The sequence below is a fragment of the Gossypium arboreum genome, chromosome 9 (assembly GCF_025698485.1).
Source record: "Gossypium arboreum isolate Shixiya-1 chromosome 9, ASM2569848v2, whole genome shotgun sequence".
Classification (NCBI taxonomy): Eukaryota; Viridiplantae; Streptophyta; class Magnoliopsida; order Malvales; family Malvaceae; genus Gossypium; species Gossypium arboreum.
The window spans coordinates 269,126-327,426 of NC_069078.1; the positions used below are offsets into that span (position 1 = coordinate 269,126).

Consider the following 58,301-nt stretch of genomic DNA (forward strand, 5'->3'; position numbering starts at 1 on the left):
ATAATTTTAAAGATAGAGTAATAAGGAGTAAGAAACCTTAATTGAGGCCCATAACAAAATAATTATGACAATTTAGTTAAATAGATTTGAATAATAAGTTTATCTTGAATTGCAAAAAGGCATAATCTAATTACAATTACCATTAATTTTAGGTATTCTAAAATAAATTGAATTTTTAAATTTATTCTGAAATGTTAAGCATTAAATTACTAACAATTTCAGATTATAATTTTATTTTTTTATAATGCTTAAATTTTTTATAAAAGGTTAATAATTATAATTTTATTTCCCATTAAAATGGGACACTGTATTGTATTTCTTTTTCAATTACTTAATTTCTGGAAACAATTGTTATCCAAATCCAAATATTGAGACACATTTTACCAATTAAAATAAGTTTTTTTGCAGTTTTGAATGAAATGCCAAAATAATAAAAATATTGAATTTCCATTTTAATTTTGGGTGTATAATTAAAGTGTTTTTAATATTTGTTGGTGGAATTTATTAAAATGTGTTTATATAATTAAGAGGAATTTATGTTGGGGAATAAAATGTTTCCACTATGCCATGATTAATGGTAAGAAAATACTTAATTTAAAAATGAGATTAACTTTAAATATAATTAAAAATGAAGTATTTTTGAATTTAAAGAATTAATCTAAAACTTAAAGTTTTCATTTTTGCTTTCCTACATTTTTTATAATATATATATGACTATTAATAGCAATAAAACCATATTTAAATTTTAATTTAAAAATGAGACCCACTTTAAATATAATTAAAATAATATTTTGAAATTTAAAAGCTAAATTATAACACATAGTTTCCATTTTACCTCCATACATTTTTTTATAATATATATTAGTTTATATATCCGTGCGACACATAGACAAGTGGTAAAATTAGGGGTTGACAAGGAACTTAGAACCCTAAAATGAAAATTTTTACTATGACTCCTTTAAAATTTTTAAAATTTTAAACTAATAAATGTAAAATTACATTTTGGCCTCCCTAAAAATATAATAATTTAATTTAATTCTTTAAAAATTATAAATATATAGTCTATTAAAATGGTGAAATTATATTTTTCTATCGTAAAAATTACAATTTAATTTCGACCCTAAAAAGAAATTTTAATTTCGCCCCTACACATAGATTTAATTATGTGTATCAAATAAAAATGTTAAATTATTTAATAATTTAATCTTTGTGCTTTCTATTTTGGAAATAATATTTGTAAACTAAATCCCCATTATTTGTGTATAGACTGTTTCAAAATGGTATAAAAGTTTTGTTATTTCAAAATGTTTGATTTAGTGAGATTTAATTGGATACTAATATAAATTAATTATATTAAATTATATGTCAAAGATTTACAAACTAAAATGAAAGTTTTGAAAGTATTTTATTTTATATTTAGAATTTAATAAAATATTAACCTGAAATAATATTTGCAACTTTAATATTTATAAAAGGAGTAAATCATATTGAATTTATTTAAATACAAAATTTGTGGTATACTTCAAACCTGGTTTTAAATATAAGCATTATCAATATTTATTATTATTAATTAATTACAAGAAAATTATATTTAAAACTTAATTTAAAAATGGGATTCAATTTAAATATTTTAGAACTCAAGGTTTCTATATATACTCCTATATAATTAAAAATGAAGCATTTTGTAACTCAAATAACTCATGCATATATAATTTCTAATATTATATATATGATTACTTACAAAGTTAAAAAATATAAATACAAATTATTTCATTTTATTAATTTCTAAAATTATTTTTATAACATATAAATAATTAAATAATTTAAAAACAATAAATTTATATATCTAATTATCTTGAAATTAAAATTTCCAAATATTAGTTAAATAATCTATTTTATGATAATTTTAAATTTAATCAAATAATAAATAAAATTTTAAGCCAAATTAGATATACTTGATTAATTATATACATATAAATATATTAAATTTTAATCAAATCATTTCTAAATTATGTGTTTAAAATATATTGAATTTATCTATTGCTTTTAAATTTAAATTGCTTAATAAATTTATCCATTTATCTTAAATTTAAATTATATAAAATGTTAAGATAAATATTATTTAGTTTTATATTACTTTTTTAATTATATTTATTTTAAATTAAATTTTCTATGAAATTTTAATTCAGAGAATTTGATTTAATTGGTAACTAATTTTTAAAAAGTAAATTTTAAGTTTAAAGTATTTTTTAAATGTAAAAATATTAAACGAATATTTTTAAATAAAAATAATGTTTTGAAAAGCTACCATTCCTATCTTTAGAAAAATCACTTTTTAGCTATATTATATATTTGCCCTCATTAATTATCATCCCCAAAGGTAAGTTCCTTCCATTTTACATTTTGAAATTTATTTAAAATATTGTTCAAATTAAATTTCATAAACTACTTATATTGCCAAAAAGTATTTAGAATTTATATGAATTATATTATGTATAATGTATGTAAGGTATTTAAAATTAATGTCTATACGCTCGATAAAAAGTAAATTGACCATTCTGTTATTAATTGTTCAAAAGTATTTAGAATTTATATGAATTATATTGTGTATAATGTATGTAAGGTATTTAAAATTAGTGTCTATATCGTTAGATTAAAGAGTAAATTGACCATTCTATTAAAAATTTCATCAATTTCTAGTGTTAAAAGCTTATCTTTATATGTCAACATGAGGTACACATGACATGCGCCATATGTCACTGTTTGATTATTTCACAATCACACCAGATTTTAACAATACAAATAGATGAATTTTTTTTTATAAGAATGACCGATTTACTTTTTAATATAACATACAAAAACTAATTTACTTAATTTTTAATATAAAAGATAAAATATAATCTGAATTTTAATATAATATCTTTTATCACAATCCCATATCACTGGCTACATTAGAAATGAGAATTAGGCAAGTTGGATAGGTTTATACATTAATCAAGTAAAAAATCAAAGAAATCGAAAGCAAACAAAAGTAAAAAAAAAATAAAACATAGTAAAGGGGTTAAATTAAAGCCTCTAAACGCTTCTCTCCATCATTTCTTGATACCTCTTGAAAGACAAGAGCTTCTGCAAGCGCATTTGTTTGTAAAACCTGGTTATGAACAAGTCAGCAACGTGGTCGATCTCGTCTTCTAACCTGAAATCCTCTCCTTCTTCTTTGGAGTTCCTTACCATCTCAATGATGGACCCGCCTTGTGTCTCCGCCTCCAACTCCATTTCCTCATCGAACAAACAATGGGTCAAATCTGGGTACTTATCTTCATCTTCATCACCATCACCATCACCATCACCATCACCATCACCATCACCATCGTCGTATGAATATGGAACTATGGCTTTGCTTTGGTCGTCTTGGTTTTGGTCGTTCTCCTCCTTATCGTCGCCAAGGAGTCCATTAATCTTGTTGGAGATAGAACCAAGCAAAACTGCTTTCTTGCTTTTCATCAATGTCAACATGATCAGTCTGGCTTTGGCTGCATTCATTTTGCTCTTAACAGCTATGGATTTGGCTTTGGCTATGGAACTCGTCACCATAGAAGAGATTACCTGTTTTAAGGAAACAGACGTCTTGTTGTTCTTCATGATTAATTGGTGAATTTGCGAATGAAAGAGACAGCAAGGGAATCAGCTTATCAACAGGTATGAATATGATGCTAACTGTAGAATAAGTTTCCGGAAATGAGTTAGCATTTGATGAAATTATATAGACGTGAAAAGACACTTTTGCTTTGCTTTCTTGCCCTTTTTCTTTTTAATATTTTAAATGTTGTCGCAGCTTTTGCTTTGCTTTAGGAGTGGGGCGGTGAACATGCATGTAGAAAACCAAGGAACCCAATACTTCTTTCTTCGGAAACTCATGCATCCCTGTACTCTTTTTTTCCTATAATAAGTGTAATCATGTTTGGATCAAACGTGGTATTCTTCCACTTTTTCTAATTATTAGTAATTATATTACTGAATTCACATTAAAATAATAATTTATTAATATACTATTAATTATTATGTAATAATAATAAAAGTAATATTGTTAATTTATTGAATAATTGGATAAAATGAATATAACATTAAGGCATTGGCATGTTTGCATAGGTTGAGGTCTTCCTCCTTAGAATATCCAAATTCAAATCTTATTATATGCAAGTTTTGAATCCCATTTTGCACATTTGCTATATATAGGTCTAGTCTGTTGAATGGATTTTTTAAGATTATTATGGCTCCTCATTTGTTTGTGCATGTAATAGCTTAAATCTACTTTTTAGTTTGTATTTATGCTTGTAATTGTAAAGTAATTGAACTATACTTGTAATTACACTATATTTGTAGAAATAATAACAATAAGCTATTATCAAATTAGTACTTATGGTTTGGGTCAAGCCAAATTAATGATTTTCTGAATTTCTATCAACATGATTTTCTCTGCTATTCTCAAATTCCCAGGTTTGCTTAGAATTTGGGTTCTAAGTTCACAAATTAGTTAACAAAATGAAAACTTTATTGATGTTCCAGTAAGGAAGTTTAGATTCTCTCTATGTGCTAGAAACCAAAGTTAAACTCTCTCGAAGAATAGAATTTATTAGTAGAATAAATCTCACTATAATTTGACAAAGTAACAACGATCTGGTTTGACCTATCTCATAGTCTTTAATTTCAGAGAAAAACACAAGAGTTCCAGTTGAACAATAAGTAACAAAATAATTATATTTTAACAAAAAATACACATAGTTCCAATGGGAGTATGTGGTGGGCAACAGAAACCCCCTCTGGGACTAAGTTTGCCGCCCATCCCATATCAGATGAGTCATTAAGCTTGTCTCATGTATTGGGTATAATTATTTGCTTCTCCTTAAACTTTAAACCAACTCATACAGTTTAACCAATCCAATAACTAATATTCTATTTCAAAATATTATTTGTTTAATTAATTAAAATAAATTTAATTAATTCTCTCAATTAAATTATTTTCTTAAGCAAATTCTAATTTCATTAAAGTTATGATGACTTTGTCACACTAGATTCGATGAGTAAATAAATTTAACTATTTTGTTCAATAAACTACGATGATTAATTAACTTTATTTCCACTTCAAACTTCAATATTTAATTGAAATCAACTAAATAATAGTTTGAATAAATTAATTTAATATCTAAGTCACCTCTTTCTTGTGGTAAGAAAACACATTCATTGCGAATAGTGATACATGTGATCTATTTCTCTAATTCGTTATTTTCATTTACTTATCACATTGGTTCAAATGTAAATCATCAAGGGTTGTGTTGGACTAGCGAAGCGGAGGGACCGATTGAACATGTATAATTGGGTTAAAATATTTTGCAATTAAGGTTCGACTCTTCATCTATTAATTACAACATTATTTAGTAATGAAGTTAAATCCACTAAAAGTACCCCGACTGAACTCTCTCCATTATAAACCACTACGAAAGCAACTTTTTAAGTGATTGTCCAATGACTCTGTCATATGTGTGTTACCCTCATAAAATATCCTTAATCTCTTTGTGTTAAATTCGTTCACCTAATGTAACCCCTTTTTTATCTCATGTTAATCATTACATCTTCCTTCATGAAAAGTCAATTACTAACACATAGTAATTAAATTATTTGTCCTAGACAAATGACTCGGGACCATGCTACTTTTTCATCAACCAAGTAATTGTTGAAAGATTCGGTTTGAAAATAATGTTTGTGAGCATATTGGAAGTTTAAAAATTTTATTTGAACGGTTGTGATATTTATATCAATAAACCTATTACCTGAATTATACTTATGTTTTTGGATTAGGCGGACTTTGTCGTTTTTGGCTTTTTACCACTCGATCTTCTCCGCTAATCTCGACCTTAGTTTGCTAGAGTGTGGACTCTATTCACAAATCGTTGAAAACTATATGAACTTTCAAAAGGTTAGAAACCAAAGACGAACTCTTATTAAAATATAAGATTTATTTGGGGAAATAACTTGATGAGCACAACAGAAGTTTAAAAATAAATTTGAAACAAACTGATTAATGTGATATTTGTAACGACCTGAAAGTTAGGGGTGTCGAGAAATGTACTTTCGGGACCCCGTTTTCATGAATCGGGTTTATAAATATTTTCATTAAATATTTTTAGAGTTGCCTTAGGAGGGAATTGAATGATAGTTAGATAATTTTAAGTATTAAGTGTTTGATTAAAGTAAGAGGACTAAATCAAATAAGTGATAAAGATAGGAATTTAAATTAAATTATAAGGTGGATCAATATCAAGGGACTGATCAAATAAATAAGCCATTAATTATATAAGTATGTGATGATGGACGGTTTTAATCAATATTATTAGTAATATATATATGTGTGTTATGTTAGTATAATAATTAAATTAAAATTAATATAAAAGGTTATACAATAATAATAATAATAATAGATGAGAGATATAGTTAGCGGGGAGAAGAAAGCCAAGCAATAAAGGAAAGGGAGAAGAGGTTGCTTGGCCAAGAGTTTTAATGTATGTTTAAATTTATAAGTGAAATTTGGTTATTTTTGTATAAAATTTATGTTTTTGAAGTTTTAATGTTGTGAATTAATTTGCACATGTTGAAATTTTGAGAGTGAATGATAATTGTGGAAGTTACTATGGATGAGAAATTCAAAGGTTTGGTATTATTTTGTTGAATATTAAATGTCATTGAAGTGATGATTACCGTATAAGGTTTAGTGTAGCAATACTTTTTAAAAGTGCTATTGAGAAAAAGGTACTTTTGAGGAGAAGCTATAATTTTCAGTTTCTCAAAAAACTACCTTTGGGCCAATTTTTGGCTTGGGAAAAGTAATTTTTTCTCTCAAAAAGTAACTTGTTTAGGAATGTTTTTATCCCAAAAGTGTTTCTTAGAAGCAATACTAAACACACCCTAAGTCTTGTAGGTTAATTTGGTCAAATTGTGTGGTGATTTTTGTTGATAATAACTTCTAGGGACTTAAATGTTGTAAATTCAAAATAACATGGTTTAAATTGTGATTTATAGTGGTTAAAGGAATGCTGGAAAATAGTTTATATATATATTGATTGCAAATATGTGAAATTTGTTTAAAGGGTTAAATGTTTGAGTATAAATATTCTTGGTGGTTCGATTATTAAATTAAATTATTGTTTTTAGATCAAAAATCGAGTGGATCAATTGCTAATCATGGAAATGAGAAGGTTATCGAGTGATTGTTTTCGATTTTAGTAGCTTTTCATAATTCGGTAAGTTCGTGGTCTCGAACTTAATCTTTTTATTATTCATTCATTTAATTGATAATTAGATTTTATTTAAATATTTGATATACAATCTTATGTTCGTATTTAAATGATGATGTTAATTAATGAATGAGGAAATTGTGAAAATAAATAACTGTTTATTCGTCAGTTTATTCGACTACCTGTGGGTGCAAATATCGTTGGTAAATCCAACTAGAGCTAGGCTCACTATTTATTCGTTGGCTTATCCAACTAGCATTGGGTGCAAATACCTTTGGTATATCCAACTAGAGCTAAGCTCACTAATTATTCGTCGGTTTATCCGACTAGCGCTGGGCACAACTTTCGTCAGTTTATCTGACTAGTGCTAGGCACACATTTTTTGGTTTATCTGACTAGCGCTAGGTACAAACTCTTTCACGGTTTATCCGCTAGGCACCGGGTGCAGTGTATCAATTGGACTATACAATAAGGTTATATAAACCATTGAAAAGGTTGGTTATAGATATTATTAAGGAAGAATTATATTTACTTATGTATATATGTATTCATTGGAAGATGTGATATATTTCTTGGATTAGATTATTAAAGTTGTGAATTAAACTCAAATGCTTTAAATATATTTGTGGTTATTCAAATAAGTGAAATCAAATTAATATGGTTCAGTTTCCATGTTTATAGGTTAGGTAAATAGTAGCCTCAAACTCAGCATCCAACAATAATCCTGTACTCAACGTCGTGTAGTGTTCTTTTTTGTGTTTTTGGCATGTACCTAGGGCGTATTAGTTGATTTAAAATTTTGATTATAGATAGTTTGTATAAGATTTTTTGTAGTGGAATCTTGTGAATATGTTAGTGGAGCTTAGGTATATATATGTTTTGAAGTTTGTATTTGGTTTGGTGAACCATAACACCTCACTAAGTTATGTCATCTTAGTACTTTAAAATGCTTGTAAAATGAAATACTCTTGGTATGTTGATGATGGTCTCGAAATGGCCATTTATGGCATATTTGACACATAATTGAATTAGGTTATCATGCATAATTTAAACTAGTGAACCCTCACTTGCGAGGCCAAAATTCCAAACCCGGTCTTGGGATGTTACACATACCATTTAACCATCCAAACTTATCATTTTACTAAGCCATTTCACATTCATGTTAAACATTCATATACCTTTTTTATGACTTAACACGATACTAAAATATATACAATTGTAAATAACCATTAGTAATCCCAAAATCAAGGATTAACCAATGTTTAAATCAAAACTATCATCCAAAGTAAACACATATATTAAGACCTCTTGTATACATGCCACACAACTGGACTAAAACGATCAAAAGACTACTAAGTCTATGGTAAGGTAGTGTGGTATTTGAGTTTATCCAATTGACAGGTTCTGCAAGTTAACAATCTACAGGTAAAAGGAAAAGTAACGAGTAAGCATAACGAATGCCTAGTAAGTCCATATGAAAGTTACTTACCTTAATAATCTAATAATAAGCAATTAAGACATATTGGAAATGAGCATGGAAATCCTTTGGCATTCTATTACTTTCAAATGCACATCATCAAATACATTCAAAGGTTAGTTCATTTACATATATGAACTTATAACATAATTCTATACACATTTACAATTCATCCTACAACATGTCATAACCAATTTATAAACTAATTGCAAACACATATAATTTCATTCATGAACATTCTTTTCAGCCATTTTGTTACCATTTAATACCATTTTCTTTTCTTTTTTCGCTCAAAGAACTATAGTAAATTGAACTTGGATGTACGTGACTAATTTGCTCACACAAGCTATCATATTCGGGCGACTCACATATGCTTCAGACTAGAGTTGCTTACACAAGTTGCCATATTCGATGTTGATCACATAAGCTTCAAAGAATCCACAACACATGCTAGATCTCAAGTCATCGTTAAATAAAATCTCTGATCAAACACCATTTTTCCTTTTTTAACCATAATGGCATACCATTCATATCCTAATCGTTTACTAAGTTCACACAGACACTGTTAATGTTTCTGGATCATTTTAAACTTTAGAATATCGCCATATACATATCATTAAATCATATAAAAATTTCACATCGATCCAGTACATTGTATCTATTCATAAAATTCATATTTTTCATACTTTACGATTTAGTCCTTTAGATGCCCAAATCATCAAAATTATGATTAAACTAACTAATAGACATTATAATATAATTAAAACATAACATAAATAACATAGTAAGTTCCATATGACTTACCTAGAAAAATAAAGATGTCGAGGACTAATCCACAATTTTGTTTTTTCTCGATTATTCTTTAATTTATTCAAATCTTGATCTATACAATAATTCATTTCAGTTTATCAATTCCAAATACTTTATAACCTCATATTATATTCATATGTCAATTCAATTTCATTTTTGAATATTTCCTAAATTTTTACATTTTATTCAATTTAGTCTCAGAAACCAAAATTACCATAACTTTCAAAATTGTGCCTTGATTTCAAAATCGATCTCAATGAAATCCTTCTAAGGTTCTCTCTATCCATAATCTATAATAATTTTATACCAATTTTGAAATGTTTACACATTAGTTCCTATGTTCAAAAATTAACAATTAAACTTTACAAACTAGCCCCTTTTTTTTTCATTTCTAAGCTTAAAATCTAGCAGTTTAGTGCTAAAAGTGTCAAGAAACCAAGAATGGAAACTGTTGAAAACTTTAACAATTTTGCAAAATAGTACATGGGTCAGCTAAATCAAGCTCCCAGGATCTCAAAAACATAAAAATTACATGAAACGAACTTGAAATTGCTTACCAATTGAAGGACTAAAGATTGAAAACTTCAAACCTTATTTTTCATCCTTTTTGTGTCGTGAGAAAGATGAAGAAAACAAGAAATGGCTTTCATTTATTTTAATTTTTGCTTATATATTCTAATTAGTTATTAATTATAATTAACTTAACTAACCTAAGTTTAATTAAACTTAAGCTTAATTAACAATTTTGGTAGGTTACAACTATTCCCCACTGTCGTTTAACATAATTGGAAGGATCCAATTGCTCAATTGGTCCTTCAAATAATTAAAAATCCATAGGAATTAACTTTTACCACTTCTACAATTTAGTCCTTATACATTAATTAACTATCCAATTAACAAAATCAAAGGACCAAACTTTAATTAAAATTTATACTAACCTCATAAATGTTAATTAATAATTGTTATGGACTCGAACATCAGAAATAGGGTTTTGAAACCACCGTTTTCGACACCACTAAAAAATTGGTCGTTACAGTATAGTTCCAATTGTTTCGATAAATGGCATGTATCTAGGTTTTGAGTTGGTTTTGCACAATATATGATCATGTTGATATTTAAATCTAGAAATGGTAAGTTTTGTTATGGCCAAATGGTTAGTTTATATAATTGAGATTGGTAAAGAGTTGAATTGAATGGGATGTTGCATAACTCGTGACATATATGTGTATTTCTATCAAATGGTTAAATGGTTAGAATTATGGAACTTGGCATACATGTTTAGTTTGAAAATATGAATTTTATGTAATGAGTATGAAAATAAGATGCTAAAGTTTAGGAATATGCATATTTGAAAGCTATCCCTACTGAAATGGTTGAATTGAAAAATGACTTTTATTGTTTAGGTGTTGCAGAATCGGTACCATATGGAAATAGATAGTCACGTTGCAACTCGAGCCTTTAACATCGTGACTAGATGAAGTAAGTGAGTTGCATTGTGACAAGGAACCTCCAAAGTCGCGACGTCAACCTGATAGTTTGCAAACTTTAAAATTTGGTCCTTATTTGACCCTGAATCATTTTAAGAGCTTTCGTAAGCTTGTATATGACCCAGAAATGAATGTATAACATATTATGAAGGAGTATTATAATTTATATCATGTATACATGGTTAAATTGAATCATAGTTACTCTGGTAATAAATATGCCATCCTGAAGCTTGGACCCGATAATCAGGTCGAGTAAGGGGTGTTACAAAGTTTATACTATTAATTGAAAGTTTGAGGTCCCTAGTGAATAAATATAAAGTCGGGTTTTGATTTGATCGGAAAAATTGAAAGATACAGAGTTTTTAGACATTTCAGCTTCAAGTGACTTGTTTTGTTCGAGATGTTTGACCTCATGTCACTAAGTTGGATCCAAAACCTTAAACTGTTTGTTTTGAAGGGTACTCTCACCTTCAAAAAGGGTACATGTGTTATAGTCCAAACCTCAACAGGTATTTGGTGCCTATCAATGTTGCATTCTTAAAACAAGTGACATTCTTTCTAGAAGAAATGCCTTCGAATCATTTGAAATAGGGGGAGAAAGATGATTGGTTAATTTACACTATTATTAGTCAATCGAGGAATTCTAATTCTTCAACTTTTCCTCTTTAAATTATAAAGTGTTGGGTTAAAAGTCCTATAAGCATATATAATTGGACCCAATATATGAAAGGCCTAATCTGTCTCAAATAAACTATGAAGGGCGACAACCCTAAGGGAATTTATGGGGTGTGCCTATTGGGAAATGTGTCCATATTGTATTAAACATGTAACAATTTTCTATTTATTTGAATGATGAATAAATAAATAAAGTTAATTTCACATTTCACTATTATGTCTTTTGCATTTCTGTCTTTTATATTTTGCATGCATAGCAAAATTGTCACAAGCAAATATTAACACATTGATTGTCTAAAGTTCAAATTAAAGATAAGTGGCATTGTAAAAAAATGTTTACATTGCCAAAAAGACGACTTACTTCAATAGATAATCTAAATGAGTCCATAATCCCCTAAAAGAATTAAAGTGAGCATTTGATTCAAACACTAAAAAGGATTATTGTGTCATCTACAATTCCAATTGGGGAGATGGCTAGCCATGGGTATCAAAGCAGTTGACTCCACGAGTAGAGACATAGATGTATTCATTGGTAGAATAATTTATTAGACTAGACCCAAAATGAAATAATTCTGAATTCATTTGTGAATTAATTCACTTTTGACGTTCATGGTGTGATTTACCTAAATCCTAAGTTAGTCACTAACCATGCGTATGCAACTCATGTGCTTTGATATAAGTGGAGGCATATGCTCCAAAGATGATCGAGCTCATAGCCAGTATGTTGGGTACATGACTTGTGTATGGCATGACTTTACTAGCAACAGTGGAATTCATAGCTCAATAAAGAGTTAATGATATCCTCTCATTAGCATTATGTGGATTGATAAATATGGAATACGGCCACAAGTTGCTTGTTCTCGAACGAGCAATTTATCATAGTCATTTGTTGACAATGATCATATTAATTATTTAAGAAGACACAATGATGACAATGAGATAAAATAAGATTGTATTGAGTGAATGGATTTAACTCAAAGGAATCAAGGATATCATATGAGGGTAACACACACTCGACGAGGTCATTAGACAAAGCGGTTGGATGAATTGCTTTCGTAAAGAGTATAAAAATGAGTTTTCAATCATGGTACTTTTTATGGACTGACTCCAGGATTAAGTAATTACGAATTATCAGAACGATACTTCTGGACATAATTGCAACCACTAGAGCCTAATTGTATATGTCTGATCGGTCCCTCTGCTAGTTCAACAAAAGCCCAATCGAACTGCATTTGAATTAGAAGAAAATTCTAAAACTTTGTCAATAATTTAATTGAGCCGATTTATTTGATGTGGAATTAAATTAGGTGGTCGTAAGAATTGTTCAACTAATGAATTTGATTAAAGAATTTTCTTGAAAATTTAATTTGGAAAATCTAAGTCACTTTTGGAACTTTTGGAAAAATTAATTTTGATAAAGTAAAATTAAATTAATCAAATCAATCAAAATTAATATAATATTTTTGGAAGTTGATTTTCAAGTTAGATAATTGGCCCAATAGGTAATTGAACTTGAAAATTGGACCTGAGATCGTAAATTGGGCCCGAGAGCATAAAACCGAGACTAAGACCCAAAAACTAGTCAAATTGGGCCTGGTATGTAAAACTGGGCCGATGGTCCAACTGGTTGCTAGACCGGACCGGTCGAGTCATCATTGACCCGAACCAAATCGGCAGCAGTCGAACCGACTCGGAGTGTTGTAAAGGTGTCGCACCTGCATCATCGGACACGGCAGTGCCAATGGCTGCGATGGCAATGTCTTGGTGGCCGACGGCAGTTGGTCATTAGTGGTTGAGCAATGGAAGAGTTACAGTTCTATTGGAATTCTATCAGATAATTTGATTTCAGATTAATTATTCCAAAAATAATATTATTTTAATAGTTTAATATTAAATTAAATTTAATATTTATCTTAATAGTATTTTATTAATTTAATGTTTATCTTATAGATAAACATTCTATTATTTTAATAACATTTAATATTGGAGTGATTAAGTTTAATAATAGTTGAACTCTCTAAACTCTCCTTATATAAAAAGAGGCTTGGGTCATTATTTAGACACACTTGAATTCAAGAGAAAATTTTCTGAAGAGATTATTTCAAAAAATTTCTAGAGATATTTTTATGATTTACAACTTGACCCAAAATTTTAGAGAATTTACAAAATTACCCCATTGGTAATTTTTGTGAAAAATTTTCTGATTCGAAGCGACCCCACATTGGGCAGATATGAGCTTGAGGATAACGAAGAATACTACTTAGTTGAAGTGTTCATCCTAGACAAATCGAAAAGGTACAATTTTCATTAAATGTTTTCCAAACTCGTTTTTCCAACAGTGCTGCCTTTCTCTTCTAGTTAGACTAGAAGATTGTTTTTCTATTAAATAAATATTATTTGTGCTATACTTATTCAAGCAGGATTATTGTATCTCTTCCTATAAATAGATGACATTGGTAGAACTATTAACATAAGTTCTTAAACACACAAGTTTCATATATTGTTATTTTGCTAGAAATTAGTGAGAATTTATTTTCTAAGAATAAATTATATTTTCTGTGAATTGTAATTTTTACCAATTTCTATTAAGGGAATTACTTTCCTACTAAAAGTAATTAAATCATTTCTTGTTCTGTGTTTGGTTCATATTGCTCGAACCCACACTCGATGCAATTCAGGTATGAGGATAACGGAGATGACCATTTGGTTGAGAGCCGGGACCATTTCAAATTCGTTTCACACAAAGCGCAAGTACTTTTCGAGAAAAGGTTTATTGCTATAAATATTATAAATTATCTTGGTTTTGAATTCTCTGTTTCTTCTCCTTAACAGGTTCACTTGACTTAGATTTGTTCTTGAGTTTTCCCTTTTGGGTAGCATTAGATGACTCAAATTGTTAACTTATTCCAAATTGTCTTTTGTTTTCTTGCTGAACCCTTAAATAGGCAAAGCCAATTATTCTTGCATCTCCTTGATAACAATGCTTTCTTCAGTAGGCATAATTTCTTCCACTGAAAAGGCAATGTTCTTTTCAGATTTCGACTTGCCCTTCTTGGCCTCTTCCAAGTTAATCTCAAAGGTTTGAAGAGATCCAATTAACTCATCTATCATCATTGCATTGATATCCTTGGCCTCCTCGATGGCAGTTACTTTTATGCTAAACCTCTTAGGTAGTAACCTAAGCACTTTTCTCACCAGTTTAGAATTTAAGTACTTACTCCCTAATGCAAAAGCTTGATTTGCTAGGTCACAGACTTTTGCATAAAAACCTTTAATGGTCTCTATTTCCTGCATCCTAAAAGTATCACATTTAGTTGTCAACATCTGAAGCTTGGATTGTTTCATTGTATTGGTCCCTTCATAAGCTGTCTCTAGTATTTCCCAAGCTTCCTTGGCTTCAATATGTTGGAAAAATGGTTGGAAAACGCAACGAAAAATAAATTTAGGGAAAAACCAAAGTTTTAATTTTTTTTCCAAAACAAGATCTTACTTGTGATATCTAAAGTAATAAACACTTAATCAAAATTATACATTTTTTATTCATTTGGGATGAGTGCTTCAACCAAGTAGTCTTTTCCGTTATCCTCAAGCTCACATCTGTCGAGTGTGTGCTCACTTAGAATTAGAAATTTTTTCTGATTTACAACTTGACCCAAAAGTTTAGAGAAATTACGAAATTACCTCACTAGTAATTTTTTCACAAAAATTACTAGTGAGGTAATTTCGTAATTTCTCTAAACTTTTGGGTCAAGTTGTAAATCAGAAAAATATCTCTAAAAATTTTCTGAAATAATCTCGTCAGATAATTTTCTCTTTACAACTTTCTCTTGAATTCAAGTGTGTGAAAAATAATGACCTAATGCTCTTTTTATATAAGGAGAGTTTATAAAGTTCAACTATCATTAAACTTAATCACTTTAATATCTATCGAAATAAATATTAGATTAAATTTCATATTAAATTAAATTTAATATTAAGATACTCACTTTCATATTAAATTAATAAAATACTATTGAGATAAGTATTAAATTTAATTTAATATTAAACTATTAAAATATGTTATTTATGGAATAATTAATCTGAAATCAAATTCTCTGGTAGAGTCCCAATAAGAGTGTAACTCTTCCACAGCTCAACAATCGAAGACCAACCGTTGCTGGCCATCGAGACACCGTCATCGCAGCCGCCGGCTCTGCTGTGTCCGGTGATGCAGGTTGAGACACTCATACGGCACCCGAGCCGGTTCAGTTTGGGTCAGTGACAACCCAACCGGTCCGATCAAGCCACCGATTGGACCATCAGCCCGGTTCGACCAGTTTTTGGGTCTTGGTCTCGATTTTCAGTTCCCAGACCCAATTTACGATCTCAAATCTAATTTTCAAGTTCAATTGCCCATTGGACCAATTGTCTTACTTGAAAATTAATTTCCAAAAATATCATATTAATTTTAATCAATTTGATTAATTTAATTTTACTTGATCAAAATTAATTTTTTCAAAAATCACTTAGATTTTTCAAATTAATTTTTTAAGAAAATTCTTTAATCAATATTTCTAGTTGAACAATTCTCACGACCACCTAATTTAATTCCACATCGAATAAAACAATTCAATTAAATTATTTTCAAACTTGTAGAACTTTCTTCTAATTCAAATGCAGTTTGATCGAGCTTTGTTGAGCTAGCGGAGGGACCAGTCGGACATATGCAATTAGGCTCTAGTAATTGAAATTATGTCCAGAAGCATCGTTCCGATAATTCCTAATTACTTAATCATGGAGTCAGTCCACAAGAAGTACCATGATTGGAAACTCCTTATTGTATACTATTTACGAAAGCAATTAATCCAATTGCTTTGTCCAATGACCCCGTCATGTGTGTGTTACCCTTGTATGATATTCTTGATTCATTTGAGTTAAATTCGTTCACTCAATACAATTTTATTCTATCTCATTGTCACCAAAAGATTAATATGATTACTATTAACAAAGGACTGGTAAATTGCTCATTCGAGAACGAGAAACCCGTGGCCATGTTTCATATTTATCAATCCACACAATGCCATTGAGAGGATATCATTAACTCTTTAATTGAGCTATAAATTCCACTGTTGCTAGTAAAACCATACCATACACAAGTCATATACCCAACATACCAACTACGGGCTCGACGATCTTTAAAACATAAGGCTCCACTTATATCAAAGCACATGAGTTGCATACACATGGTCTACGACTAACTCAGGATTTAGGTAAATCAAGCCATGAACGTCACAAGTGAATTAATTCACAAACGAATTCAGAATTAATTCATCTTGGGTCCAGTTTAATGTATTATTCTACCAAATGACTATATCTATGTCTCTACTCGTGGAGTCAACTGCTCCGATACCCAAGACTAGCCAGAATTGGAATTGTAGACGACATAATAATCCTTCTTTATATTTGAATCAAATGCTTACTTTGATTCTTTTACGGGATTATTGACTCATTTAGATTACTTACTAAAGTAAGTCATCTTTCTGGCAATATAAATGTTATTACAATGCTACTTATCTTCAATTTGAACTTAGACAATCAATGAGCTAATATTTGCTTATCACAAATTTACTATGCATGCAAAATATAAAAGATAGAAATACAAAAGACATAATAGTGAAGTGTGAAATTAACTTTATTTATTTATTCATCGTTCCAATAAATAGAAAACAGTTACATATTTACTATAATATGGGCACATTTCCCAACAATCTCCCACTTGCCCTAGTGAAATAATTGTATCATGTTTCGCATTCCCACATCTTCAACGTATTTGTTAAAAAGTCCTAGTTACAAAAGTCCTAGTAAACGGACCCGCATGGTTATTTTCAGAAGCTACTTTCATCACATCTACAATTCCTTTGACTACTGCCTCTCATATCAAGTGATGTTTCCGATCAATGTGCTTCGTCCATTTGTGACTTCTCATTTCCTTGGTATTTGCTATTGCAACACTGTTATCACAATACAATGTTATAGTTTTTCCATACTAGGAATAACTTCAAGTTCGATTAAGAACTTTCGAGGTCATATTACTTCTTTCGTTGCCTCAGAAGTAGCCACATACTCGGCCTCCATAGTAGAGTCAACAGTGCAAATTTGTTTTACACTTCTCCATACTATAGCTCCACGACCTTGAACGAATACATTTCTTGACATCAATTTCCTTAAATCTTTACAGGTTTGGAAGGCTGAGTCTGTAGATCCAATATCTTTACAGGTTTGGAAGTCTGAGTCTGTAGATCTAATAGGAGTAAGTTCTCTCCAGAATACACAAGCATATAATCCCTGATTCTTTTAAGATACCTTAATATATGTTGTATAGCTTGCCAATGCTTGAGACCTGGGTTTGTTTGATATCAACAAACCATTCTTATTGTGAAACAGATATCTGGACGGGTGTAAAGCATCGCATTCATAAGGCTTCCAACTGTTGAAGCATATGAAACCTTACTCATATGCTCTATTTCTTTTGTTGTCTTAGGGCAGTCATCTAAAGAAGATGAAAACCTGATACAGTCGGCTGAACGCCTGGCTTTGCATTGATCATTGCAAAATATTCCATTACCTTATCTGTAAGATCCATAACCCATTTTTGTTACCGGATTAGGGTTACAGAGTTTTACGACACATATAATATCAATTACTAACATTTAACCCTTCAAAAATAAAATCAAATAACAAATAATCAAATTCAAATGCCATTCATAGCATAAATACGATTATTGACCTTAAACTTGTCATTTTAATTCAAATTCTAAAAATTAAATAAATTTAGGCCTTAATTTTTTAATTTAGTCCTAATTCTTAAAATTTCAAAAAAGAAAAATATTTAAAATTTCATTTTTTAAGTATTCTTTAACGTACTTCCAAAATTCATTGAACAAGAAAAGTAACTAACACCATTCGTCCTGTGCTTATTTTAAACTGCCACCACATTTGTGAATATGCTAAAAAATCAAGTTGGCTGAAATACATTTATCTAAGTGTCATATTTAAATTAATATCATATTATTTAATTAAAATCCTCTAAAAATTAACAGTTTTTAAACCATTATAAAATAATTATTTTTAATTTTTATTATTTTAAAATATACAAAGTCTAAATATTCACGTAGAGAAAACAATGCAACGCAAAATCTTTCATTAAATGAAAAACATAGAAACTTTTTTTAATCTTTCTGACTTGGATATGTCACAAGTATCTTTAAATATGAGTAGTCCAAATATGTCGATCAAATGACCAAAGTCTCAAAAAATTTAGTTTAAGAATTGAAAATACCAGTTGAACTGAAGCAAGGTAGATAACCTATCAATCCATTTCGTGTTCATTTCTTTTTGAATAATTTGATATAGTTTTCTTTTTACTTTTAATGCATATGTTTTGGTCTTTTATTTATAATTTATTTATACTTTTTAGATTCTTAAATCTCTTTTATAATATTTTATCCAAATTTTTTAATTTTTAAACTTTTACAATTAGAATTAAATTGAAAATTTTGTAAATTTTAAGAGTTAAATCTATTAAATTTTTAGAATTAGAAAAAATGAAAGTTTTTGTAAACATTAAAGGTTAAAATTTATTGAAATTTTTAGATTTAGTATCAAATTGATAAAAATATGTAAACTTTAGAGGGATAATTTTGTTATTAGACCAATAAAAAAGTCCAAATCAGCTTTCTTTACTTTCTAACTAAATTATTTAATTTTAAAAAAGTTGAGTGATTAAATTGAAAAAAATAACATTTCAGTGACCAACATAGAACTAAAGGTATAGATGGGTGATTATTTTTGTAGTTTACCCCCAAAGCTAGAAGCCGGCAAGGAAAAGCTGACGTGGACTCTATTTTGGCGCCAAAACTTCCCGCCAAGAAAAGGAGGTTTTATACTCTATTCGTCCGCCCTAAGAAAAAGAGAGAGCCATTTCTGTTTCTGTTTCTGTTTCTGTTTCAGTGAGCAAAGAGAGTCAGTGAAGAATGGCCGGAGAAGATTCCCGTGGTCCGTTGCCGTCGACGCCAGAATCGCCGACATCTGCAGGATTTAACACTGATCAATTACCTCACGACAGCAGCCATTCATCGGATGAGGAAGAGGCGGCGGTGGATCCTGCTATAATAAGAGACGATGTGGATGAGGTGGAAGAAGAGGAAGACGAAGGAGAAGATCTTTACAATGATAATTTCATGGAGGATTATAGGGGGATGGATGCACATGACCGGTACGAGTCAGTAGGGCTAGATGAGTCTATGGAGGATGAGAGAGATTTGGATCAGATTATGCAAGATCGTAGGGCTGCCGAATTGGAGCTCGATGCCCGTGATGCTCGCCTTTCTAATCGGAAGCTCCCCCAGCTTCTCCATGACCAAGGTTTGTATCTACTTGTTTTTTTTTTTTTTTTTTTTTTGTAATGGAAAAAAATTATGAGCATGCTTCGTAGGTCTTAGAAATTGCATCTAGCTCTCTTATAATTACCAGTTTATGGTTGATTGCTCAAATTAGTGTAGTACTTTTATGTATAGTTTAGCAATTGTTTGTAGTTAACCGGTTAGAGGAGGAATATTGAAAAAGAGGGGTAATTACTCATTAGGAGGAACTCTTTTTTGTTACTGCTCCGAATTTTTCTTTGGTTTTATATAAGGTAGTTAATGTATAGAGTTGAATGATGATTGCAGATATAGATGATGACAACAATAGGCCTTCTAAGCGAACAAGAGCTGATTTCAGGCCTGATGACACTGATGGCATGCAGAGTTCACCAGGAAGGTCACAGCAAGGCCACTCAAGGGATGATGTACCCATGACTGATCGAACTGATGATTACCCTTATGAGGTTCAGACCTCTCCTCAACATTATTCATTTAGAATTTTCAAATTGCGTCTAACTTTGCTCGTCATATTCAGGATGATGATGATGATCAAGCTGAGTTTGAGATGTATCGGGTTCAAGGAACTTTGAGAGAGTGGGTTACTAGAGATGAAGTTCGTCGCTTCATTTTCAAGAAGTTCAGGGATTTCTTGCTTACATATGTGAACCCAAAAAATGGACATGGAGACATTGAATACGTGCGCCTCGTAAACGAGATAGTATCAGGTAAATCATCTATACTTCCCTACCGTTTAATTTCTGAAAATTAATTGCAAAAGCGTTTGTTCATTGTTCCATTTTGTAGCTAACAAGTGCAGCTTGGAGATTGATTACAAACAGTTCATTTCTGTTCATCCTAATATTGCAATCTGGTTGGCTGATGCTCCTCAATCGGTCCTAGAAGTTATGGAAGATGTTGCCCAAAGGGTGGTCTTTGATTTACATCCAAACTACAAGAACATCCACCAAAAGATATATGTCCGTATTACAAACCTTCCAATTTATGATCAAATTCGGGATATTAGGTAACTTGGAATATTCACTTTTATCACAAAAATGGTATTTTTTTTTCATAGTTTCAGTCTTACCTTTACACTTGGTTATTTCTAGGCAAATCCATTTGAACACCATGGTTCGTATTGGGGGTGTTGTCACTAGACGCTCTGGGGTTTTTCCCCAGTTGCAACAGGTAAAATACGATTGCAACAAGTGTGGATCAATTTTGGGACCGTTCTTCCAAAATTCATATTCGGAGGTCAAGGTTGGTTCCTGCCCTGAATGCCAATCAAAAGGGCCATTTACTGTCAATGTTGAACAGGTGGGGTTTTTACCTTTTGTATACCTGTATTTGACTTTTTTTACGAGAAAGGGTTTATAAATTGGATTCTGTTTTTGAGCTTTTATTTGTTATCATGATTCAAGAATTATACCAACTCTAGCTAAACGGCCAATAAGGTTGGATTAATCTTACCAGAGGTTTTGTTTATTGATAAATTTTCTGCTCCTATTCATATTAATTTAATGAACAATGTCTATGATTTGGTTTCATCATGTATTCTTCCTTGTCATGTTGCAGACAGTATACAGGAACTACCAGAAGCTCACACTCCAAGAAAGCCCAGGAACTGTGCCTGCAGGAAGGCTTCCAAGATACAAGGAAGTTATATTGCTCAATGATCTGATCGATTGTGCTCGTCCTGGTGAAGAAATTGTAGGATCCTCTTCTTGTATTTGCTTTGCACCTATTTCTCGTGTTGGGAACACTAATTTTTGTTTTGCATCCAATGTCACTTCTTTCAGGAGGTCACTGGCATTTATACAAATAATTTTGATATGTCATTGAACACAAAGAATGGATTTCCTGTCTTTGCCACTGTGGTCGAGGCAAACTATGTTACTAAGAAGCAGGATCTCTTTTCTGCCTACAAACTCACTCAGGAAGATAAAGAAGAGATTGAGAAGTTGGCCAAGGATACACAAATAGGAGAACAGGTTTGTTACTCACAATGTTTTTCTGTTTATGTGAACTGTGCCACTGTTTCAATAACAAATATTTGGAATGCGTTTTTTTGGTTAATATCAAACTTGAATGCTTGATGACTCTTTTTACAGATTATCAAGTCCATTGCCCCGTCAATTTATGGTCATGAAGACATAAAAACTGCAATAGCTCTTGCTATGTTTGGAGGCCAGGAGAAAAATGTAGAAGGGAAACATCGTCTCCGTGGTGACATAAATGTACTTCTTCTAGGTGATCCAGGCACAGCAAAATCACAATTCCTTAAGTATGCGCTAGCTCTCTCTGTTCTTAGGTGTGAATTTGATCCCTTAGCAATAAACATGCATCTAAAATTTGAAGGATTTTATTTTAAGGTATGTTGAAAAGACGGGGCAGAGAGCTGTTTATACCACTGGCAAAGGAGCTTCTGCTGTGGGTCTTACAGCAGCTGTCCACAAGGATCCAGTCACTAGAGAGTGGACCCTTGAAGGAGGAGCCCTTGTTTTAGCTGACAAAGGAATTTGTCTTATTGATGAGTTCGATAAAATGAATGATCAAGACAGGTAAAGAAGCCTAGCATTATTGTTGGCATTATGATTAATTAACTTTGGGAAACACCCTTCCACCTTGGCTTTTCTTTTTATCTTTCAGAGGGATTACTTGAGCAATAAAATTAATGAAACATATGTGCATTCAGGGTGAGCATACATGAAGCAATGGAGCAGCAAAGTATTAGCATATCAAAAGCTGGAATAGTTACTTCTCTCCAGGCTCGTTGTTCTGTCATTGCTGCTGCAAATCCAATTGGAGGGAGGTATGCTAATAGACGGTTTATACATGAGATCATTTGCCCAATGGCTTCTTTTAGCACAGTCTTCATGGGCCATGAGTAGCACCAACTAGTGGATTTCTTAACTCCAATCTTAAGATTCATTATCTTATGCATTTATCATTTTTGTCCATTCATAGTGACCCCCCCCCCCCCCTTTAGAACCCTTATTTTCAGTTATTTATTTTTCTCCTCCCTAACTTATCATTTTAAGAATCAATTCATAAAACTAATATGCATACTTGCTTGCAGATATGATTCATCGAAAACTTTTTCTCAAAATGTTGAGTTGACAGATCCCATTATTTCTCGATTTGACATCTTATGTGTTGTCAAGGTTATTCCCCTCAGGGCTCAATATTAATTTTCCTTGTGAATTTCCATTAGCAAGTTTTAATTGGATAAAGAATTTATTTCAAATGCAGGATGTTGTTGACCCTGTGACAGATGAGATGCTTGCAAAGTTTGTAGTAGACAGCCACTTCAGGTCTCAACCTAAGGGTGCTAATTTAGATGACAAAGCCTTCAGTGAGTCCCAAGAAGAAGCTCGAGCCTCTGCTAGGCCAGATGATTCAAAGGTTCGTAAAGGACTCTAAACTGCACTCTTAGCTGCTTCTAGTTTTGAGATCTTGTATCCCAAATATTCATATGAAATTGTCTTTATTTCAGATACTTTCTCAAGAATTGCTAAGGAAATATTTAACATATGCCAAGTTAAATGTTTTCCCAAGGTTCCATGAAAAAGATATGGCTAAGCTTACCAAAGTTTATGCTGATTTGCGAAAAGAATCTTCCGTAAGAGTCCTTATTCTCGTATTGCTTGAGTGATTCTTTTTCTCCTTTTGCTTGAGTGAATTTGAAAGTGTTTTTGCTCTAATGTTCCAATGCTTTATATTCATTGTGCTTCTGTAGCGCGGACAAGGTGTCCCTATAGCAGTGAGGCACATAGAATCAATGATCAGGATGTCTGAAGCACATGCCAGAATGCACCTTAGGCAGCATGTCACAGAAGAAGATGTGGACATGGCTATTCGTGTCCTTCTTGAGTCATTCATTTCCACACAGAAGTTTGGGGTACAAAAAGCCTTAAGAAAGGTATAACAAGAGGTTTACTTCATATTGCAAAAAGTTTCTCCATAACTTGCTAATACCTCTAAAAATATGCCATAGTGCAGTACGTTTTCTACTTAATGATTTTGTTCAGCAAAAAGATTTGAGTACTTCGTCTCTTCTATTCTTTTCATCTCTAATATAAATAAGATGGGGAAGGTAGTACTCTTAAAGCCTGCATTTCTCAAGCATAGCACTCATGTACATTGACATATTTATTCTGATTGTTTTGACAATTGTTACATGAATGTTTTTAGGCTTGCTCGTTTTGTACGGGCAAGTTAACTACCTGATATAGTATTTTTCTTGCCATCGAAATTGATATCTTCTACTGTATATCAAGCTATGTCAGGCTTCCACGGGCATTGTTGCTCTGTCAGACTTTTGCTAATGCAATCTTGAATGTTAGCTTACAATATGATTTTAAGAGTTTCCTATGTGATCTATTTGAACTGAAACTGTTAGATTGTCTGAATTTTTCTCTATTTGAATTCAAACAGTAAATGTTGCTTATGCTCTCGCTCTTGCTCTCCAAGAGGCATTGTTGATTGTCATATATGTTTGAAGGGCCAAAGTTGATTGGTTCTTAATTTGAAAAATAATATACATACCTTCATAACAAGGCTTAGAAGAATCCGGTATCGTATTTTGCAGAGCTTCAGGCAATACATAACCTTCAAGAAAGACTACGATGGACTTCTTCTTGTACTTCTTAGGGAGCTTGTGAATAATGCAGTGCGCTTTGAAGAAATACTTTCTGGATCAACTTCAGGGCTTACCCATGTTGATGTGAAAATGGCAGATCTACAAGCCAAGGTACACTAACTTGAATCAAGTTTTTTATTTTACTAGTAATCCGTTTACCAGATTAATAATTGAACTTGGATTACATTCTTTTGCGCAGGCTGAAGAATATGAAATCACTAATTTGGAGGCCTTCTTTTCTAGCTCCGAATTTAGAGCTCATTATGAGTTGGACGAACAAAGAAGAGTTATTAGGCATCACCTTGTATATGATGACAAACCATAGCTGCAGCATTTCTACATGAGAGGTGACTAGCTCTTTTGGTTTTTATGGTAAAAGCATTAAGGAGAATTTTGTAGTAAAAGTTAAATTGCATTTAGATTGTATTTTGCTCTCTTTTCTTAAAAAATAGGCAAAGTAATCTATTTATGTTAGATTAAAGAATAAATTAATTTTTATTAAAAAAATTTATTTGTTTTTACTATTAAAAATGGGCGTACTAACAAAATACTTATAGTTATAATGGTGTATCATTGTACCTTATGTTGATGTACGGATTAATTTTTATTAGAAAGATCAATTTGCGCTTTAATCCAATGTATGGATATTAATTTACTTATTTTTTAATAGAATTGAAAAAATGTAATTTGAATCCTAACACAAGAGCCTCTATTGTAATTTTATCGTTTTTATGTTTGAGCTTTGAAATAAAAGGCTCCTACCATGCATATTAGGTACTGATTACTCCATTTTTGGATGATGATTGCAGATAAGCTTTAGCGGTGGCAGGCAGCAGATTGCAAGAAGACATACCCCGGTTTCAGCAATCGTGGTAGGAATTGTTGGCCACTAGCAGATGGATATATAATATGCTAATTTCTTAGCACCGAAATACTTCTGTACTAGGTAGCCATATTTTACTTGATGACCAAATCTAAATTGACATTTTGTCTAATTTAAAAATTGTATTGGAACTATCAGCGTGGACTTTAGCTTTCACTGTCATGTAAATGAAACGGTGGTAAGATCAAGTGGGATTCTAAATCTGCTGAAATAATGTTCCCCTTTTTCTGCAGTGAGACTTAATTGAAAGTATAATCAACATAAGGGCTCAAATCTGAAATTTGTTTAAAGAACACAAATAAATTTCAACTCTGACATTGTTTTTCAACTTTGATTTTTTTTTTTTGCATGGAATGGAGTACTAAAATTTGATTCATGATATACTGCATTAAGAAATGTATGCACATTGCTAATGAAATGTATGGATGCATTATTCTCTCTATTTATGGCTGGGTGTTTTATATGGCGTCTTTCGTCATACTGATTTGTGGATTACTTAAACATAACAAATAAACATATGTAAGTTTTCGTAAATTCAGTTTGTAACTCAATAGAATTAGACATGAAACTCATATTATTATCACATAGTCAGTTAGATTTAGATTTGGACTTAAGTCTTTTATAGATACTCAGATATGCAAAATATATATACAGAATTTCACCCCCATTCTCTACACGTTAATTTCGACCATTTTAACATACCATGTGGGGTTAAAAATACTTACTCATCCCTACACATCACATCGTGCCATTACGACACATATCAGATAATATGCAGTCAAGTTGTCAGAATATAAGCGATGGATGCCATAAAAACCCATCCAAGTCACAAATACAGTAATCCTATGCATAAAATGCTTGTAAACAGACCCTACGGTAGAGTTTGGTTAGCCCTTACCGACCCTACGGTAGGCCCACAGTTGATCAAAACGACCCATGCGACCTTAGGGAAAATTTTAGAATTATGGGCTCGATGTGTGGGTCCACACGTCCAGATTGGCCTCACCCCTGTGGCTCACACAGCCTGGCCCAAAGCCCACACATTCGTGTGGCATGCCCGTGTGGCCAACACACCCAACTTGGCCAAGCCCATGTGGCCCATATGACCACACCCACACCATCACACGGCCAAGACACAACCGCACATTCGTCAGACACACGGCCGTGTCTCGTACACGGCCAACCACACGAGCGACACACGCCCGTGTGGCGTTGAAAGATTGCACTTTCGGCTTTCACTGAAACTCGATTTTCACACGTAAGGGGTACACACCTGGTTCGTTTTCGCAGCGAAATCACTTCCAAGACCACCAGCTCCTAAAATAGAATGTCCAACACCTTTTAGTAATCAATTACGAGCCTAACACGATTCACCCAATTACGCAAAACCAATTTACCGCTTACAAGAACGACCACAACCTCGAATCAAGCCATTGAAGTGAGATTTTCCACCTCACAACCTTCTCCTAATCACAAAATTCAACGCTTAGCCACCATAGACTAACATTGCTAAACCCAAACCAAAAGTTAAAGGGTTGAAAAATCACTTACCAGTGAGCAAAAATAACATCCACGCTCGCGTAGGGATTCAAACACAAGACCTCCAACACATCAACTCCTTTACCACTCAAACTAACAAACTCATTTTAATATGGATTAACAGATAATTTAATATAAACCCACTCAACAAGGGTAAGGCTTGGGTCCAAAATAACAAAGTTTCACCAAAAGTGAAAATTGAACCCAAGATCTCTCACACACACTCAGAACACTTAGCCACTAAAACAGATACATAATTGCGTCAAAATTTACAAAAACATGAATAAATAAATCAGGGCGTTACAAAAATATTTAATGAAACATCAAAATTTTTAAGAGCATATACCATAATTCGATTTCTCAAGACTATGACGCCCCACATAAAATCTGGTCGTCAAGTTTAAACGCGAAACACTACATCCATTGTTAGAGCAGCTTGAACTAACTTAAATTTTAAATTCAGCATGAGAAAAATTCAATAACACAATTAAATCAAATCATTCCAATAGTTTAAAAATCATTATTAAGACCTTTAAAACATGTTTAAAACATTTAAAAATGAGTTTTAGGTGTTTTGAGATGATCAAGACCAAATATGGGTCTCTGAGGGTCGAAACAACTTAAAATAGGGAAGGACTCCTGTTCTGACCTAGATGTATTGGTAAATCCATTAACTTGTACTGATACAAGTAACTGGTACTTTTCATTTTTGCTTATTGACCGACTTGTATTGATTCCTCAAACCACTTTTATTGAAATAAGTTTGTTCGAACCCAAAAATCACCTATTTTGACCTTATAAAATACAAAATCATTTCCATAGCTTATAATACTCAAAATTCATGTTTTAAACACCATTTAAAACCACCTAAATACATTCAATCAAATATGACACCAACATGATCACAAGTTATCAAACTCACATCAAAATTAGTTTATTTTGTACGTAAGCAACACATGAGATAGCTTAAACATTATGCAAAAATAATGACATACCATCATAACCATATATAACTACACCATTACACACATATATACATACTTATATTACAATTCACTAACATTGCATACTCAAGTCATCAAAATGGAGATTAACTACTACCATTTACACTAGGTACATGTCAACTCAAACTTAGCATTCAAAAGACGATACAAACATTACTGAGTTGAGAAGTGAGTGTTGGATGCTACCAATCTACTCGAGCCCATGAGACCTAATCACCTATTCCTCACTTGTGCACAGAAATAAACAAATTTGCATGCTGAGCAAAAGAGCTCAGTGATGCTAACATAATTTGAAAGCAATATATAAGCAAATTAAGAATGTAAACAAGTTATAATTTCATTTACATACATGATTCCATTCTTTAGCATTGCCTCATGATCCATTTAAGTGCTTTCTTATGACTTATCATTCACTTTGAATTCTGTATATGAACATATTGATACGCCTCCAAGCCTTAGCTTTATCATATCTAATATCAACATTTATATTCAAATCTTATTATCATCGCTATCTCAATCTCATATACAAGCGTATGACATTTTAATACCATCATTCATATTTCATTTTCACAATTCGATTAGTTAGATTTGTTTTATAAAATCATCAGCCCCTAGGGCTCTTAATACACAATTCTCATGATCTTTTCACATGTTATCATTCATCGCATTAGTATTAGTATTCAATTGATTAATTCAAGTATAAGCTATTCATTTCACATATCAACTTGTACGATTAATCAGTTAGTACTTATTTTATGGCCCTTATTATCCGAATATGGATTCATGATCAGATACGCGAATTTATCCACCAACAGACCTAAAATGCACCCAATGCTCATAAGTATGTGCCCAACACTCATCAATTTATAATTAAAGTAATATGCGTCCAACGCTAAAGTGTATATATATATATGCGCACCAATGCTTATCTGTAAGTACCAAAGTAATATGTGCCCAACACTCATTAGTTTATAACAGAAGTAATATACAACCAACACTATGATATCTTCATATAATGAATCCTGTGAAATGTCAATTATACCCATAACTGTATCCAAAATCGTTTAATAGGGCATTTATGATATCAATATGCACAAGTTTACATATAATTTATTAATTACATATCATTTTCATATCACTTTCATTTCATTATCATGCTTTCACATATCATTCATGCATTGTATCACATTTTTATATAGCAGTGTAATAGCCCGATTTTCAATGATACCGAAAAATACGATTTTAGAAACCTACTTTTGTAAACCGAGATTGTAAATATTAAATATGAATATTACAGAGCTAATATAAAATATAATAAAGATTGGTCCATAAATTTTACCGAATTAGAGCTAATTAAGACTCAGGGACTAAATTGTAAAGTTCAATAGCTATATATTATTAATTTACTAAAACTTGGGAATTTAAATAGAAATTAACTAAAGATTCTAAAATGGTAATTAAACCAATATTTGGTGAAAGTTAGTGGGAAATGATGATCATCTCTACTAATAGAAGTTAAGTATGTGATTATGTTCATTAATTAAGAAATATTAAGTTAATTATGTGTTAATTACCATACAAATAGCTTTTAAGTGGAAGGAAAGAGAATGTCTTTATCTTTTCTTTTATACATGGCTGATTCTTCATAGGAAAGAAAGGAGAAAAATCCTTTTAAGCTTTTGACATTTGGCTAAGCGAATTGGTATGTAATTAAAGTCCTTTTCTTATAATTTTTATAGGTTTGAGGTCGTGGGATTTGATTTAACTAGCCCATGTACTAATTTGTAAAACTGTTAAAGATTTTGAAAGTTGCCATTATTGATTTCTTGAAGAATTAAGCTTGAAATTGATAGATTTTAAGATTAGATTATGAAAAGGACTAGATTGTAAAGTTAATTTAGCTTATTTGTAACTTTGTTACATTAGGGACCAAATTGAATAAAATTAAAACTTGTCATGAAATTAGGATAGAAATAGAAGGTATAAAGTCCCTAATGAAAATATATGAAGTTGAATTTTAATCTAAAGCTAGGAATTTACAACTATGACTATCCTGAGTTTAATGATTAAATTCAATAAAATATAACATTTTAGGGATGTTAAAAAATTGAGTTCATATAGGTTTGTTCATATCATGTCATAATATGAAAATGTTTGGTATTGATTGGTTATATAAAATAATTGTATAGATCACAGATTGGATTAAAACGAAGTTAATCGAGGAAAAGCAAAAATTGATGATTAGTCCCTGAAGAATCAATTTGTTTTGGTGTTTCAAAAAGGCTCTGGGCGTACCAACATCCATAGTGAATAGTGCAACTAAATATATAGATTTGAGGCGGTGTTTGCAAGTATACGAGTCATGTTGTAATATAGTTATAACGAAGTAGGCAAGTACTCTGAGGATCGTACCCAATGAATTGTAGTTTGGGGAAGACTGTTATTAAATCAATTATGGGAAATAATTATTAATCTACTAGAGCCACGAATTCGTAGTGTTAATATAAATATTTCTAACAATATACTAAAATTTCTAAATACATATCCTTAAATGTTTTGATATATCAAAATTTCTAAACAATTATACCAAAATTTCTAAAATCATATCCTTAGTTATTGGTATGTCGAAATATCTAAGAGAATACTAAAATTTCATACAATTTTTGTTAGAATTTTTGATATACCAAAATTTATTTGTCATGCCAATAATACAAATATTTATAATGAAATACCAACATTTCTAATAGCATATCTCTATATATTTTTGGTCTATCGAATTTATAAGGAATACCAAAAAATCAATTTTCATGCCAATACTAATATTTCTAACAAAATACCACAACCTCTAAGAGAATGTTCTTAGATATTATGGTGTACCAAAATTTAACCCCCTAAAATTTTGGATGGCATGAAAAATGGAAATCCAGAAATGAGCCGGATAAAGAGTGATCATTTTGTTAGAAATATTTAACAAAATGAATTTTTTGAGGAAATTCATAAATGAGTCGGATAAAGAGTGAAGGATCCCACAAAATTAGACGTACTTGGAGCATCCCAATTATACTTTTCAATTCTTAAGGGGGTGAGAATTGGAGTAATTATGTAGGTAATTACACCCAAATCTAATTTTTAAAAATATTTTTATACAAACTATAAAAACTATATTATAAGCGTGATCAAGAATGAATATTTGGGATGATTATGACCAATAATTTCATACATTATAAATCCTAAAAAAATATATTATGGAAATAATTTGTGTATATTGCTCAAAAAATAATTTATGTATTTTATAAAGTTATAACAAAAATTTATATTATTTAAATCCTAAAAATTTTTGAAAGTATATTATATTATTTTATGAAGTTATAACAAAAAAAAGTTAGTTATAAAAATGATTTACATGTTATAAAAATGTTATAATATATTTATTTATAAAAATTATAGCCAAGAAATATACAGAACTTATTTATGTATCCATGTTATATATTATAAAAATAATATATTTATTCATAAAAATGTTATAGCTTTTTTAAAATTACTTATTTATAAAAATAAATAAATTTCTAAAATTAAGTAAAAATTGTATTATTTATAAGAGGTGTTTCCAAAGTTTTGGACAATTTGTAAAAGGCATAATGTTAAATTTAGTCCTCAATATTTACATTTTTGGTAAATTTGGTCCTCAACATTTCAAAAAGAGTCAAATTGCTTTTTTAACAAAAATGTTGACTAAAACATTAATTTCTGTGTCAACAAATAATTTAAAAATTTAAAATTTAAAATTTAAAATTTTTTAAAAAGTTTCATACAAATTCAAAAAAATAGCATGAAGTACAAGTGATTTCTCATTCGAGCTACCATGTTTAAAAATTAACCTTTTAGTTAGTATTTTCATTTAAAAAAAAAACAATAATTTAACTATTTTCTAAAGGTTAATGGTTAAATTTGACTCTTTTTTTTTTAAAAGGTTGAATGCCAAATTTAACTTAAAAAAAGGCCAACTTGACAAAAAAATGTAAACATTGAGGGTTAAATTTGACATTATGCCATTTGTAAAACCTTTTTATAATGATTATATATATTATAAAATTTATATTATTTTTTGCTTAATATCGCATTATAAATAGGGATATAACTTAATATAAGTTTTTCTCCTAATTAAGTTTATTTAAGTTTTATAATTAAAATTACAAACTTTGAAATATGAACCCAAATATTATAAGGTTGATGCTAATTATTCAAATACAAAATATCGTATCAAGGAGTATGATACCATTTGAGAAAATGGTGACAAGCAGAAGCACCATAGACAACTCGCGAACTCTTTAATTTAAAATATTCAATGCTTCAAAATGTGGTTGAGAAGACATTGTTGTTCTAAAAAAATATTTCTCATATTAACAATATCACATTAGTATAACATAAAAAAATAATGTTAGATTGTATTAGAATGTTGCATATTTCATAACTTCAATCATAGGTAAAATTGAGATTATTCATACTTCGAAGAGTATATGGAAGGATGAGATCTTGGTAATCTTAATGATGCATATTCACATTCGGATGATAAATTTGATCAAGGATAATGAGCATATGTTAAATATTAAATAGGAATAATCCAACAAATATGTAGTCTATCATAATAACAATGACATAATTTTTATCATACTAATTTTATAGTAGTTAATATTTTAAAAGAATATAAATTATATAATCGTGTAATTACAATTTATACTATTAAATATGACATAATTTATAAGACAAACACATTTAGAAAATTAAAAAAAAATGCATTACTGCTTTAATAATTACTCAGCCTTACATTTATATTTTATCCCGTTGGCTCATGAATTGCTCATCGGGGTTTGTGTATCTTAGAAAAACCCCTTTATTGGAATGTAGTGATGAATAGAAGGAGAAAGAACAGGTTGAAGAATAGAAGGCTCAAAAGTGCCATTATGAATTGTGAAACCCACTTTCCTCTCCAGTCCACATACATTTCACCTCAATTCCAACTGCACCCCAATTTTTTAAAGTTTAATAAGAGGCTTGAATTTAATTTAATTATTTTATTTTGAAGTAAATAAAATTATATTTTTAGTTGTTTTATTTTTTATTTTGAAATAGGTAAGATTATTTTTTAGAGTTTAGATATAAAACTTAATATATTTATATATTTATTTATTGAAAGCAAAAATTTAAGGAAAAATATTTTTGAAGTTTTTAGATTTCACAAGTAAAGTCAAAAGGTTGATAAATATTTTATAAGAATTTAGTAAAATATAAAAAAGAGACACATAATTAATTTTAAATCTACTTGTGAAATAAAAAATATATTATCAATGTACCAAATATTAATCCAGAACTTAATATATATATATATATAATTAGGAACTTTTGTAAATATCACAAGTAGTGGATTTTACTCAAACTTCAGCTTGACCCAACCGCCCAAACCCAATTCTTTTTAAAAAAAAAATCAATTTGCACTTACTGATTGAAGGAGTAATAGCTGTAGCATTCCCATTGTTCATACTCAGATGCATAATTTTCCAATCCATGACGAGCCTTTCGCTATATGCGTTTTTAACAAAAGGCTTTCTTTTAAGTTATCTATTTTCTTGAATAAATTTGCCTCGAGATATATAGTTTAATATTAATTTAAAAAAAATTAAAAAAAATTTATCAAGAATAAATCTAAATAAATGATTATTCAAATGCACATGTCAACATATGTGTTTCATATTATTGGTCGTCAATGCCACATCATCATATTTTTAACGGTGTTACATACCTATAAATGAGTATCAAGTTAACTTATGATTTTTAAGTTTAAAACCTATCAAGTCCATAAAAGAAAGTTTAGGTACCAAATAGGTACAAAGCGCCATGTTCAAGTGCCATCGTATGTATTAACCTTTTTTTTAAATGTTGTTATTAGGTATCTGCAGAAAGCTCTAAGTATATATATAGATAGATAGATAAACAGATAGATATAAGGTGCAAAAAAGAAATCACCAAAGACCTCCACATGAACAGTGACCATTCTTAAAATGGTGGAAACAATTAGGATCTTTTATAATAATTTCTCTTTCTACTATCTTGGATATGGCCTTTGTAAAGTCATGGCAGCTTCCACATACTCGGAGATTCTTTGTAACACGAACAGTTGCTCTTTCCTGTGTGCTGATAAGCCCAAAAGATATGGCTAATATTTCACAATGTCCGATTAGAATACATTCACGTTCTTCATCGACATCATGGAAGCTAAATATCGAACTAGGTCTATCTCCTCCTTCTTCTTCTTCCATTTTCTTCATCAAATGCTGCAACTTCCAATGTATCATCTCAGATCTGGGATGGGAAACATCTCCTGTTCCAAACACATGAACTTTGTTTCGAAACTCTATCCAACTGTATGCTCTTTTAGGTTTCAAACCCATGTCTTTGATTGTTGTCTTTAGTTTATCAACCATGTCCCATTTTGCATTCTCCGCATACCAATTCGACAGTAAAACATAGTTCTCAGCATTGAGAGGCTCCAACTCACAAAGCTGCTCAACAATTCGCTTCCCCATCGTTACTTGCTGGTGGATCCTGCATCCATCTAACAAAGCTCTTAATACCTCTACCCTATTCTCAATCTGGTGTTCCTTAATAAAGGTGCGTGCGTCATTGAAGAGTCCAGCACGAGCTAGAAGGGATACCATCAGAACACAATGTGTAACAGTGGGTGCCTTAATACGATCAAAGTAAGACATTCCTACATCGACCCTGCAAGCAGTCACACAAGCATGGAGAACTGCAGCGTATGTGAACTCATCTATCTCTAAGCTGGAGTCTTGCTCCATCTCCAAAACCAATCCTAGTCCTTGTGCCCCCTGTCCATGCAAGCTATATCCCGATATCATTATAGTCCAAGAGATAATATCTCTCTCCACCATGGAAGTGAAAACATTTGATGCTAATTCAATGAAACCTGATTTGACATACATGTCCATAAAAGCATTCTGGACTGTTAGATTCATGTCTATTCCATTCCTAAACAAGTAAGCATGTAGTTCTTTCCCTTGCTTATGAGCCGGTACTCTTGCACAAGCTGGAAGAATGCTTGTAACCGTGAGGGAATCAGGTTTGATTCGAGCCTTAGTCATTAGACGAAACAATTTGAGGGCCTCGTTATATCCCCCGTTTTTGACATGCCCTTGAATCATCTCCGTCCATGAAATAAGATCTCTAGATGGCATTGCATCAAACAAAGATCGAGCTTCCTCAAGACTATCACAATCAATATACATTTTCATTAGTGAATTGCTAACAAGTAGATGAAATTCCAAACCACATTCCCTAGCAATCTGATGCACTTTTCTTGCCTGTTGCAGTGACTTTAAGAGGGAACATGTGCCAGCAGCAGTGACCAATGCCACTGGATCAATGTCAGCCTTCAATCTAAGCATTTGGTTAAATATTTCAATAGCCAAGTGGGGTTTATTGTCCACTAAGTACAACTTAGCTAGTATAGTACGAGCAACAGAATTGGAAGTGGGTGCATTATCCAACACCCATTTTGCAGTTTCGACAGCGTGCAAACGACCATACAATTCTATTAAAGCAGTGATGACATAGAGGTCGGAGGAGAAGCCAAACTTGAAAGCATGGGCATGAACTTGTTTCCCAAGCGCTAAGTTGGAGCAAAGACGGGAAGCCGTTAAGACGCGGGGGAGAGTATGATGGTCGGGACGGATACCACGAAGCATCATCCCATGATAAACAGAGAGAGCATTGTGAGGATGGTTATTGGAGAGATGGGTTTGGATCAACTGGTTCCAGGCGTAAGCCTTTGGTTGGGGAATTTCATCAACCACTTTACGGGCGAGGTCCAATTTATTCACAATAGCCCGATACTGCAATTTGGGTTTGTTGAAAGATATGGGCTCATCTTTATACAAGGGAAGGGGTAGGTGAACGTGAATTGAAGAAGGAAGCGCAGCCATTTGTTTCTTCTTCAACAGCTACAGCTTTGGTTATGTTCCTATGACCATGACCATGTGGAAATAATGCAAACAGGCACTTACTTACCTCTGTCTTGATTCCCGCATGTTTTGTCTCACAATGAAGCCAGATGCCAAGCCAATGTAAGCGGGATTTATTCACAGTTGAATCCCCTCCATCTTTATCTGCTCTTCTCTTTTGATTTCATTTCAACACTACTTCACTGCCCTGCGACGACTGACATTATATTCTTTCTCAAACAGGTAGATATAATGTACTAATTAAAAAAAAAAATTATTTTTAATTTAAATATGGGTAAACTACAAAAATAATTACTTTTATTTGACTCATATTATATTTTAGTCACTTATGTTTGAAATGTTACATTTTAGTCACTTACGTTATCATTTTGTTACGAAATGTTCACTTTACCATTAAACTCCATTACCTCATTCACGACAGTCCAAATAGGTTTTAAATATCAACTTGGATATCTAGTTGCTGAGATAAAAATAAGTTTTTAATTAGATAAATTTAATTTAGACTATCATGTAAGATATCCAAGTTGACATTTAAAACTCATTTGAACTACTACGTAGGACCGCCGTTAGGAAGGTAACGAAGCTTAATGGTAGATTGGTCACTTCGTAACAAAACAATAACATAAATGACTAAAATATAATTTGAGGCACACAAAGATAATTATTTTTGTAGTTTACCCTTTAAATATCTACTTATCTTAAATTTAAAATTAAGTTTAAATAAAATAATACATAATTTTTAAATTCAATGAAACAAGTAAAAAAAATTAAACAAAATTTGTATTTTAATTAAATTATAATGATCTAACTATAACAAATTTAAATATTAAAATAAATAATATTTTATGATAATTAAATAATATTTATATTTATGATAATATTATTTACCTTCGTGATAATTTTATATATTTTATTTTCTTACATAAAATTTTATCTAATTCTTTCAAATTTTACTTAAGATTTTAAGTTTACGTTATTTAAAATTGTTAGAAAATAATAATAATTATCCATGCGTCAGATAAGTAAACTATTTACGTCAGTTTTGAGGTTTTAACCTTGTAATATATATTATTAGTTTTCTTACTCCAATGTACGAGTTTGGTTGTAAGTATGAATTAAAATATATTATATTTATCTTTAAAATTTGATACAATATTTTTAATGTTTCAAAATATTATTATTGAGAAAGTAAAAATAAAATATATTATGTTTACAAAAGGAGGTTTTGAATTAAACTGAAGAGTAATAATTCTTATTTTAAAACCAACCAAGGATTGTCTATTTTATGAAAAATAATTAAATAATAATCAATTAATCATGAAAGCTATAATTTAGAATTTAAAGGAATGGCTAAATAAAAATATTCAAAACGATCAAATTGAGGGACTAGATTAAATTAATTATTAAATATATGTGTAGGAAATAAAAATAATTAAAATTTAGAAAGTATTCAATACCATGGGTTCAAATATTTTTAGAGACTAAATTGCAAAACTGTTAATATCAACATGGCCTAAAGATGTAAATAAACTATCAAGGAGTTATAAACCTAATATAAAAGCCACCTTTTATAGAATTTATAAATAACTTTATATGCATTATATATCTATAGGCTTGTGATGAGTCGGTATCATCATCAACTGAGTTACCAATTTAATTAGGAAAATTATGGATCTGCTCTTCCATAATTAAAATAATTATACTATTCAATGGCATTCTAGTTTTTATTTTTAAAAAATTAATAAAATATACATATGATGAGATTTAAACCCGAATTAATTGCATTAATAAAACTTTTAATTTACCATTGAGTTAAGTTTTTTCAATATTTTAATTTTATTATGCAGACTTTATTATTTCTATCATAATGTATTTGATTTAATTAGTGTCACAAATTGACTCGACATATTTCATGTTTCATTATTAATTAATTTCAAGCAATACATTTTATTAGTTTTTAAACACATATTTATGATCTATATTTGTAATTTCCGTATGCATACTGCGTGAGATAAAATTTCTAATTTACTTTATAATTATACTAAATCATCATTAACTATAAATAAATTATATATGGATTAAACATTTAAATTTAAATCTATATAAAGAAACAAAATAACAGTGATCAAATTGAATGCTAATTAAAATCAAATCAATTTAATTAAAATTGATTTAGGGATCAAATTGTATAAGATGTAAAATGAAAATGATAAAAAAGGTAAAGTATCACTAAAAAAGTAAAGAATTTGGAGTTCACGTGTTGAAAAATGGACCCCACACTTACACTATGTTTAGTTGGAGGGAATGCAATACACTCTTCCCTTATTCATTGAATGGTAAATTATTTTTTGTTTGGTTGAATGTGATACTTATTTAGTAGAATGATTATTATTTCCCTATTCTTTGTCCTCTCGTAATAGCTATTCATTGGTATCACAAAATACTATTCCATACAACTTTGAATAACAAAATAAAATTAATTTCTAGATTAGTCCTTTAAAACTTAGACTTAAAAATATAAAAATAAAATATTTTAATGTAAAATATTAAATATAATTTAATAAAAAATAAATATAATTTAATATAAAATAATTATATTAAGAATGTTATCAAATTATATATTATTTTTTATTAAATTATATTTAATAATAATTATATTAAAATATAATTAAAATATTTATTTTTTATTAAATTATATTTACTAATATTATTAAAATTTAATAATAATAACAATAATCTTTTTTATCTAAAAGAAAATTCTAGTAAAGGTAGTGGTAATTTTCTAGCAAGAGATGTAATGAAGGTGTAGTCATAAAAGGATCCTTCATTTTTTTAAAGTTCCTAAAATTCATATTTCTGAAACAAAATTTGTTGTTTGATGATTTTGCAAAACAAATTATCTGAAAATAAATATTTTTACAAAATGCAAAATAAGTAAAAGCAAAAAATGATAGGAAAAATTCGAAAGTCACATACGTGAACAAGAGGAATATGTTTCCAGAATGAGTATTTCTTTATTAATATAGTACAATATCTAATAAATAATTAAAAATAATAAAATTGAAAATTAAATTAAACTTTTAAAAGATTTTTAAATTTCTTTTTCACTTGATTTATATAGTGGAGGAGATTGGGAAATAGGAGTTCTAACTACTGAAAAACGCCTTTATTAGTGGTTCATGCATTAAACATATATCTATTAAATCATTTTATTAATTTTTATTTTTAATATATCCACCAACAATATATAGATATACTATTGTGTATTTAAAATATATTTTTATTTGTTGATTGAGCATTAGCTCGATTAGTATGTGTATTGTTGTCAATGTAAGAGGACGTGAGTTCGAGTGTTATGGGTCAAAGTGCAAATCCCGTGACCATCGCCCAAGATGCGTCCCATAGAGGTCTATCGATTAGATGGGGATCATTTAGCCCATAACAATTGACCCAATTCAAAGAGCTGTTGGAGAAGCCTATCAGATTAAAGCCCGAGTGGCCCAATGATGAAGATATGGCAACATAGGCAACCTTGATAAATAGGGAAACTAATCTTAAAAGATTGAGGGGTATCATATCTTATAAGATTAGACTGGATTTTATTATGTAATCTTGTAAATCCCTTGATTTAAGGGATAGGCTAATCTCGTCCATCGATGTAATATGCTAATCTCGTCCATCGAGTTAACTTGATCTAGACCATCGATTCTAAAAGAGCTCAACTATAAATAAAAAGTCTCCCCCTCACTTGAAAATCATCCATTGTGATTCCATTCTTTCATCGTTTCTTGTATTTTTTGAGAGAAAGTAATACAATTGAGAGAATTTACTTAAACACCTATCGTGTATTATTTTTTGTGGCTTTCTGTTCTTTTGTGTTTCTTTTGATTTGTGTTACTTCTGCTATATAAATTAATGCCTTGGAGAAATTCTTTGTGAATCCTCAATTGGTTGGTGGTTAGACTGATTTAAGCGTGTTTGCATTGAAAGGATTGTCTAAGGCTGCATGGAACGCGAGACTAAAGTTCTAGCCCTGTGACAAGTGGTATCCGAGCCTTAGTTATGAAGGCATAGTTGTGATGTCGAAAGAAGTTGCCAATTAGAATGAGCCAATAGAGACCCGTGAGAGGGCCAATAAAGTAAGTTTATCAAGGAATATGCTGTCAGCTTTGGAAAATCGAGTGATCAATCTTGAGAAGTTCTGAGGGACATGAGGGAGACACTCGAGTTGGTCGAGGAACGCACAGATGGGTTTGACTCAATGGAGGAGCAACTCATAGAATTTGTGTTAAATTTTCTTAGTTCCAATGTAGAAAAGATGAATGGAGTACTCAAATCCACTACGGAAAAACTGGCAGAGAGGGATGATGCTTTCGAGGTTACGGTGTTATCCATGAAGGACGGAGCTTAAGGGGGAGCTCACAATTTACAAAGTTACTTTGAGGAATGAGATGTTAATTTCAAGACCGAAGCAACAAACAATGGATGTTCTCAAACCAGAGCAGTTCAAGGGTGCAAGGTCCTCAAGGGAAATTGACAAGTTATTGTGGGAAATAGAGCAATACTTTCGAGCGATGAGCATCAAGGATGATGCCATTAAGGTAAACATTACTTCAATTTATTTTACTGATGTTGATCTCTTGTGGTGGCGTCATAGGTGTGCTTTTCCATATAACCCATAATTACCAATAATTCACAACAAAACCCATGAATTTATACTTTTAACAATTTAATCCCTATTTCCAATATTCATAAAAAATCATTTAACAGAACATGTTTATTTTACAACAAAGATTAATAATCTATCAACTAACATAAAAAAAACATTCAAAAATATTCATGGAAAGTCCCTCAACCTTTAACAATTTTGCAAATCAACCTCTGGGTTAGCTAGATTAAGCTAAAACAGACTCAAAAACATAAAAATCATTAAAAACGGGACACAGAATCATACCATGCATATGAAACAAGCCTTGGCCAAATTCTCCTCCTCGTTTAATGGCTATTTAGGTTTTGAAACAAAGATGAAGAAGATGTTGTAACGCCCTAGACCCGGCCTAGAAGTTTAGACCAAATCCCGAAGGTTACATTGATCATTGAAGTGATCTTAGGAAAATTTTACAGGACAAGTTATCTTAAATTCCACTACAAACGTATTTATCTCTTTATAAACCGAGGACATTTACCCCTTTAGATTTCAATTAGAAAAATTAAAATTAAGTTTAATTTATGAGCAAAATAAGATTTATGAGGAAAATCAAAACAGAATATGTACCATAGTTTTTACAGAACCTTACAGTTCGAAACCGAATTACAAAAATAGAAACTGAAAAGAAGAACTGTTAATTTATTCTTTTCACAGTGGCTGTTTGAGACCTCCGCATACCGAGTTCAATGTCAGAATTCAGAAATGCACCTGCAAGGGAAACACTAAGAGGGTGAGCTACATGAGCTTAGTGTGAGTTTAAAACGATTAACAACAAATTTACAGAAGAGAACTCCAGATGGTAGTTCATTGGTTAAACATACCTATAAAGACATGTAGAATTAGAAAACAAACTCAGAACTAATATTCTAGCAGACGTAACAGTCAAGCACACAAACTCACACACAGAAAACTCAACACAAGCGTTATTCAGACAGAAAAAATACGATCAAATAATCTTACACCCAAAACACTTAACCAATTGCATATGAATGCAGTCAGGAATTAAAAACCCATCCATCCAACCAAAACATCTCTCCGTCCCTCGATCACACCCAAAAGAGCTATTTAAGCTCATCCAACCAAACACACCACTAGGACCTCGAAGGCCCAGCCAACCCTACAAACCATGTATGTGGTCTAAGCCACTCAGATAATAATACGCAGCATGGCTGGCGTATAAGCGGTACAGTGATTAGTACGCAACAGAGCTAATGTATATGCGGTACAGTGCGGTAATCTGCTGTACGAATAAGTTGTAGTAAAACTGCCATATAAGATCAGAATTAGTCTTCCTTCTTTTTACAACCAACCCAAAAATTTACTTATGCAAGTGTATGTATGCATACAATCCTACAGAAACAATGAACACATTAACAGACAATCAAACATGTGCACAAACATTCGAGTAACAGGGTTCAAAATCAGTCATCTCACACCATAGTCTCAAATAACACATAAGCAGAGCGCATAGCCACAGATACAGGACATAATTACCCTTACTAAAGCCTATCCAAGGGTCGGGATACACAAACGCATTTTCAGATAAAAAACAAACACAAACTAAAATTGGTGACTTAAGACCACACGGCCGTGTGGAAAAAACCTAGGTCATGTGGGGGTTAAAACGAACGTATGGAGGGAGGCACACGGCCGTGTGGTTGAGGCACACGCCCGTGTGAGCCAGGGACATGACCGTGTGAGGGTCTCACACGCCTATGTGCCCACCAGACAGAGTTGTGTGTCCAATACACACACTTGTGTGGAATCCTTAAATCCCTAAATTATCCACATAGTCGTGTGATACCAAATCACTAAATCCCTAATTCCCAAACACACACGCCTGTGTGCCTGGGGGACACGGCTGTGTGGAAATCGACAAAAATCTCCAAATCAGCCACACAGCCGTATGGTACCAATTTTTCCTGGAAACCCTAATTTCTAATCGCACACGGCTGTGTGGACAGCCCGTGTGGGGGCACATGCCCGTGTAACCACCCGTGTGGTCAAGAAACCATACCGAAATTGGCTACTAATCATGCCTTTTATTGCGAAACACTCCCCAATCCTTAATTACTCAAAAATATATCAAAATCACACCCAATTCTAAGCTATTCCATGATAATCTCCCCTTTCAAAAGATCGATTCCACAGGCACACAACGATTTCCAATTTCATAGAAACAAACCACAATTCATTAACGAAAATTTAAAAGGTTCGAAACCCACACCTGATTCGAGATCAGAGACGTCCAGAACCCAACTCGATGACCAGGAAATTGGAGCTCTTCCAAAACCACAACACCACTATTTCCAAAAATAAAGAAAACATAAAGAAGAAAAAACGAAAGGGGAAGATGAGAACGTACAGAGAGAAAATAAAATAATAATAATAAATATAAATGATTATATATTAACTTAAAATCAAACTACTATTTAACTAGACAAAAAAATTAAAAATACTCCTCCAAAATGCACACTCATAAACTCGAACCTAGAACCTTGAAGTACACTAACACTCACTCAACCACTAGACCAGCAGGCCCATTCTAAAATTTAAACACACAACCAAACACAATAGCACAACCTACTCATTGACCCTAACCACAAACCTCAAAAATTATAACCCAGAATTCGGGGTGTTATAGATGTCATCTTCTATTATCTTTTATTTACTTATTTTTAATTTTATTTACCAATTTACTACTTTAACCTTATTATTAATAAAAAATTCAAATGAACCTATCCATGCATATCCACTAACTCTAAATATGGTATATTTACCACTCAATTCCATTAAATTTCCTTTCCAAAGCCATTTAGCCCTTTTAACTAATAGAATTCAACTTTTATACTTTTTATGATTTAGTCCTTTTTACCTAATTAACAATTTAAACATCAAAATTTCTTAACGAAACTTTTTCATGACCTTAATATAATCCCGTAGACTTTAAATAAACATTAAAATAATAATTTAATCCTCAGAATTGTGGTATCGAAATCACTATTTCTGACACTATTAAAAACGGGCTGTTACAACTATGTATATGATCTTCAGACTTGAGATCATCATTGTCCCAACATCGTGAGTCGTATATTTTGATATAGCCAAAACATCTATCGTAACATGTTGTACTATAAAGACTAATGTTGGATATACCACAATCCATGTAGTGGGATATGGTTGATCAAGATATGATTTATCCCTCCTACATAATGGGAGCAATATCTTAGGCCTCTTAGTGGAGTGAGACTAGAAATGTATAGCCGTGCTCGAATAAGTTGATATGAGATATTACACTTATTTATTGTAATCTGCTCAGAAAATAAAGAAATATGATATTGGACTATACAAGTGTGATTATTCCATGACTTGTGTACAATCTAGATATTAAGGATAAAATGATATAATACATGAAAAGATGATCATAGAACGGTTATGTCGAATCACGACTTCTTCCAACTTAGGTGGGAATGATGTATTGCTAGATGTCACTCATTACTTGTAATGTTAGAAACGTTCTAGTATTACTACCAACGTTACAAGAGCATATAGGTTCACACTCTATAGTTGAAACGAACAGAATCCAAATACATTTGGTATTATATTTAGTTGTCACATGAAATAAATTAATTGTTGAATTAATTTAATTTTATAGTTAAATATTAAACTCATTATATGTATAAACTTGTTGTACACAAATACAAAACATATATATATATATATATAATTAATATATGAATTTGATTCATACAAAATATTAATTGTATATATTTTTGAATTTATTAATATAAAAATTATATTAATTAATTTCAGTCAAAATATTAAAGACATGAAAGTTAATATTCTTTTGGAAAGATTATAATTAATATATGAATTTGATTCATACAAAGTAATAATTGTATATATTTTATTGAATTTATTAATATAAACAATTATATTAATTAATTGCAGCAAAATATAAAAGACATGGAAATTTATATTATTTTAGAAAGAATATAATTCTTTTTCTAACTTTCCATTTGCCTTTCTCTATTAATAAGGGAATAATCCTATATTCTTTTGGAAAGAATATGATTCTTTTTTCTAACTTTCCATTTGCCTTTTCTATTAATAAGGGAATAATTCTGGTTTTCCTTTTTAATATGTGATATCAAAGAGGATAAAATGATGATAATCCCTTAGTGTGTTAAGGTTATCAACTTAATAATTTAAAATGTCTAGCAACCGTTTTTAATTCTCTTTGAAAAGTTCAAGAGAAAGTGGTTGTTCATTTTTTACGGGGTGGACTATGTAGAGGCTGGGATGTTTTCGTTTTGGCTTGGAATCGACATCGAATCAGTAGCATCCTTTCAACGTTTTCAGTAAAGAAGCTATATTTTGAACTCTATTTCAACTCGATTCGTTCATTGTACATGGATTTTTGGCTGTGGATTGCTAAAATAATTCTTCCGTTGCGCCATGGGATGTACCAATGGTCCCAACAGATGAAAAGGGTGCATTGTGCCCTATGTTGAGAGTTTCATTGCTAATCTAATTCAAAGCAAACTTGTGGTCGTATTGTGGTTTACGTTACTTTGAATTTGGTTTTGTAAATAGAAAAGACAACATCGATATTTGCTTGTGAACTTCATGCTCTTTCACAAGGTTGTATGCAAGTGGCAAAATTAGGGGCTAGGGGCCCCAGTCCCTCTAAAATGCAAAGTTTTCCATATGACTCCTTTAAAATTTTTAAAATTTTCCAGAAGCCAAGACCACAAACCTATCAAGTCTCTCCTTGACAAAACCATACCTTTTAAGTGATCGAGGTGGGGAGGTTTTGAGAGGGGAGGAATGTTTTGTATTTTATATAATATTGATATAAATATTTTTATTTAAATTAATATAAATTTTTATTTAATTAAATTTTAGGGAAACATGTTTGAGGATCAAATTTACAGAATTTGTAAATGTGGAGGATTAATTTTTTTGAGTTATTTAGAATTAGGATCAAATTGATAGAATGTGTAAGTTATATCGCTTAAAAAATGTCACGTCATCACTTTGGTTAACCACTTAACGGAAAGTGATTAAAATAGAAACGATCTAAAATAGAAATTATCTAAAACATTAGCTACTAAATTGAAAACATTCATAGTTGCATGATCAAAATAGAAACACGTTAATAATTGAGTGACTAATCTTATAATTTACCTTATTTTTATTACTACGGTATTTTACGTTAACCCAAATTTTATATTTTTAATTATTAAATCTTTGCCATAATATCAAAATATGATCATAAATTTGATATTTTTATATTTTTGGGCATACAATATATGTTGCAATTTCTTAAATTTTTTATATTTTATACAATAATAATTTAAGATTAAAAAAAAACTAGTATATATATGTAACTTAGAGTCATCATTATTTACCACAATCGGATATATGAAAATTTTGTTCATCACTATTTTAAATTAGATTTTATATAAAAAGTGAAAATTAAGAATAAATATAAATAAATATTGGTAATAAATTGTAAAAGTGGAAAAATAAAAAATAAATATTGGTAGGTAATGAAGAAAAAGGTGGGTATTAATTGATATGCATTAAAGCTGAAGTCATGCATTTGTATTTACATAGAACGGTTATGTCGAATCACGACTTCTTCCAACTTAGGTGGGAATGATGTATTGCTAGATGTCACTCATTACTTGTAATGTTAGAAACGTTCTAGTATTACTACCAACGTTACAAGAGCATATAGGTTCACACTCTATAGTTGAAACGAACGAATCCAAATACATTTGGTATTATATTTAGTTGTCACATGAAATAAATTAATTGTTGAATTAATTTAATTTTATAGTTAAATATTAAACTCATTATATGTATAAACTTGTTGTACACAAATACAAAACATATATATATATATATATAATTAATATATGAATTTGATTCATACAAAATATTAATTGTATATATTTTACTGAATTTATTAATATAAAAATTATATTAATTAATTTCAGTCAAAATATTAAAGACATGAAAGTTAATATTCTTTTGGAAAGATTATAATTAATATATGAATTTGATTCATACAAAGTAATAATTGTATATATTTTATTGAATTTATTAATATAAACAATTATATTAATTAATTGCAGCAAAATATAAAAGACATGGAAATTTATATTATTTTAGAAAGAATATAATTCTTTTTCTAACTTTCCATTTGCCTTTCTCTATTAATAAGGAATAATCCTATATTCTTTTGGAAAGAATATGATTCTTTTTCTAACTTTCCATTTGCCTTTTCTATTAATAAGGAATAATTCGGTTTTCCTTTTAATATGTGATATCAAAGAGGATAAAATGATGATAATCCCTTAGTGTGTTAAGGTTATCAACTTAATAATTTAAAATGTCTAGCAACGCTTTTAATTCTCTTTGAAAAGTTCAAGAGAAAGTGGTTGTTCATTTTTACGGGTGGACTATGTAGAGGTGGGATGTTTTCGTTTTGGCTTGGAATCGACATCGAATCAGTAGCATCCTTTCAACGCTTTCAGAAAGAAGCTATATTTTGAACTCTATTTCAACTCGATTCGTTCATTGTACATGGATTTTTGGCTGTGGATTGCTAAAATAATTCTTCCGTTGCGCCATGGGATGTACCAATGGTCCCAACAGATGAAAAGGGTGCATTGTGCCCTATGTTGAGAGTTTCATTGCTAATCTAATTCAAAGCAAACTTGTGGTCGTATTGTGGTTTACGTTACTTTGAATTTGGTTTTGTAAATAGAAAAGACAACATCGATATTTGCTTGTGAACTTCATGCTCTTTCACAGGTTGTATGCAGTGGCAAAATTAGGGGCTAGTAGGGGCCCCAGTCCCCTCTAAAATGCAAAGTTTTCCATATGACTCCTTTAAAATTTTTAAAATTTTCCAGAAGCCAAGACCACAAACCTATCAAGTCTCTCCTTGACAAAACCATACCTTTTAAGTGATCGAGGTGGGGAGGTTTTGAGAGGGGAGGAATGTTTTGTATTTTATATAATATTGATATAAATATTTTATTTAAATTAATATAAATTTTTATTTAATTAAATTTTAGGAAACATGTTTGAGGATCAAATTTACGAATTTGTAAATGTGGAGGATTAATTTTTTGAGTTATTTAGAATTAGGATCAAATTGATAGAATGTGTAAGTTATATCAGTTAAAAAAATGTCACGTCATCACTTTGGTTAACCACTTAACGGAAAGTGATTAAAATAGAAACGATCTAAAATAGAAATTATCTAAAACATTAGCTACTAAATTGAAAACATTCATAGTTGCATGATCAAAATAGAAACACGTTAATAATTGAGTGACTAATCTTATAATTTACCTTATTTTTATTACTACGGTATTTTACGTTAACCCAAATTTTATATTTTTAATTATTAAATCTTTGCCATAATATCAAAATATGATCATAAATTTGATATTTTTATATTTTTGGGCATACAATATATGTTGCAATTTCTTAAATTTTTTATATTTTATACAATAATAATTTAAGATTAAAAAAAAACTAGTATATATATGTAACTTAGAGTCATCATTATTTACCACAATCGGATATATGAAAATTTTGTTCATCACTATTTTAAATTAGATTTTATATAAAAAGTGAAAATTAAGAATAAATATAAATAAATATTGGTAATAAATTGTAAAAGTGGAAAAATAAAAAATAAATATTGGTAGGTAATGAAGAAAAAAGGTGGGTATTAATTGATATGCATTAAAGCTGAAGTCATGCATTTGTATTTAGAGTCATAATTGATATATACTATCATTAAAACGCATCTCTTGGAATTCTTATTCCATAGTAACAACATTTCAATTTACATTCTTCCTTCAATTCTTCCTTCAAGGGAAGCTTTATGGAATTGAAATTAGCATTAGGGGAGTGGTCAGGCAGGTTCGACATGGAGAAAGCAGTTTGCAATCATGGTTTCTTCATGATGTCTCCCAACCTTTGGATCCCTTCCACTAATTCCCTTCGCCGTCCACTTCGACTCTCAGACTCTTCTCGCTCCGTTCCCGTCACTATCTCACACCCTCTCCATCACCCTTTCCTCCTTATACAAGTCCATCACTCCCCCATCTCCTCTGCCGATGAAGCTGTTATTTTGGTATGTATATCATATCAATTTTCTCAAGTATTTTCTTTTATAATCATTTATATATAATTGAATACAGGAACAAGTTGGAAGAATGCTTAGAATATCAAAGAAAGATGAGAGGGACGTGATGGAATTTCAAGAAATGCATTCATCGGCGAGGGAGAATGGTTTGGGTCGAATATTTCGGTCCCCTTCCTTTTTCGAGGATGCTGTCAAGTCCATCCTTCTCTGCAACTGCAGGTTCAGTTATTCCAATTAATACTTCCATTCTATTACTTAGTTTTGATGCTAAATCCATTAAAAATACTGAAGCTGGAAGAGGTCATTGAACATGGCTCGGGCTCTCTGCCTGCTTCAGCCAAAAATAGCATTGGATGGCAATGCTCGTTCGAAACGAAAAAGATCCAAGTGTTCAGATGATATAGGGAATTTTCCAAGCTGGAAAGAGCTGCTAGCATGGTCTTGGGTGGATGAGAAGTACCTAATAAAACAGTGCAATGTTGGGTATAGAGCTGCCCGTATTCTTCAACTTGCTACAATGTTTGCCCAAGGGGATCTTCGTGAGGATCACATCGCCAAACTTGAACAATCTTCGGATCCAACATCCTTTGAGACTTTATATCAAAAGTTGTTGAAAATCAAAGGTTTTGGTCCCTTTGTCTGTTCCAATATTTTGATGTGTGTCGGATTTTATCAAAGGATTCCCTCCGATTCTGAAACTATCAGGCACTTGAAACAGGTTGTCTTCTCTTTCTCTTTTTTTTTTTTTATTCTTTCTATTTTATTCAATTATTTACCTATTGTCTTACTCATATTAATTAGGTACATGGCAAGCAAAATTGCTCTAAAGTGACAATTGGAAAAGATGTTGAGGAAATTTATGGCAAATATAATCCATTTCAATGCTTGGCATACTGGTGAGGAAACAAGGTTCAAAATTTTTCATATTATTGTATTAGACAAATATTTTTTTTTGTTAATTAGATCACCCAAAATAACAGTGTTTGTATATTATGTTTGGTTAATGAAGAAATTAAAATTATTTAATTATATGTTTAATGTAAATACATATTTCTTTACCATTATCATAAATATATTGAAACTATGATGGGTACAATTATATCATTAAATCCATTTGTTAAAAATTAATGTATTAAGAAGCATTTAAATCCCTCATTGTTTATTTTAATATCTAATAATTATTAATTAAAAAACTTGTTCAATAAATTTTAAACTTCTTTTCTTCAAATCTCTTCTTTTGTCTACATGATCAGAATCTACTCTTTTCTATTTAAGAAATTGAGGCATGCATAATTTTTTAATTTGGAAATTCCAACTGATGGGTTGGTGCTTGCAGGGTGGAATTGATTGAGGAATATGAAAGCAAATTTGGGAAGCTGAGTAAGCTGGAAGCTGCCAACTATCATCTTATCACTGCCACCAGCTACTTAGGGACTAGGGAATAATTAATTAAATTGGTTAATTGCCTAATTTCACTTAGTTTTTTATACTTTCTTTTTGATACATTGATTGAAATTATCTATTTTTAACCTTTAAAATAGAAAGATAATGCGTTTTAGTGCATTAAAAATAATATCGATGCCAAATCATATTTTTTTAATTATATATCTTATTACTTATTTTTCCAAAGCGTATCCTACTTTAATTTTCTAATTCCTCCGAGCTTTATTTTTGATTTCTGACATCTCCTGTGGGTCTGCGAGTTGGAAACTATGGCCAAGCTCACGCCGTTCTTCAAGCCTCTCCTGAGGTAAAGCCAGCATAGTCGACAACAAAAGTGAAAGGCAAACATACCAATGCTTTGGTATGCATAAGCTGGAAATTTAAATTATAGTAAAAATATTCAAAACACCAGCAGTGGGCTGATCTTGACTTATGCTATGCCAAAACCTTCAACTAAATCTCTATATATTAACAAACATGATGTTGATCAACCAAGTTAGCAACTTCTCAATGATAATTAAAAAAAAAAAGTGTTAAAACTAATTTTAGGTTATAAAATGTATTTGATATTATTACTTAGAATAATATCAGATCGTTTGGCAAAATAAATTTATATTATGTTTTTTTAATTTTACATTTTATCTTGATTTTTAACACATTATTTACAAATTCAGATCTATTGTTTTTCAAAATAGTTAAAATATGTTATATGTTTTTGCACTCTTTGTAAATTTGAAATTTATTTTTTGTACTTTTGATTCTAGAAATTTAGTTTATCTATTTTTTTATATTTTAAAATTCAAGTCAAACTGTTGAACACTATTAAAATTATTTTGTTAAGAACCTTGTGTGTTGGTCTGATGGCTACGGTGTTCACAGCCCCAGGTGTGGCTTGGGTTTGAGTCACGCTAGCTGCATTGCTGTTAATGTTTTGCCCTCCTTTTGTAATTCACAAAAAAGACTAAATTCTTGGAAATAAAAGTATAACGACTAAATTCCAAATTTGAGAAGACTAAAGGGACCTATGACATATTTTAACCTTTTAAAATATAGGCATAATGACTTATTTAGCCCTCCAACTTTACAAAAAAATCATTTTGGTCCTTTATATAATTTTTTGTCCTTTATAGCATTTAAATTTGTTTTTTTTTTCCAAATCACCCCAAAATGATGGAAAAATTAACATTTTTTTACTTTATTGATGTGACATACACGTGGATGATATGTCAACATTTAATTAATATTTAAAAATTATAAAAATTATTTTGAAAAATTTAAAATCACTAAAATTACATAAAAAGTACAAAAATATTTTAAAATATTTTAAAATTAATTAAATGCTAACATGCCAAGTGGCAATCCACATCTATGCCACGTCATCAAAGTTAACAAACGTTAACTTTTCCATCTATTTTGGGATGATTTGAAAAAATTGGAAGTTCAAGGGATAAAAAAAGTAAAAATTTAAATGGAGGGCTAAAATGATAATTTTTGTAAAATTAGAGGGCCAAAAAAATCATTATGTCTAAAATATAATATAATGTTACTTTAAAAAATATATAACGTTAAAAGAAATAAGGTAAACTATCACATTAGTCACTCTAAATAGAGGTGTTCAAATTTCGATTAAAATCAAATTAATCGACCGAATTGATCTAATTTGGTTAATCGATCTAATTCGGTCAGAGAACGACTAACGCTTTTTTAAAAGTTCGGTTATCGATTAATTCAGTTCAAAATCAAGTAATTAACCAAATTAACTGAACTTAATAATTAATATTATATATTATATGTATTAAGCTTAGCCCACTGCCCACTACCCCCCAACCCCAACCATCGGCCAACCCCAACAATCCTAAGTCCTACCTAATATAAACCCAATCATGTTATGAGCATTCTATTAAGTGGATGTCCATCAATATCAAGATAAATTTTGATGTACTTTAAATTCTAATAGTGATTAGAAGTAGATCTCTACTTCATTTATATTTCTTATGCCTATAAATAGAGACTTTGGAGAAGTATTGTAAACATTTCGATTGATTAATAAAATACGCTCTCTCTTTTGCTCTCACATTTTCTTTGTTTTTTACTCTCTATTTTTTTATTTTATAACACATTATCAGCACGATTCTCTTTTATTTTATAATATAGTCACTCCAAATCTGATGCTCAAGTTATTGTTGATTGCCTTCTAGAGCTATTGCAATTTTAGTCTTCAATTGAGGCTTGCGCACTATGGGTAATCATTAGAGCCTTTAACCACTCAGATTTTCAGGTATGTTTTATTATGATTTTTATTTATTATATCATGTTTATTATAATTGGAGACTAATCATGACAACATATATAGATAGATTTTGATTTGAAATTCACGCATGTTTGCGATAGTGATTATGAAATAAAAAATTTTTTGGGATGTTTATGAGTTCAACCTAGTAAATCTATTGCATTACCTGAAGTGAACGTAAAAGAAAATATAAACCAATACTATTCCAATATTTGGTAGTACAAAATTAGTCGAAAGCTTCAGAAGAGCTAATATATTAATATATTGTGATGGTTAATCCATTGGTTTTAAAAGATATTTATAATGGATATCAAATTGAGATTATGAATAAGGAAAATATTATATAATATTCTCATTATGTCATCATTTTTTCTTTGGATATTTAAAGGTTTTGGCATATTACTTGAAGCGAATAATACATATAATTTTTGGAAATTATATTTATTTTGTTGACTTAGTGGCATTATAAACTTCACATTGATTTAGACATTTCCAGTAGTAAATGTCACAGTAGTACTTATATGTGGATACAGAGTAAAAGGAATTACAGTAAAATTATCAATTTGTCACAATTTATATGGATATTATTAGTACAATTGAAATGAATGTTAAAGTAAATTAGAAGTTTACTGATACAAATGCATTTACTACTTGACGTGACCAGTAAGATCATTCTGGATCATATATGATGTGAAAATTAATTGAGAATTCATATGGAAAATTATTAAAGAACCAGAAGATTCTTTAATTTAAAGAATTCTCATTTGTTGATTGTTCTCAATGAAAATTGATTATTAAAAACTCACTAGTTAAAGTTGAGGTTTAATGTCTTATATATCTGAAATGAATATGGGCTCATTCATCCACCATGTGGATGGTTTTGATATTTTATGATTTTGGTAGATGCATCTACAAAATAATCACGTATGTGTCATCAACTTGTAACCCGTAGTTTGCAAGATTGCTTGTTTAAATAATTAATTTTAGATTATACAATTAAGACAATTTATATTGCTAAAGCTGATAAGCTTATATCTCAATTTTTTATTAATTGAGTTTGAAAAACTTTTGTAAAAGTTTGTTATTTATCCGCATAATAGTTTAGAAAAATTATTGATTGAACGCCTCTGGTTAATGTTTAAACTATTACTTATGAGAACTAAACTTCCTAGTTCAACATAAGGTTATGTTGATTTACGTGTTGTACGCATTAAACCAATAAGTTATAAATACTCCCAATTACAATTGACTTTTAGTCAAGAGCTAAATATTTCTCATCTTTGAATTTCCGTATATGTGTATATATTCCAATTGCTTCACCACAAAGCACAAAGATAAGTGAATCCTCAAAGAAAGTTGGGAATATATATTAATTACAAGTCTTCTTGTATTATTATATGTTTTAAATATATTAGAGATTCAATTATGACATGATTTGTAATTACTATTTTGATTTGATAGTTTTCCTGATATTAGGGGAAGAGAAATAATAGCTAAATGAAATCACTACTTGTAATGAGTTATCATTATCTGGATCTTTAAAGAGAGTAATTTGAACCAGAAGTTCAAAAAAGATACCTCACTTTATTACAAGTTAACTATCAGATGTATTCACAAACTTAATGAGAATAATCAAGTGCTATATACCATCTAATATTTTGAATCAAAATCCCAGTAGGACAATTAGTTAGAATAAATAATAAATTGATCGATTCCAAAGATGAAAATTCTTCTAAATGGTTATATAGTGGAGGCGGGGTGCTCCAGAAGAGACTCAAGATATAACTAAAACGCCATAAGAGATTTAGATACCTGAAACTGAAGATTAAAATAGTAAAAATAAATAAATCTCGATATGTTATGTCAAATCGAGAAAATGTGGAATTGATAATAAAAGTGATCGACAATGGTTTTGCATGCAATATTATTGTTTAAATAATTAAATAAAAGGAAGATCTTGAATAAATCTATTGAGAAATATAGATATGGAATAAATTGGTCAAAATAGAAAGACCTAACTCAAGTATAATTAAGCTTGTGGAGTTTTTGGACTAGTAGTCCAATTATCTAAAGGTATAAAGCCAATGAGGGTACAAATGAAGTAGTTTTGTAAAAGCGGAATAAAAATATGAAATTTTTCGCTAAACCTTGACAGTGATTATGAAAAGATATAATATTCTTTTGTGGTGGATGCAATAACCTTTAGATATATTATTAAACTGACAATTCATAAAAAATTTAACTTGTGTCTAATAGTTATTGTTACAACCTTTACAAATCACTATATAATAAAGTTTATATTAAAATCCTTGAAGGATTTAGAATGCCAGAAGCATATTGAAATTATTGGAATTGTTCATTTATATGAATTGAAATAATTGAACATATGTGGTAAATTTGACTTAGCCAATAGTAGTTGAAAGAGGATTATAAAATGATCCAAAATACCTATTTGTATTTTTATAGAGGGATCATGATTAAAGTTTGTTATGACTATTGTTGAAACTCTTGAAGAAATTAAAATATATTTCCCCCAAATTTTCTCTCACTCATGATTTTCAAAAGAATGGTGATATAAATGTTTAACAAATACATTCAAATAGTCATTTAAAAAGCTAATAATCAAGATTGAATACATAGAATATGAGATATTATGTGATTTTTTTATAAGGAGTAAATACGTGTTGTACACTTTTTCCCTTAATTGGGGTTTTTTCCATTGGGTTTTCTTAAGAAAGTTTTTAATGAGGCAGCATGTAACACTCCAAATCTGGCCTAGACGTTATGGCCGAATCTGGTGACGTCATATGGAATGGAATTTTGAAATCGAATTACCAAGTCAAAACCGTTCTCGTTTATTATCTTTTATTTATCTCTCGCCAAATTCAAAATCGTTTTCTCATTAATTTAGTTCGTTCAAAACCTATTTTGTAGCGGAAGCTTTCAAATCGTGATGTTTACAGGAAATCGCTTGCTTTTAGGAAAAAAACGTCACGTTTAATAAAATCGAGTTATGATGCAATTCAACAATTCGTGAAAAACAATGAAAAATCCCAAAATAATGGTAAATAGTCCAAAAAGTCCCAAATTACATTAAAAATACCCCAAAAAACAAATAGGAATTAAAATCATCAAAGAGGTAAGAACCATTCAATAAACTTGTGGTTCTGCCGAGTCTCCCATTGTCTAAGCTGTCTAAGTCTGGGGATTACCTGTATAAATAAAATAGAAATGGATAAGTTTACGTAAACTCAAGTGTAATCCCCACGAAAATATACATACAATCAAACAACAATTATCGGATATGCATCAATCGTAAACAAAGTCCTACCCAACCACCTCTCTATACCATCTCCGTCCATCCCTACACTCCATGTAGAGTTTAAACACCCCCATCCCTACACTCCAAGTAGTATCGAACAGGCACATAATCAGTAATTTGCAACTGAGTGCCAGATAATAGGCTTAAGAGCCTTTCAGTACACTTGCTCCAAATATCAACATCCCAACCTAATGCAATGCAACATACAATCTATGACATGCTAATACACGAATTCCAGTTATACATACTGTAATGGCCTAAATTCAAGGTTATCGGAACAGTGGTTTCATAATCACAAATCCGATTTAAAGAGAAATTTATTTCAATATTTTTGCATGAAAATTGATATAATAGGAAAATCGTATGAAAATATTAATAGAAAAATTTTACCGATTTAGTGGTTAGTTAGAAAAAGAAATTATTGAAGAAATTGGGTAAAAATAAGATATCGGTACCTCTATCTTGTAAAACCAAGTCAAAAATAATTTTATAAATATTTCTGAAATGTTATTAGTGTGGTATTAAAATTTCGTTAGGAAATTTTAATGTTTGGGTAGTCAATTAAATGAAAAGGACTAAATTGTAATAGGTGTAAAAGTTTCTAGAATGATTAAATAGCTTAAGAGTCTAATGAGAAAGGATTTAAAAGGAAATTACACCCAAAAGTTATTTGGGCTGGACGGCAAGGGTATGAAATCAGCAGGAAATTTGATAAATTAAGGGTAAAATTGAAATATTGCAAAATTAACTAAATAAAGCTAGGACTAAATAGGAAATATCTAGATTTCTCTTCATTTCTCTTCAATTCCAGCAGCTAAAAACGCCATAGGAGGGTTCTCTAAGCTGGTATTTCATAATTTTTGCACCAAGTGAGTTAATCCTTGGCTTTTTCTTGTAATTTTTGTGTTTCTAAGACTTTTACAACTAGGTCCTACTATTAAATTCATTAGTTTTTGATTTCATGGATGAAATTGAAAGTCTCCATGGTTGAGTGCTGTAATTTTATCATGAAATAGAATTAAATTAAAGCTTTAATTTGTTTATGAGATGATTTTATTAGGTAATTTCAATAGAAATTGATTTTTAGGACCTAATTGTGAAAATGCTTGGAATTAAAGTCTATTGCTGAAATTATGATTCCTAAAGGTTGTAAACTAGTTTAAGGTGATAGAATAAAATATTAATTGAGAAAAATAAGTTCAATTGAGAGGCTAATTGAGTAGGGACGAAATTATCATTTATTAAAAGCTTAGGGAAAATGGTAATAAACAGCTTGCACAAAAACAGTTTGGACAGCAGCAGTAGACTAACTTTGAAAAATCACCATAAATTTTAGAAATCGAATTAGAAGATGAAAAAATATGGAATTAAAGCTTATTGAGTCTAATTTCTCATAGAAGAAATAGTGTAAGCAATGAATTTTAAAATTTGAGATATAATGAATTTTGTGAGATAAGGTCAGAATGAATTCGAGTTCCCCTGTTCTGACTTTGAAAAATCATTGAAAAACAATGAAAATCCCAAAATAATGGTAAATAGTCCAAAAAGTCCCAAATTACATTAAAAATACCCCAAAAAACAAATAGGAATTAAAATCATCAAAGAGGTAAGAACCATTCAATAAACTTGTGGTTACCGCTGAGTCTCCCGCTGTACCGAACTGTCTAAGTCTGGGGATTACCTGTATAAATAAAATAGAAATGGATAAGTTTACGTAAACTCAGTGTGTAATCCCCACAGAAAATATACATACAATCAAACAACAATTATCGGATATGCATCAATCTGTAAACAAAGTCCTACCCAACCAGCCTCTCTATACCATCTCCGTCCATCCCTACACTCCATGTAGAGTTTAAAACACCCCCCCATCCCTACACTCCAAGTAGTATCGAGTGCGGCACATAATCAGTAATTTGCAACTGAGCTGCCAGATAATAGGCTTAAGAGCCTTTCAGTACACTTGCTCCAAATATCAACATCCCAACCTAATGCAATGCAACATACAATCTATGACATGCTAATACACGAATTCCAGTTATACATACTGTAATGGCCTAAATTCAAGGTTATCGGAACAGTGGTTTCATAATCACAAATCCGATTTAAAGAGAA

General features: G+C 30.5%; 4 protein-coding genes across 5 annotated transcripts; 2 read left to right on the forward strand and 2 right to left on the reverse strand.

Moving 5' to 3' along the window:
* Positions 1-2,906: 2,906 nt before the first annotated feature.
* On the reverse strand, positions 2,907-3,754 carry LOC108456397 (phosphopantothenoylcysteine decarboxylase subunit SIS2-like). The gene has a single exon (XM_017754988.2). It carries the CDS (start codon positions 3,640-3,642, stop codon positions 3,076-3,078), a length of 567 nt encoding a protein of 188 aa, XP_017610477.1. The 5' UTR covers positions 3,643-3,754; the 3' UTR covers positions 2,907-3,075.
* Positions 3,755-19,654: 15,900 nt separating this feature from the next.
* Positions 19,655-25,879, forward strand: LOC108457172 (DNA replication licensing factor MCM2-like). The gene is made up of 17 exons (XM_017756070.2): positions 19,655-20,141; positions 20,447-20,604; positions 20,676-20,865; positions 20,945-21,164; positions 21,250-21,457; positions 21,716-21,850; positions 21,940-22,131; positions 22,252-22,424; positions 22,513-22,701; positions 22,836-22,952; positions 23,220-23,304; positions 23,393-23,545; positions 23,637-23,762; positions 23,880-24,062; positions 24,732-24,893; positions 24,982-25,129; positions 25,592-25,879. The coding sequence occupies exons 1-16, from the start codon at positions 19,751-19,753 to the stop codon at positions 25,105-25,107; spliced, it is 2,808 nt and encodes a 935-aa protein (XP_017611559.1). The 5' UTR covers positions 19,655-19,750; the 3' UTR covers positions 25,108-25,129; positions 25,592-25,879.
* Positions 25,880-34,175: 8,296 nt separating this feature from the next.
* On the reverse strand, positions 34,176-36,476 carry LOC108454604 (pentatricopeptide repeat-containing protein DOT4, chloroplastic-like). The gene is made up of 2 exons (XM_053018766.1): positions 36,291-36,476; positions 34,176-35,489 (listed from the first exon to the last, which is right to left on the reverse strand). The coding sequence occupies exons 1-2, from the start codon at positions 36,308-36,310 to the stop codon at positions 34,226-34,228; spliced, it is 1,284 nt and encodes a 427-aa protein (XP_052874726.1). The 5' UTR covers positions 36,311-36,476; the 3' UTR covers positions 34,176-34,225.
* A 12,233-nt stretch (positions 36,477-48,709) lies between these two features.
* Positions 48,710-50,704, forward strand: LOC108456401 (uncharacterized). Of its 2 annotated transcripts, none has more exons than XM_017754994.2 (5): positions 48,710-49,119; positions 49,187-49,350; positions 49,423-49,849; positions 49,933-50,040; positions 50,468-50,704. In XM_017754994.2, exons 1-4 carry the CDS (start codon positions 48,868-48,870, stop codon positions 50,029-50,031), a joined length of 942 nt encoding a protein of 313 aa, XP_017610483.1. In that variant the 5' UTR covers positions 48,710-48,867; the 3' UTR covers positions 50,032-50,040; positions 50,468-50,704. The 2 variants fall into 2 exon arrangements, with proteins under 2 accessions (XP_017610483.1, XP_017610482.1); XM_017754993.2 differs by having other exon boundaries at positions 49,933-50,027.
* The last annotated feature ends 7,597 nt before the right edge of the window (positions 50,705-58,301 follow it).

Excerpts from the sequence above, each read along its gene's own strand:
- LOC108456397 (XM_017754988.2), bottom strand. The coding sequence starts at position 3,642 with ATGAAGAACAACAAGACGTCTGTTTCCTTAAAACAGGTAATCTCTTCT.
- LOC108457172 (XM_017756070.2), top strand. The coding sequence starts at position 19,751 with ATGGCCGGAGAAGATTCCCGTGGTCCGTTGCCGTCGACGCCAGAATCG. Across the intron at positions 23,305-23,392 it reads ACATCTTATGTGTTGTCAAG|GATGTTGTTGACCCTGTGAC; the intron begins GTTATTCCCCTC and ends TTTCAAATGCAG. Across the intron at positions 24,063-24,731 it reads TACAAAAAGCCTTAAGAAAG|AGCTTCAGGCAATACATAAC; the intron begins GTATAACAAGAG and ends CGTATTTTGCAG.
- LOC108454604 (XM_053018766.1), bottom strand. The coding sequence starts at position 36,310 with ATGCGGGAATCAAGACAGAG. Across the intron at positions 35,490-36,290 it reads ATGCGGGAATCAAGACAGAG|TCTTGAGGAAGCTCGATCTT; the intron begins GTAAGTAAGTGC and ends TGATTGTGATAG.
- LOC108456401 (XM_017754993.2), top strand. The coding sequence starts at position 48,868 with ATGGAATTGAAATTAGCATTAGGGGAGTGGTCAGGCAGGTTCGACATG. Across the intron at positions 49,850-49,932 it reads CTATCAGGCACTTGAAACAG|GTACATGGCAAGCAAAATTG; the intron begins GTTGTCTTCTCT and ends CATATTAATTAG. Across the intron at positions 50,028-50,467 it reads TTTCAATGCTTGGCATACTG|GGTGGAATTGATTGAGGAAT; the intron begins GTGAGGAAACAA and ends TGGTGCTTGCAG.